Source organism: Cucumis sativus, chromosome 3 (genome assembly GCF_000004075.3).
Source record: "Cucumis sativus cultivar 9930 chromosome 3, Cucumber_9930_V3, whole genome shotgun sequence".
In the NCBI taxonomy this organism is placed as follows: Eukaryota; Viridiplantae; Streptophyta; class Magnoliopsida; order Cucurbitales; family Cucurbitaceae; genus Cucumis; species Cucumis sativus.
Genome location: NC_026657.2, coordinates 18790922 through 18862363, shown reverse-complemented (window position 1 = coordinate 18862363; position 71442 = coordinate 18790922). Strand labels below are relative to the sequence as shown.

The 71442-nt window shown below is 34.1% G+C and overlaps 7 protein-coding genes across 10 annotated transcripts in view; 3 read left to right on the top strand and 4 right to left on the bottom strand.

Annotated features, from left to right (window-relative positions):
- The window catches only part of LOC101206405 (probable membrane-associated kinase regulator 6), a 1540-nt gene extending 563 nt beyond the window's left edge, over positions 1 to 977 (top strand). Inside the window, exons 1-2 of the mRNA XM_004149401.3 lie at positions 1 to 421; positions 539 to 977. The exon at positions 1 to 421 is cut by the window's left edge and continues 563 nt beyond it. Of these exons, the coding sequence (XP_004149449.2) occupies positions 1 to 421; positions 539 to 546 (429 nt within the window). The 3' untranslated portion in view covers positions 547 to 977. The remainder of the gene's footprint in view (positions 422 to 538) is intronic.
- Positions 978 to 7084: 6107 nt separating this feature from the next.
- Positions 7085 to 9966, bottom strand: LOC101206170 (reticulon-like protein B1). Its single transcript, XM_004149400.3, has 5 exons — positions 9617 to 9966; positions 8144 to 8324; positions 7909 to 8050; positions 7652 to 7721; positions 7085 to 7545 (listed from the first exon to the last, which is right to left on the bottom strand). Exons 1-5 carry the CDS (start codon positions 9804 to 9806, stop codon positions 7376 to 7378), a joined length of 753 nt encoding a protein of 250 aa, XP_004149448.1. The 5' UTR covers positions 9807 to 9966; the 3' UTR covers positions 7085 to 7375.
- Positions 9967 to 11815: 1849 nt separating this feature from the next.
- LOC101205927 (ATP-dependent Clp protease proteolytic subunit 3, chloroplastic) lies at positions 11816 to 15113 on the top strand. Its single transcript, XM_011653125.2, has 5 exons — positions 11816 to 12208; positions 12418 to 12532; positions 13703 to 13878; positions 14239 to 14334; positions 14413 to 15113. Exons 1-5 carry the CDS (start codon positions 11873 to 11875, stop codon positions 14707 to 14709), a joined length of 1020 nt encoding a protein of 339 aa, XP_011651427.1. The 5' UTR covers positions 11816 to 11872; the 3' UTR covers positions 14710 to 15113.
- Positions 15114 to 38429: 23316 nt separating this feature from the next.
- On the top strand, positions 38430 to 48918 carry LOC101205698 (2-isopropylmalate synthase 2, chloroplastic). The gene is made up of 12 exons (XM_011653126.2): positions 38430 to 39450; positions 40162 to 40375; positions 40905 to 40985; positions 41716 to 41808; positions 42173 to 42259; positions 43384 to 43484; positions 45737 to 45770; positions 45869 to 45943; positions 46146 to 46229; positions 46326 to 46460; positions 46915 to 47060; positions 48517 to 48918. Exons 1-12 carry the CDS (start codon positions 38726 to 38728, stop codon positions 48641 to 48643), a joined length of 1902 nt encoding a protein of 633 aa, XP_011651428.1. The 5' UTR covers positions 38430 to 38725; the 3' UTR covers positions 48644 to 48918.
- A 1532-nt stretch (positions 48919 to 50450) lies between these two features.
- On the bottom strand, positions 50451 to 65367 carry LOC101205462 (pyridoxal kinase). Of its 4 annotated transcripts, none has more exons than XM_004149397.3 (12): positions 65005 to 65343; positions 64568 to 64661; positions 64317 to 64421; positions 63986 to 64069; positions 63367 to 63440; positions 63041 to 63105; positions 62491 to 62554; positions 61752 to 61817; positions 60111 to 60167; positions 52028 to 52072; positions 51903 to 51956; positions 50451 to 50852 (listed from the first exon to the last, which is right to left on the bottom strand). In XM_004149397.3, the coding sequence occupies exons 1-12, from the start codon at positions 65080 to 65082 to the stop codon at positions 50712 to 50714; spliced, it is 927 nt and encodes a 308-aa protein (XP_004149445.1). In that variant the 5' UTR covers positions 65083 to 65343; the 3' UTR covers positions 50451 to 50711. The 4 variants fall into 4 exon arrangements, 2 of the variants coding, with proteins under 2 accessions (XP_004149445.1, XP_011651430.1); XR_004215349.1 differs by having other exon boundaries at positions 50824 to 50852; positions 52028 to 52172; positions 65005 to 65359; XM_011653128.2 differs by lacking the exon at positions 61752 to 61817 and having other exon boundaries at positions 65005 to 65352.
- Positions 65368 to 68819: 3452 nt separating this feature from the next.
- LOC116402430 lies at positions 68820 to 69491 on the bottom strand. The gene has a single exon (XM_031881678.1). The coding sequence runs from the start codon at positions 69489 to 69491 to the stop codon at positions 68820 to 68822; it is 672 nt and encodes a 223-aa protein (XP_031737538.1).
- Positions 69492 to 71314: 1823 nt separating this feature from the next.
- LOC101213993 overlaps positions 71315 to 71442 on the bottom strand; it is a 432-nt gene continuing 304 nt past the window's right edge. The window contains exon 1 of the mRNA XM_004139705.2: positions 71315 to 71442. This exon is cut by the window's right edge and continues 304 nt beyond it. Within this exon, the coding sequence (XP_004139753.2) occupies positions 71315 to 71442 (128 nt within the window).

Sequence of the window (71442 nt, the reverse complement as noted above, 5' to 3'; positions counted from 1 at the left end):
GATCAGCTGATTTCCAATGGTTGTCTTGTGCCTTTTTTCATTGATCCAGTGAAAGTTCAGAAATATGAGGATGAAGATTTCAATCCAAATTTTCCAAAATCTTCCCATATAGAAAACGATGTCCATCCAGCCAATACTTCTGACTGCTCGTCGATGAGAAAGTGTCGGAAACTATCGAAGAAAGTGTTGCAAAAGTATTTGAGTTTTTTCAAGCCATTGTACCAAAGAATACGAGGTCATAGAACATCAAGTTCTAAACCAGAAAATGTTGGTAGAAGATCCAAATCTATGAAGAATTGGGAATATGCATACGAAGCATCGCCACGGATAAGCGTAGCTTACTCCGCAGATGATTGGCGTAGATCCTGTGATTCTGAGAGCTCAATCTATGAGGCAGTCCTCCATTGCAAGAAATCTATAGGTATGTGAAGCATGTTATAGTTTGATCATCATCATCATTATATCAATATGGTACTAGTTTTTTTATTAAACGCTTTGTTCAGATTCTGATGATTATTCAAACCTTTGCTCTCTACAGGAAGATAAGATCGAGTAATTTCCAGTGAAAAATCAGGAGAAAGAAGTGAAAACAGAGAAGATGATAATAAACGAAAGAGCAATTCAAGACAAACAAACAGAGGAGAAAATTGAGACATAAAATCATAACATCCACTAAGTTTTTTGTCCCTTTCTTCTACTTTTGCTTAGATTCAAATGTACCATACCACTTTGTCTGTGAGGAAAGTAGAAGCTGTATAAATTAATAGCCTTGAAAATTTCAGACCTAACAGAGGAACAGGAAGGGTCACCATAAATATTGTTTGTCATTGACTGTTATGTAATAAAAACCCCTATAGCAAGAGAACACTTGTTTCGGTATGCCCGTGACCGAGCAGGTTCCTTGAGGTAAATATTCAAATGCCATATGAAGTTGACGAAGATGAATATAAATTTTGTTCTTTACTTGGAGTTCTGAAGATAAGTTAAACAACCATCAAGTGACTCTTTGTTCATATTTCTAACGAATAAAATGGGATTCAAACCGATATGATGTTAACATAAGAATGTCTTCTAGTTTGTATTTTGCCCTTTCTTGACAGTGAACTGAGTTTTCTTTAGATGGGAATCCATATCTAAAAGACTTGGTAGCTATTCAGTGAGATTATAACAAAATTATGGTAGGGTCCCTTATTTTGCTTTTGTTAACCAAAGGGAATCCATATCATGTTGTCCTCTTTTCATTTGCACATGAAAGCACTTCCAACTTGCTTTTTCATTACATGTTCTTTATTGACAATAATTGTTGGTTTTGTTTCTTCAATTCACCATGATGTTTAAGATGTTAACTAAGCTTTTGGATGAATTTGCGTTTTAACATGATGGTATCGGAGAGCAAGCGGTCTAAGGGAGGTCCTTAGTTGCATTGTCGCTTTCTCCCCAATTAAAATCGATTTTCACTTATTGGGCCTTTCAAATATTTCAAGCCCACAAGTGAGATCAAATTAATTTCCACTTGTTGGGCCTCTTGAGTGAATCGACGGTTTAATATTAACAATAATTTCACTCTCACCAAGGGGCATTGGGTTTTAACAAGTTGCCTGATATTGACTCTTAACTATGAATCTTATGAAAGTTTTCTTCTCTTTTAAACTTATGAAAAGAAAAACTTAGGAGAAGGTTGGGCTGCACCCAAGTATCTTTAAGTAGCTCACCCACTATGTAACAAAAAATGGGTGTAACTTGCATCTAATCATTTCTTTACATATTTACATCTCATGTTTTATCTCTAGTTTCAATTTGATTTTCATGCTTAAAATTATTGTTTATTATTATTTATGTAAATCATTCCTATCTTATAACTAAAACCTTTCTCCTTAGAGTAATAGAATATATACTTTTAAAAAATTAATGTCAACTTTCATTTTGAAAAAATAAAAAGAAAGAACGCAAGGACATAAAAAAAAAATGAAGCTCATAAAAGGATAATCTATTAGAGAAAGAGACTCTAATAAAAAAAATAAAACCTGACAAAAAAAATTATGCAAAAGAATTGTCTTTGATAAGAAAAACATATAGCCTTAACGAGAGAGTAAACGTCCTCTCATTTATCTTCTCCCACAACAAATCACAAACTCGACATGCCACAAGAGTTCTCCTTTGGTATAACAATGCTCTAACTATAGCTGTGTAACAGAGATCCTACAAGTGAAAAAACAAATATGATATGTTAAATCCTACATTAAAGAACTTTTTTCTATTTATTGTTTAAATTAACTATCATTTCTACGAACATTTTTTAGGTCAACCACAAGAAAATTTGACCTTCTATCCTTTTGGTCGATGGTAAGTCAGTGCTTCTACAAATAACTAATCCCTTTAAAATTTTGGCATAGGATAGGAACAAGAATGAAATATTTAAAAGAGAGCAAAGATCCACGAGGGAGTAAGAGTTGCGAGCTCCAGCTAGCCCCAACAACCAGAATACGTCAAAGTTATGTCTTATTTACTCCGTACGTTGTGGGTCCTACGAGTTCACTACTCCCCAAACTTCAAGGACTCTTAAGAATTCACAACTTCACTCCTTCCACCAAACGATTAAAAATGTTATATCACCTAACCCCGTGCCAAACTCATCTCCACCAATCTCATTCTATATTTGATTGCTTTGAAAAAGATGATGACAAATTCGAAGGTTGTGAGGGCCAATCCTAGACCTGAGAGACACGACATTATTTCTGATACATTATGAAATTAATTTTCATATGGTATCCCTCCTACTCTGTAATACAATTTAATCAAATCATGATTGAAAAATTGAACTAAACACATTTTATTAGATACAACCCCAGTTTAGTTGAAACTAATAAAAGGGTTCCTTTGATTAAATCGCAAAACAGAAATCCGTCACCAAAACATAAAAAGTCTAAACTTTTGATAGATTCTTCATGATTGGTTCAAAACTGAGCCTAGCTGATGGATGACAACAGAAGCAATCATAAGAGTTGGACCAAATTTTGAATCCTTTGGCTCCAAACTCAGAATAAGGTCTTTCAACTCTCCTTAGTTGATACAAAAACAGATTTTCTATGAAAAAATTTTACTCTGAAAGAAGTGGTTTTTTTCCCTCTTCAACTAAAATAAAGAATTGAGTTTAGAGGTAGAAATTTTGAACAGTACCCACTAACTTAGACTAAGAAATCCAAAACCCCATTTTTTTAGTTAAACAATATCTGGCTCAGATCCTCTGTGTCTGAACCACAAAAACTTCAAAAATAGAAAGGCACTTGGATCGAGGAAATGAAGCGTATCTTCAACCAAACATATGCATACTTTAGCACTTGAATATAGCTTTTTGGTGGCAGGCAAAGGGTTCAAAAAAGTGGTTAAACTCTTTAACTTTTCTCTTGCACAAAGGCTAAGATTCAATGGAAATATTAGAGGTGCATGAATTATAGTCACATCACAGGCCACTGAAGCATCCTCAGACCAAACTTTCAGTTTCATCTCTGGGCATAATGATGAACATGGGCTCCATTTTTGCTCATGTGTCTGCTGCAAAATTTTAGCTTTCATTTTTGGTGTGCTTGATATTATAAACAGTTAGTCATGAACACTCTTGAATATTTAATGCTTTTAGTAGGTCATTTGAATACTTTAAACCCATCATTTCAATTGCTACCAAACCCAAAAAGACTCGAAACTAGTTCAGGATGGGCAACCATTTCAGCCACATCCTCAAACACTCTGTCATTAAAAAACCTTATCTTTTTTTCTGAATACCAACAAGATCTGCCTAGTCCTTTTCAGTTTCTTAATGCCCCATTATTATCTTTGCATTAATAGTGCCTACTTCATGCAGAAAAGCTCTTAAATACTTGAGGATAATTGTGCTTAGAAAGCAAAAGGTGAGTAGCCATGATAAAATCCTAGTCTCTGAGAAAAGATAAAAAGAAGGAAAAAAAATGAGTTGAAGGGTTCGTAAATGGTTCCCACCTCCTAGTGTGTCCCAAAAGACCTTTCAAAGAATACAAGAGAGCTGACCAACAAATTGGTATTAAAACAGATCCAATCTTGCTTTTTTTTCTTAAACAGTGTTTTTTAGCTAATGGACTAAAAAGTGTTGGCTAAGAATGGGAAGTTTGTCACATGTCTATAGCAAGAAAGAGGAGACATGGACAAAATATGCTAGGAAAAATGACAAAGTATGATAAAATTACCTCTCTGTCTCTTTCTACTAGTTTTTTTTGCCAGCTTTGTTGGATTTTCTGCTTTTTCACCATAGAAGCACAGTGATGGGTGGCTTTTACGAGCTTTGTCCTTCTATCGTTTCTGTATCGACATTTTCCGTGGGGACCGAGACTTCCCACATGCAACCTGTCGTTGCGAGTCATCCTTCAGTCACTTTAGTTGCTAACAAGACAGACTAGCAAAGTCATAAATATGCATATTTTTGCCAGTTAACTTGTGGGGTTCCCTTGATAATGTCCTTAAGCTATGGAGGATTTATGAGACAATGATAACTAAAGGTTAAAGTCTATCCTATTAGCATAGCATTGAACACCTTTATGTATCAATGCAAATTCTTTGCCCCAAGGATTCAATCCAATTTAAGATCTTTCTGTTCACAAAACTCAGCACAAAGCAAGCTCGGGTTTATCCCGGCATGTGATGTCAAATTATTGAGCTCTGATGAATTTTACTGTACGATTACCGTATGCCCCAAATAGATCGCTGTCAAAATGATCTTTCTAAGAGGCCTGTAGGGAATGAATTTTGGGAAAGTTGCAACAAACTGGTCCGTGCAAAAGCCAAAGGCTAGTAGGGAATGAATCCTCAAAGTTCTAGGACAATGATCATATATCACGTGCCCTTTTCTTTGTCTAAATATCTAGGAATGTTCATTGCATTACTGCAGCAATGATGTTGATGAACTCTATGGGTTTCGATAAATTAATCGAACCTTGAATACCGTGTGATAGCAACCTTCGTAAGTGTTTTTACATCACAAAGATTCACTGTGAGGATGTCAAGAAGCTTCACTTCTGTGAATAGAGCGGCAGAGCCATGTTCAAATCTTTGAATTCAAACAAAATTTTCTTTTGAGACATTGTGCTGAGTAGACTAATGAAGGATAAATTTTGGATTTTCCTTTCTTAAAACAAAAAACGTTCTAAACTTGGCTTGAATTTAACAAAAAAAAAAAAAATCCATAAAAGGTAGATAACAAAACGAATAATTCTATAAGTGGAACTAACATATTATTTAAAAACCAAACAGTTTTCAAATGGAGCCTTGATCCTTTGGAGATGCAAAAATTGCATAAAAAGTAACATAGTATAATCTTATCGTCAAACAAACAATGTCCAAAGTCCAAAGCAATGGAATTTCCCTTATAACTGTCATTTCCTTCTGAGATAGACAATAAAACATTTACGAGATGATGGACTAAATATCTTCCAAATAAGACATGTCTAAACACCAGAAGTTGAGATTTCAGCAGAAACCTTCTACTTGGAGCCATTAAAACAGCAATAGAAATATAGATGATATAGAATACTAACTATAGATTTAAGAAACATTTTCATTCTCAAAAGATCTGGTGTGGACAAATCCTTTCAGCACGCTTCCTAGAATTTTTTTTAAATAGTCACTTATCATAGGATTGCTTACTCTGAATTAAGCCTAATTTAAGGTTTCTATGATTGATTCATTGAAAAAGTAAAGTGTACATTATCAGTATAGACAATCGTTCTTAATTCTTTTAAATCATGTACCCATATGAACCCCTTGGGTACTCGGGTGTGACAATACTACTTCACCCTACCACTTTAAATTCGACTAACTATTTACTATTTTTTTTCTAGAAAAGTGTTAGCCTCCAATAAAGTTCTGATGATGGTTTTATTGCTAACAAGTCAATAGATAAGTATTACTTGAAAACAAAAAATAGTTATGATTTATTGGTTTAATGTTAATTGATACAGTGACGTGTTTCAAGTATTCAACAGTTATCAACCCATTTCTCCTTTCAGGCTTCAGGAATTTTCTATTCTACATCTTCATACATCACTGAGCCCACCAACCTCACTGAAACATATTTTCCACCAACACCTTCTCTTAGAATCTCCATCTCATCTCGTTAAGCGCCATTTAAAAATTTAAAATAAAATCACTCGTTGAACTCAAGATTTTGTGCATGTTATAGAAAAATTTTGGAATCACGTTTCTGAAATTGAGACTCACTTTAACATACACCTTTAATCACTCATAAATTAATTTAATATTTAATTTATTTTTACTTTTAAATGTCATTTTCACGTAAAAAAAAAGTTTTTCGAGTAATTTTGAAAATAAAAAAGTGATTTTAGTAATTCATAAATTACTTCCAAACATGTCTATTATTTTTCTCCAACATATGAGGAAACACACTTTTTGGCCAAAATAAATTAAACTTTGATAATTACTTATCCTTCTTCTTCTTAAAAAAGTACAATAAATGATAACCATTTCATTTTTCACTTTTCAAAATAAAGTATAGTTATGCTGGGTTTTCATTCATTCTTAGAAACGCTCGGCTCTTGTTAGTTTTTCATTTTATAACTTAGTTAGCACTAAGTTATAGTTATGTTGCCTAAAAAGTTAAATCAACAAGAGCCAAGCGTTTCTAAGAAGGAATGATATGCTACACATGTAATGTAATCATGAAGGAAAAAGAGAAGGGGTCCTCCTCCTCCCATCAAAACTTACATTTTAGAATCTCTTTTTCCTTGTAGGGGGCTCCTCCTATTAGAACCTAAATTTCAAGGGTAAGTTTCTTTAATATTTTATAATACAAATTGCTAATCAAGTATAAACTTAAAACTCCTTAAATGCACAAACCAAATAAATTCAAGACTACTCAAATACGAATTCCTAAATTCTAGTTCTTTATTTAGTCTAAAGGCACCTAAAAATTAAAGCATTTAGAAAGTCAATCCACATAGATCATAAATAAAAGTAGAAGTAGAAGCAGAAGCGTAGACTTCTCAACCACAGAAAAACTCAAAAACCCAACACACAGATTTCTTTTAAGGAAAAAATGCAGTAGCAGAAAGACGAAGAACAGTATAATTTTATAATTAATTACTCAAGAAGGCAAAGAATCTTGGGGGGCGTTGACAAGGAAAAGCAAGATACATTGGTGCAGAATTTATCCCTATTCAAAATTTACTGAGTGATGAGAGATTCATGCAGCAGCAGAAAGGCTTCTAAATTCTATATTGAAAATACTTTAGAAACAAGGGGAAAGTAACCGAGCTGCCTTGCCAGAAAAAGAAAACAAGACTGCTAAGAGAGATATGAAGGTAAGCCTAACCAGACAAAAATGTCATACAATCTAATCCTTTTTCTTCTCTTGAAGTGGCCCCAATGGGATTTTGCTCAGAACCTTGGCATCAAATTCAGCATACTGCTTCTTAAGTTCTATCAAAGCCTTCTCAGCAAATGGGTCAACCTGGTCTTCATACTTCTCATAAAGGACTGGCACAGTGTGTAGCAATATAAAGCCTGATTTTCAAGCACATCAAAATATCAATATGTAAGCAGATATTTTCAGTTATAAATGCAAAAGTCTCGGTGATTTCTCATAAAAAACTTAAAGAGCAGTTCTTACACATGTATAACAAGGTCAGAAAATTGCACCAGCTGCCAGCTATTGATAGAATCCATAAGCCAAGAAAAGCCTGTTGATGGTATCCGACAATCTCAGTAGCATTACCAAAGTAATCAGTAAACAAAATGATGAAAAGATAATGTTTAAGAAACTACTAAAATTGTCATTTCTAATAGTTGATCGAGTCTAGAAATATTTACTTTTTTTCTTCTCCCTCTAAAACACATTTACTCATAAGATAATAGCAGGGAACGTACACTTAGAAATTTCCTCAAATCTCTCCCAGAAGCAACATCGCGTAAAGTGGAGATTATACGGTTGATTTCGATTCTCAGTGAAGTGACAACCTGTAGCAGGCAATCTTCAGGAAGTCTAACATCTGGGATTTGAGGTGGGGTCCTATACAAACATGAAACAACACAGAAAACATACATATAAAACAAAACCAACAGACTGTTTATTGCATCAGATTATCTAAGTCGATGTCCTTACTTGTTGATAAATGTATTGGCATAAGACCACAAGAAAGGTATAGCCAATAAAATAATTAATATATGGCACACGAGAGTGATTAATTGGTATTCAAGCAGTTCAAAAAGAATCCATAAGGCAGTGGCACCCCCAAGAACGCCTGCAGAGTTCTTTTTGTTCTTCCAAAGAAAAACATCAGCAGCTGCAACCGGAAGTAATTATAATTTATAAGAAAAAGAAAAGTTCCTCAAAGATAAAGACAGGAAAGTGGTGAGGGGAGAACTACAGAAGGGCATAACTCCAGTATCACGTTCTACTGAAATTTGTATGTGGAAAAAAGAAAGGTATATCTAATCAGTTCTCAATTCATGTTTAATGCAGTTATAATATTCTACATTGAAAATGGTATACATTAAATATTTGATGTAGTACGATTAGGGTATTGTGATCAAATCCTTAATTTAATTAAGATTAGGATTGGGATTAGCATAACACCCTATCCTACTACATCATTGTGATGGACTGCTATATCTGTCTATTATGGTCTGCGTAGATAGACTATGATATTTTACTATATTTGTAACTATTTTCAGCAGTTTTGTCATTTAAAATAATCTTCCTAATAATGACGAAGTAGTATTATTAGAGCAGTCGTTTGGTAAACAGACTCGAAAAGAACTGAACCTATACATTTCAGCCGTTTATCTCATCAACTACAATATTCCTACTAAATACGAACTAAAATGTAGACAGAATAAAATATAGTTTTAAATGTCTAAAATCTGCGGCAGAAAGTAAAACAAAATAGCGGTTACCCTATTATTCATAAATAAGGCAGCAAAACTCAACTTTGCCAAATGCAGTAACTGAGTAATTTTCTAACTAAGTTACAATGGTTAATCTTATGATGTTCGAGTCTATGAAGCTTTTAGGGTTATGGCTAAATTCAACCCAAAAATGGTAAACATGTTGAGGATCCCACAATCAATATAATGAAGAGACCTCAAAATATATAGTAACTCTTTTCGTTGCCAGATGAAAATTGGTTTTGAGATAACATATTTAACATAACTGAAACCACAATGTATGAAGCCATAACGCTACCCTAAGGTTTTCATGCATAACTCAATGGAAATTAAAAGAGAATATACTCTATGTTGTAACATATGAACAGTCGTCCGATCTCTCATTTAAAACCGTTTCATCTTTCACCATTTACAACTCAAATTTTATTTTATCCAAACGGAGAAATTAATTTTTTTGTAATCCGGTTTGTCTCCCTTTTGTGACATTTCATTCAATCAATGAAATTCTTTCCTTCCCAAAAAGAAGGAAAACATCGGGAAGTAATCCAATGAAACGAAAATTGCAAGAACATTCGAAAACACGTATCCACAATAACAATGTACAAAGATAGAAAGGCATTTGATAAGTAAGAATGACAAAGCATAATCCAAATCTGAGAGAGAGAGAGAGAGAGGGATCAGAGAGTACGTTTTCCACCGCCCAAGACCGTGTGGACGGGCTTATCTCTGCCGAAGAGTCTATAAACGTGGCATTTTACAGCATCGGGTTTGGAAGGGTGGTCGTCATCAGAGTCGGAGGAAGAGGATGAAATGTGGTCGTCGATCTTGGCGGAGAAGTTGTCAATGACGGAATCCGGCTCGGCTGGTTGGTCAGCCATGGATCTTTGGAGCAAGATTGAAGAACAGAAAAATGAAAATGAAAGGACAAAAAAAGCGTCTCCGAAGCAGAGGCGAGAGGATCGAGCAGGAGTAGAGAATGGGAATTGCAATATGAATAAATGATAGAGCTATGTAAACGGGGGCGCGGAAACTAGAGAAGTAACGCAACTGAAAGAAAAAAAACATCAACCAACTATTTAATTATAATTTAAAGATTAAATTTTAAAAATTATCCCACAATTTTGCATGTCGGGTAAGAAAAAAATACCTTCAAGCTTGGACTAATCTTAAATCTTTAAACTAATGACAAAAATAAGATAACGGTCTAAAAACTCTTTAATGAAAGAGTTATATCTTTGTACGGTTAAATATGTAAGTTTTAACCCATTGTTTAACTAGAGTTCTATAGGGTAGTCTATATTACTCTATATCTCTTTGATATTATATACACAAGAAACTGAAAAGAAATAATACCTTGCTCTCCAAAGCTCAATGAACGTAGACATTTGCCATGTCGAACCACTTTAAAACCCTTGTATGTTCATCTTCTCTTCATCTCACCATCATCCAAGCAAAAGGAAATAAGAAAACCAGAATCTACATAAAAGAAATAAATATCAGAAAATACTTAAGAGCTTCTTCAATCCTCTGTAAATACAGATCTACATGCAAGTGAAAGGAAAGGGAAAAGTAAAACACAAGTAAGTATAGAGAGAACTCACCTTTATGTAATTAGGTGGCTTCCCCGTGTCCATACAAGTGGCAACCCCTTCTAATTGGTATCTGCAGAAAGATTCAAGAAAGCTCCAAGAATCACGTTCTTGATTTCAAGAAACTCAAAGATGACGGTAGCAAGGTATGATATTGAGAAGTTTGATGGTAAGAGAGATTGAAAGCTCTCACGAATCCAAAAAAGCTGCCTAAAACAATGACTCAATAAGACAAAGAAACTATGGAGAATTTAAACGTAAGTGACAATGTTCTTAGGAAGGTCATTGGTGAAGAAACAACTTATGGAATGTGAACAAAGTTGGATGAAATCTACAAGTCCAAAGATCTACCTAACCGTGCATATGTAAGGCCTTCAAGATGGATGACAACAAATATTTGACAGAAAATCTTGGAGAATTCAAGAAGCTGTCTTCAAATTTCAAAGAATTGGGAGACAATATTGATGATGAAAATGAATCGTTTAATCTACTAAACTCACTTCTAGAAACATACAAAGAACTAAAAATGGCTCTCAAATATGGAAGACAAAAAATCAACATAGATGATGTTATTTTAGTAATGAATGATATGACAATTTATGATTGGTTTCAAAATTTCCTATTCAACAAAAAATGAAAAATCCCATGAAACTCAACATTTTTTTCGTATCGTATTTATTATATTCCTCTTCTGCAATTTTTTTTTTTCTTTCTATCGTCTTTTTCTCTTCTTCTACAATTTCTTTTAAATATTTTGGTTGCTCTTGCTTTCCATCTTCAGTCTTGTGCAATTTTTCTTTTCCTTTTCGGGGTCTTTTTCTCTTTAGCAATTTTTTTATTTTTATTTTTTATCAACATGTTATTTGCATCAAGATCGTGTATCAAATATAAAATATCTATTTTTTCAAACTGTGTACCAAATATAGAAGATCATGACAAAAAAATCGTATACTAGACAATCCTAACAAAATAGTTTAGATTTTGGTAACCAAATTTCTACACATCCAAAAATCTTGAAATGTATTTAACTATACAAATTTAAACAAACATAAACTATTGATTGAGTTTATTGATTGCTTACCAATATATTAGAGCCAATCAATAGCGTTTTTATTATTTTTGAAATTGTTTTATACCTATCAATATTTTGACCATTTTTTAAAACACACCCAATAAAATTCAAACAAGATTGGAAAAGTAAGATTACAATTTAACGTAACATTAAAAGTGATTTTTCCCCTTCTTTTGTTACGATTGATGAAGTAAATTTGGGGGAAAATACTCTTTATATTGGTAGAGCAGCCCAATCTTTGGATTTCTTGTGGGTGCTTCCCCTTCTGCTCTCAATAGCGAAAATGGAGTTGAGTTTCACACACGCACCTTCTCCTTCCCCTTATGGGCTTAAGCGTTCTGACCATGGATTTCAGTCTTCTCATTTTCCAATTTCTACTCCTTCCAAGCACTCCCATGGCGGCAATTTCACTTCTAATGCTTTTAGAATCAGAAATTGTTCGGTTCCGGTTGTAAACCACCCCTCGCATAGTTCCTCTTCTCTTAGACGCACCTTATCCAGTAATTGGGATGTTTTTAGCAACTATTCTGTATCTTCCGCTCGATCCTTGCCTCGATTCGAAGAGCTTGACACTACCAATATGCTTCTCCGCCAGCGAATCATCTTCTTGGGCTCTCAGGCAATGTCTCCAACTATTTCCTCGTATTTCTTAATCAATTGGTTTGTTTCTACTTTCAGCGGTGTGTTGAATTCTGTTTAGCTTTTTTTAGGTTTGATTTTGTATTTGTTATATTGGGATTTTTGTTTGGATGGTTTGGGAGTTGTTTGAGTTGGAAGAAGAAGAGAGAATTTTTATTGGGACTTGAATATTGTATTGGGTACTGGCAGGTTGATGACATGACGGCAGATTTCATCATAAGCCAACTACTCTTTCTTGATGCTGAAGACCCAACAAAAGATATTAAATTGTTTATCAACTCACCTGGTGGCTCTGTCACTGCTGGTATTTTCCGTCATCAAGTCCTTACATTCTTTTTTGTTTTTGTTTTTGTTTTTTGTTTTCAGACGGATAATTTTTAGTTTTAATTTGAAGTTGTTGGGTTGAAAGGATGCTGTCGTATAATCTTTATGGTTCAAATCTGCTTCCCACAGTATTCACGCCCTTCATTCTTTTATGATGGTTTTAGTACTCCTTGTTGCTCCAAACTGCTTGTGCGTGAGAGTGTAAAGTAAGTTACATAATCCAATATTTGGTACGCAAATGAGTTCAAGTGCCTTCTGTGTTGATCACGTGCATCAAAATAAACACATTCCAAAGTTTGGAATCATTGAAATATTTGAGAAATGACTTCATTATTCTCACTTCGGAAGTAGCTTGGGATCTGTCATTCTAAGTCAGGATCATAATCCATCAAGTTGTGAGACAAGAGCTTCTGTTATTCTATCGAATTACATTTCATCTTATGGTATTTTAACCAAGTTATTCTATATATATAGACACAGAGAGAGATGGAGAGAAGGAAACAATACAAAAGCAGACTAAAAGCCAAGTACACAAAAACCTCACTAAAGAAAGGTGCTCCAACTCAGTAAAATGTTGCCTAATGAATAATTACAAAAAGTCTTTGAAATTGAAGCCCATGAAAAGAAAGAGCTCCAGCGAGTCATTACGTTTTAGCACTATGGTTGTAACTTTTTTGATCGATGAAAATTATATTATATGGTATGTAGTGTGGCAATCATGGGGCAAGATTCCGGATGATATGCATATAGCCTGATTCAAGTTCAATTCAAATGATAATCTGTAAAGTATTTTCTGATTAGGAGGTTGCACAAACAGATCTCTGGTGTGGGGTTTGTTTTTTTCATTCAACATAATAATGATATTATAAATTATTTTGCAACGGCCCTTAGTTTTCCTCCTGGTTTCCCTGTAATTCAGAAGATACTTCAGCAGATGAAGTCACCTACCCATCCATGCAATAACCTCTTTATTTCTCCTTACTGAAAACTGCCCTTCTTATGTTCGTTTATCTCTTGTGTGATGATCTCTCCCTTCAATTATTTCAAGGCAAATGGATCTTTGTATATCCACATCTTTTTGGTCTACCTCTATTGTTGTAGGTTGTTATTTCAATCCATGTTTGTTTCTCAAATTTTTTATTGAATGTAGGAATGGGAATATATGATGCAATGAAGTTATGCAAGGCCGATGTTTCAACCGTTTGTCTGGGACTTGCCGCATCCATGGGAGCATTTCTTCTAGCCTCTGGTTCAAAGGGAAAGCGATTTTGCATGCCCAATGGAAGAGTGATGATCCATCAACCTCTTGGAACTGCTGGAGGAAAAGTGAGTAGATTATTGTTCTGTGCTTTGCTGTTAAGTTAATGGCTTTTCCAGTCGCTCTTGAATGTGTGCAGCATTTCTAAAATTCTTTGTTCATAATGTTTAGTGCTTGCATTGGATGGTAGGGAGTTGAAAATCAATAAGCCTCATAATAGCTTTTATGAACTTGATTTATTTGCGTTGAATTTTTTGGTAAAGGGACACAGCTTTGGCTCCACAAATAAGAGCATGGAATGAAATTCAGGAGTTTTTCTGAAATTATCGATATTGGCTTTTGATCTATTTAATAATTAATTAGTTGATTTAAGCTTTCAATTATGGGAGAACGCCTAATCAATTCACTGGTTACCCCATCTATGCCAGGCAACAGAGATGAGCATTCGGATACGAGAAATGGCGTATCACAAGATTAAGCTAAACAAAATTTTTTCTAGAATCACTGGAAAGCCAATAGAGCAGGTTTGCCAATATATTACTTTAACTACTTGGTTCTCAATTTTGTAAAGAAACCCTTTAGTATTTGTTTGTCCTTTGCAGATTGAATTGGACACAGAACGTGATAATTTTATGAATCCTTGGGAAGCTAAGGAATATGGTTTGATCGATGAAGTTATCGATGATGGGAAGCCTGGACTTATTGCTCCAATTGCAGAGGCAACTCCTCCTCCGAAAACTCGAATCTGGGATCTATGGAAGGTTGAAGGGAGTCGAAAAGCCAAGAAGAATTTGCCTTCAGAAAGCAAGATTTTGAAGAATGGATATGAAGAAGGGGGTCAAGGAAGTGACAAAGAGCGCGGTGGCCAGCAGGAAACAGAAGAACCAAGTCCTGTATGACACAGGACTCACCCTGTTCCTCTTCTTCCATCCCTCTGCCTCTATTGTTGTATCCGAGCTTGTTCTTTCCATTCTCAAATAGTTGTTTCTCTGTAAGATCTTAAGACGATTATTACCAATTTGTTAAACAGGCCTAGGTTTCGGAAAATTCAAGGGTCGTAACATTCCCTTTCTCTTCCCTTATCTAGACGCTAAAATATTGCTGGAGTCTGATATTGAATTTGTCTAGAAACCTTGGCTCAACGTTCAATGGGGAGCACCAATGACCATGTTTCTGAGTAAGTTGCTGCAACTTGGATGGAAGTTTGTATGAGTTTTGGCTGAGATTTGGATTAAGATGGAAGGCAGGTGATAATTTTGAATTCAAGGTTGTCATGCAATGCATTGCTAAATATTCTACATGATAGTTGGGGTAATTGCCTTCTATCCAACGTTTATTATTGAAGCTATTTGATGCATTTGCACTAATAGATGTTATTACCATCAATGTGTTTTTATATTTTTAAGAGGAAAAAAAATTAATTTTTTTAGTTTCATCAATTTCAAAATTTTAATTTATGTATATACACAATGCAGGATAGATTTTTTTTTTAAATGTCAATTGAGATATGTTATTTCAATTTGATGTGGCTTAACATATCAAATTAGTTATTAGACCTAGTTAAAAATTCATATGAATTTGAAGTTATTTAACTGTAATGTATTGCAGGAATTTGAAATTTGTGTCTAATAAATTGATCTTCAAAATTTACATTTAATAATAACCCAATCAGGAAAGGAAAAATTAGAGTACGGACATTCAAATAAAACGGTAATTTAAGAGAAAAATATTGTGATAAGATGCTTATTTTTTTAAAAAAGAAAAAAGTGGGAAAATATGTAGCAAATATTTTTCGACCGTTGGGCTTTTATTTTATTTTTGAAAAGCTTTAAATAAAAACTGTGCTCTTATGTTAGGGGAAAATTGGTTTAAAGGAGGGAAAAATGTGTATTATTTTACCATCACATTCATTCCGACGATGGTGTCGTGTGAGATGAAAATTTAGAGAAAGTGAGGGGAGACGGAGTGTGAGGAAGAATAGAGTTGGTCGGCTATGGGTAGAAAAGTGTTAGGGGTTCTGTTATATATATTAGAAGCTAATAGCTGGGGTGGGCCGGGATCTCAATACAGGCGATAACTTGTAAAAATACAAGTTATAATAATCTTTTATATAGAATAACGGAGTAAAAATGCTATAAGTGAGATAATGAGTAATAACTTTCATGAAAATATGAACTATGCGATCTAAGAGCTATAAAATACAAAACGTCTCTTTGTCATGATTTTCCTTGTCTTTATGCATAATTTTTATTAGAAAGAAAATGAAGAAAAATAAAGAAGTTTTTTTGGGTGATTGAATCTGATTCGAGTAGCCAACTGTCTAAAGAAAAATGATACGTGTTAAAGTGTATCGGTAAGGTCATTAGAATCAAGTACTAATATGTTTAAAAAGTGAACTTTAGCTTGCTAAGGATAGGTTGCACTTACTAAGATTTACCTCAACAAAAAATATTTTAAAATTTACCCTTACTTTTTACCATAGCTTGGTGGAAATCAAGTTTCAAAGAAATGATGTTAGTAGCAAAAGGAAAGCACGAAAGAAAGTGTGGGAAAATCAAGTTTAACTAAGTTCTTTTGAAATAAGAATATTTAGAAAGGCACTCAAGTTTTGTTTCTCGGATGTTAGACATGGCTTTGAAAAGATTAAATATACCTTAGACTTGTTTTCCCCTACTTATGGATTAGGAAGGATTCCTCCTCTTTTAGAAGTTCTTGTCAAACTAGATGTTATGTTTAGAACACTAAGTGAAGGTTGTCAGGTTTTACTTAGGTCAAAAAGTGAAGGTTTCCCCCAAAAGTTTTGATAGTTAAGGAACTCAACACAACTTGACCTACCCGTCTTCTCACATTTTTTTTTACGAGTTTTTCATAATGCATATTGCATTTTTATGGTCTCACCTTTTTTTTTTTTTTTGCAAGCCTTTCTTTTCTTACTTTAGAATGCAATGTGGTAACTAGGCCTTGCTAAAACCAGTGAGCTACCTTTCTATGGTTCTAAACTTAGTTTCTAAGTTTGACTGATTCTTTCAATGTAATAAAAGTTTTTATCAACACCTAATCTTTTCTAAAGGGATCTAATTCGTTGTGGCTAGACAAGAGATTTCCAACTCATGTTGACAAGACAAAGTATTAAAACCTTCTCAACTTCTAAAGAGTAGCTCCTATCCTTTTTTAATTCTATCTAGGTTAGATTTGGACTAAGTGTATCATAGACATACCCTAATAACAAAACAAAGAAGACAAGGATAGAAATGCATCCATACACTTATTATATTATACATGCAATCATTCAATCACAACATACATACCATTGACATTCAAGCATTCATATCTCAATATGGCATGGCTAAAAAGGGGCTTAAAAAAAAAGAAGATAATAACTCATCTCAACATGTTCAGAATATTAAGAATATAACAATTCACAAACCCGAGCTTAGCTCAAGGGCTGGGCAGATATGCAATTTTTTTTAAAAAAATGACCCAATATTCATATTCATACACATGCAAGCTAAGTAACAAGAAATGCTATGCTACCCACCCCACTTCAAAAAATGTTTTGTCCTCAAAGCTTTAGAAAAAGCAAAGTAAAGTGAAAAGAAAGGAAATGAGAACAATGTCCCTTAGATGTTGATTTTTTGATATTTGCTTGGTGGAAAGCTTGCATGGAGAAAGCATTTGAATTCCTTATTTGTATGCATTGTTCACCTTGAGCAAAGATTACTCCTATAAAAAGAAAGGAAACTTTCTTAGTTTTATTAAAAAGCGAAAGCTAGAAATTAGAAAGAAAAACAAAAATTCAATAAATCATTAATATTTGACGCCTGGCTGCCTCTAGGAAGCGGGAAATTTATATGGTCGGTAGCTCAACTGTTTATTATTGTGGTCTCAAGTGTAGGTGGGATGGAGAAGTGAGATCTTGCACTCTTGGGATGATGTGGATTCTCCTTCAATGAAGATTTTGAGTCTATGCCCATTTACTTTGAGAACTTTTCATGTTTTCTCACTTATAATCTCAACTGTACCATAGTCAAAGACATTAGAAACAACAAATGACCTAATCCACTTGGATTTTAGTTGGCCTGGCATAAAAGACTGAGATGAGTTATAAAGAAGCAATATTCCCTTACTTTGAACTCTTTTTTAAGAATCTTTATATTATGACACAATTTTCTTTTCTCTTTATTGATCTTAGAGTTCTCATAAGAGTTAAGCCTATGTTCTTCTTGATGGACGGTAGACATGTGCAGCGAAATAAAGATAAGATTTTACTCTAATTGCAACTAAACACTTTAGTGATTAACATGCATTACAACCCTAAAATGAAACAAAATAGGGTTAATAGAAAAACTCACCTTTGATGCTTTTCTATTGTCGTAATCCCGTCATGTTCTCAAAGTCGGGACTACCATTAACGTTGACCTACTATTCTCCGGAATTAGAACCGAGTTGTGGGACTCGAACAGTGGAGAAAATAGAGAGATGGATTTAGGAGGATGAACTTGTGGAGAGAAGGAATTTTTGTTTGATTTTGCAATTCCAAATTACAAAATCAAGTTCGACCAAAATTACAACCTAAACATTCATTTGCAATCCATTCCTTTTATAAGCAAGCTTCCACTCTCCACACTTGGCATATCACCAAGTAGGTGTCTCACATTCATGAAGTCATTTGTTAATTACATGCAATGTGCTTCCAAAGGTAATATGGTAATTTGACATTTAAAAAGTCAAAATCAACATTTTAACTTTTAACTATTTTATTCGTCTCGACAAATTTTGACCTCCCGAGTATGAATCTGCATTCATTTTTTCAAAATTCAAATCACATTTGAATATAAAGTCGGTCAAAGTTTGAACTTTCAAAGGCAAAAGTCAACATTTTGACTTTTTACAACTTTGACATTTTCCATCAATTTCGAGCTTTCGAATATGAATCCATTTTCATATTTTTAATATTTAAATCAAATTTAAATATGAAGCTCTATCTTAAGGCTATATCAAATATATTCGTTGATTTCTCTCTCTTTACCTAATTCGAATAATTCAAATTCTTCCATCATAATGTTCTAAGTTGATTCCTTATGAGCTAGCGAGGGAACCTAATGGACCTATAGATCATGAGCTCCAATGATTCGAGATTAATTGGCTAAAATTTTTTAGACCAAGTTAATCAACCTTCGTTAACTAACGGGTCATTTCACTAAAGTCCCGTAGTGGCACTCCATCACTATAGATATATTTGTGTCTATGTGATATAACCATGATAAGTAAGTTAAACCTTCACATGTTGTTTGTAATCTCAGCTGGGTCAAAGTACCGTTTTACTCCCAAGACTACATCTTGTTCCTTAGGTCTTACTGATCTACTATTAAATAATTAGTTTAAGGTTCAACCTATAAACTAAATCCCTCTCGAGCCAATGAGAGGGTGGGGCCCCTTGCTCAAGGCCCAGATTCAGTCTTTAAGGGAATAACCTATCTGATAACCATTGAGTGGGTAGGAGTGAATTCTGTCTTGCACCCTATATCCCTAGCTATCCATCCGTCGTACCTCTGAAATGAGAGGCTTGTTGGGCCAACGCCATTGATATGCTCTCACCTATTGAGATCTAAGGATAATTTTGAGTGAACAAAAGTTCATAGTTAGCTTAGAATTAAGATTAAGTTACATTGGATATCTATAAACGAAATAGTTAATTTTACAAAGTTAACGCTGTTATAACTTAAAAGTGACTATTTCATGGCTCCAGTCTTATGTAAACTCTTTACATAGGATGTCTCCACTTCTATGTCTGTACATGAACGATTCAGGATCACATCGTTCGTACTAACTACAAAGCGGGCCACATCCATAGTGTCCCTAGAATAAGGTGTCCAATTGTATTCGTATACTATAGACTATTTAGGCTATATACTCGAACTTGATCCACATTTATATCTCTACATAAAGTTCAAGTTTACACAATAATAGCATCAAGTCCTTAGTTTATTGGCTTTAAGATTATATTATCAATAATGACTTTATTGAATAGAATATGATTACAAACTACAAGTTTTAGGACATAAGTTCCCACAAACTTACACTTTGACTAAAACTCCTTGTGAGATCAAACAACGTTGAGTTTAATCATGAGAGATCAAATTTCATATGAGTACAATAAACATATGATTATTATAAACTAAGGCACATGCCCAATAAGTCCCTCACTTGTCTTAGTTTACAAACTTCATAGACCTAAACTCTTTTAGGTGACCTTCATTCAATTTAGTCGTGAAAGACTTTGTAAACCAAAACAACCATAATTTGCTCAATAAGTATCGGGGTTACTACAACATCACTACGATGCACAATCATCCAAATAAGGTAGTACAATTTTACTTTACACTTCTTCACACTACTACTCTTTCACATAGAGTGAATATTCATTTTGATGTAGACTTTCTAGCATCGTTTAGAAATCATAATTAATGTATCTAGTAAGGAAAAGATCCTTAGCACTATACACAAGCACGTAGTCTTTTGTTTTCTAAACTGTTTTAGAATATTCCTAACGACACTGTCCAGTGATCACATCCAAAATTGGACTGATACCTACTGACCATTCTATTGAGTAGCAAATGTCAGGTCTACCACATAACATTGCATCCATCAAACTCCCAACAATGGAAGCATAGAGAATATTTATCATATCCTCAACCTTTTGAGGTGTCTTAGGATATTGTTCCTTTAACAAATGAATTCCTTATCTGTATAGCAACATATACCTTTTGGAATTCTACATCTTATAACTAGACACTATTTTGTCTTTATAAGATACTTGAGTCATGACTAGTGTTCTGTTTGTAAATTCGAACAATTTGGATTTTGATAATAAATTGTGCATTTCCAAATCTCTTATTTGAAATTGCATAGCTAGCCATTTCTTGACGTCAGATAAATAATCTACATCATTCATTGCTCCCTTTTTGCAAGTCAATGGATCATCTAAAAACCACCATCAAGTATGATGATTTGGTTTTCGATAAAAACCAAGTAATGTTCAGGCTGATGAACAACCCTCCCACTACTTTGAGGCTCTCTCAACTCTTGAGAAGGATGTGATTGACCAGATTTCCAAGTTTTATAACTACTTTAGTTGATGAACTAGGTATATCTGTAGCATCTGTAGAAATCTTACTTAATACTATTTTACTGCACAAGTTATGATTCTTGATGTGGTCTTCCTCTAAGAATGTAGCATTTGTCGAAACACATATTTTATTATCTTGAGGATCGTAAAAGAGACCACCTCTTGCTTCCTTAGGGTAACTTACAAATAGACATAATTTTGAACGATGTTCCAATTTCTTAGGATTTTGTTCCAACACATGTGTCGGCCATCCCCAAATTCTAAAGTGACGCAAACTTCCTTTACGCCCTTTTCAAAGCTCGTAAGGTGTTTCTGAAACACTTTTAGAGGGAACATTATTCAAAATATAGACAGTGGTCTCTAAAGAATATCCCCAAAAAGAATCTGAAAATTGAGCAAAGCTCATCATAAAACGAATCGTGTCCAATAAGGTTCAGTTTCTTCTTTTTGATACACCATTTTGCTGAGGTGTAGTAGATGCAGAGAGTTGTGACTGGATTTCATGTTCTATCAAATAGTCTTGGAATCGCAAGTCCATGTACTCTCCACCTTGATCTAATTGAAGTATGTTTATAATTATACCTAATTGATTTTTAACTTAGTCTTATATTCTCTGAACTTTTCAAGAGAATCAAACTTGTGATGCATTAGGTAAACATGACCATACCTTGGATAATCATCAACGAAACTAATGAAATATTTGTACCCTCCCCGAGCTTTGACATTCATTGGTCCACATAGGTCCGAATGTAAGAGCTCTAAGGGTACTTTTGCTCTGAAACCTTTTATAGTAGAAAATCTCTTGGTCATTTTTCCTTCAAGATAAGATTCATATTGAAAGAGTTATCTTCTAACTGATTTAGAAGTCCACTCTTAATTAATCTCCCAACTGCATTAAGACTTATGTGATCAAGTCTTAAGTGCCATAAATAGGCGTTAGAAGAAACCAATTGTCTTTTATACCAAACAATTACGTATTAAAGACAAATTTTTACTTTAGTTAGTCTTAACTTATATGAGTTGTTCATAAGTAGAACAAAACTGAATATATTATCTAGAAAGATGAACACTTCATAATTTCAAAATATATTCAATACATTTGTTCTAAAATACAAGAAATAGATATTAAATTTCTCAAGATTTTTGAGAAGTATACAAAACATCTTTAAGTATGATATATCTATTAAAACAACTTTAGATCTCCCATTGTTCCAGACGAGACAATATCTTTAGTTCCAAACTTTAAGGATGATATCGTCTTCTAGAAGCTTTACAAGAACTAGTTTCATAAAATGAGAAGTAAATATGATTAGTAACTTCTGAATCTTGTATTCATATTAAAGTATCATATTCCACTAAGCACGTTTCAACAGCTAGTAAATCGTATTTACCTTGTGCTGCTTTCTCTATTTTCTTCTCAGCAAGGTACTCTGGGCAATTTCTTAGCCAATGCTCATCCTGGTTGCAGTGGTAACATTTACGTTTAGCAACTTTCTTTCCCTTATTGTTCTTGGGAGTCTTCCCCTTTTCCTTCTTCTTCATTTGTGAAGGTCCAACTCTAGTCTTAGAGGGCGATCCTCCCACAAACTTTTTTTTATGTGGTAGAAACATTTGCTTCAACTTCCTTTCCTTTACCCATGGTAAGGTTTTGGAATCGTTGGAGCTCAGTTAAAAGAGTGGTCAAAGTGAACTCTATTCTATTCAGAGACGCATTTGTTTGAAATGGTACAAAACTTTTTGGAAGATATTGTAAAATAAAGCTCACCTGATTTGCCAATGGGACCGACATTTACTTTAGTGATATTGAAGTGCATCATCATGTCTAAGACATGTTCTTTAACAGAGGTCCCTTCCTTCATTCGCTTGGTGTAAATATGTTTAATTGCTTCGTGTCTTAGAGAGTATGACGGTTGTCCAAACATTTCCCTCAATCAATCCATAATTTCTTTAGCAGTGGCTAAGGATTAATGTTTCTTTGTCAAAACATTAGACATGCTAGCAAGAATGTAGACATGGACCTTTTCATTGGCCTTAACCCAACGATTATATGCTTCCTAAACATTTTGGTTAGCATTTGAGGCTAGGGCTTGAGGACGTTCCTCAATTAAGACAAATCTTAAATCATCAATTAAAAGTATTGTGTTCAATTGAGATTTCCATGGCATATAATTGTCACCATTAAATTTCTCGGAAGCTAAAAGATGAACTATAGAGCTATTCATGCTGAAAAGATAAAAATATTCATTTAGAAACTACAATCATTAAAGAAGCCAATCTAGTTTAGTAAATATTAATAATTTACCCATCAGTATAAAGTTTTGCAACAATATTTCAAAGGTTTAGAATAACCTCCACTGAAGGGTAGTCGATTATTCCTCCTTTGAACCAAAACAATCTTGACCAGATGCTAACTCCTGAATATCTCATATTCCTATAGCATTTAGTTATCACTATTTCGGACGAAAATATACTAACAACTCAGTAATTTTGTAAGTGTAACCCTCCATTTTCGAATCTCAGAGATTAGAACCATTATGCTCCTGAAAGTGGAAAGTCAACATGAAAACTAGTCAAGGAGACCTTATCCACATTTAAAGTTCACGGTGTTTCAATTCCTATAATACAACCCTCTGAAGGGAACGTCACTCTAGGGCAAACAAACAGGCGCATTATAGGAATCTCACGGTGTGACCCAATGTAAGAGACCGTGAGATGTGTTGTCACGTATCCCTCACCCACTAACTATGAACTACTTTCCCTATTCACCTTGATATTGATCCATGCAAACACTCTCCAAAGGGAGTCCGCTCCTATGCACGACACAAAGCCCTACATTGACCTAACGGTGTGAACTCTTAGGGGCGCTAGAGTTAAAAGTATACTACTCTCTAGCTGAAGTGTTCTGTAATGGTTATAATGGTATTTAACTACTTTAGGATTTTATTTAGGCTAACTTAAAAAAAATCCTAAGTTTTGATGAAACATCGAGCATAACCATTATACCGAAACCTATGATGTCTAGATCATAAACTAGTTTTATTACCTCACATCTCTTACACATGCTCATAAAACTAGGTTAACTAGGCTCAAGAACTGATTACGATCTCCAGGTAGGAGGTGTTCCGTAAATCGTCACCTTAAGAACTTCCAAACCTTAGTCATCTTATCTGACTTGTTAACAAGATCTAATCAGGTAAGCCTCTTGTTACCAGTTTTACAAGATATCGATCTAATTCTATAAAAGAGGTAGATATGTTTAACCTAGGTGAGCATGCAAGTTATCTTTGTTATAAATTTTACAGGTTTAATTCATTTGATAACACTTATAAAATAATGATAATAAACTATAACAAACAAACAATATATAAAAAAAATAATTAATATATTTAATTAAATCACATTTAATTAAGTTATATAAATTATTAGTCAATTAATTAATTAATTTCATTAAATCACATTTAATCAAAATTAATCACATTAATTAATTTCCATATTAATTAATCAACATGCATACTATATTTATAACAATTATAACATACTTTCAATACATGAACATGATAACCTATGGTGATATTTTAAATCTATATGGCATACTTTATGCACATAATATTTTAATTAAAACATACATCACATGCATAATTAATTAAACACCCTAAAATGGACTAGTTTTGGCTCCTAAATTAAGCTATGAACTAAACTATTACAATAAGAATTTGGTGAAGTACATTGAGCTCCCAAAAATCTCAAACCGGTTGGAAAACTAAAAAAGTCCACTGAACCGACCCAAAAACCCTTTGAACTGGCCAGCCCAACAACTTGGGCTTCAGGCGCACACTGGTCGAACCCAGTCAGCAGGGTAGACGTGTGTCGCAAGAAGGACGGACGAACACCAGGTCAGGTGTGGATGGATAACGGGCGCGCGAGCGCGTGAGGATCTAGATGAGGCGCATGCGGGTCATACGAATGCAACGCGAACAGGCGAGGAGCTTGGGCTAAGGCTGGGGCGTTAGGCAGGTCGTGAAACGGGTTGACGGTTGGGTTTTTGGGTCTGAAGCCTTCTTTTTGGGTCTGCCCTCCGTTTTTCTTCAATTTTCAACTTTTCTCTCAACCTGTTGACGAAATTACATCCTAATTTCAACTCAACTCCATAAAAATTATAGACCCTTTGCAATAATAAATTAAGCCATAAAACGGGCTAATTACAATAATTAATACAAACAACAAGCTTAATTTAATTTTCCAAAACCATAATATATCCATTTTAGTTTACACACACAATTTATCTAATAAATTGACAAAAACTACCATGTGCAATTGAGTAAGATTAAGCATGCTCTGATACCATATGATGGAAACGGTAGATGTGTGTAGCGAAATAAAGATTTGATTTTACTCTAGTTGCAACTAAACACTTTAGTGATTAACATGCATTACAATGCTAAAATGAAACAAAATAGGGTTAATAGAAAAACTCACATTTGATGCTTTTCTATTGTCATAATCTCGTCATGTTCTTGAAGTCGAAACTACCACTAGCGTTGACCCACTATCTTTCAGACTTAGAATCGAGTTGCGAGACTCAAACGGTGGAGAGAATAGAGAGAGAGATGGATTTGGGAGGATGAACTTGTGGAGAGAAGGAATTTTGGTTTGATTTTGCAATTCCAAATTACAAAATCAATTTCAACCAAAACAACAACTAAACTTTCATTTGCAATCCATTACTTTTTTAAGCAAACTTTCATTTGCTTCCACTCTCCATACTTGTCATATCACCAAGTAGGTGTCTCACATGGATGAAGTCATTTGTTAGTTATATGCAATGTGCTTCCAAGGGTAGTATGGTAATTTGACATTTAAAAAGTCAAAAGTCAACATTTTGACTTTTTACCATATTATCTGTCTTGACTAATTTCGACCTCCCAAGTATGAATTTGCATTCATTTTTCCAAAATTCAAATAACATTTAAATATAAAGTCGGTCAAAGTTTGAACTTTCAAAGTCAAAAGTCAACATTTTGACTTTTTTAAAACTTTGACCTTTTCCATCAATTTCGAGCTTTCAATATGAATCTATATTCATATTTTTAATATTTAAATCACATTTAAACATGAAGCTCTATCTTTAGTTATAATTGATGGCTATATCAAATATATTCGTCGGTTTTTCACCTTTACCTAATTCGAACAATTCAAATTCTTCCATCATAATGTTCTAAGTTGATTCTTTATGAGATATCGGGGGAACCTAATGGACCTATAGATCATGAGCTCCAATGATTCGAGATTAATTGGCTAAACTCTTTTAGACCGAGTTAATCAACCTTCGTTAACTAACGGGTCATTTCACTAAAGTCCTGTAGTTGCACCCCCTTCACTATAAGATATTTGTGTCCAAGTGATATAACCATGATAAGTAAATTAAACATTCCAGGGTTATTCGTAACCTCGGCTAGGTCAAAGTACCGTTTTACCCCCGAGACTAATATCTTGTTCCTTAGGTCCTACTCATCCACTATTGAACAATTAGTTTAAGGTCCAACCTATAAACCGAATTCCTCTCGGGCCAATGAGAGGGTAGGGCCCGTTGTTCAAGACCTGGATAGTCCTTAGGGGAACAACCTATTTGCTAACGCTAGAGTGGATAGGAGTGAATTCCATCTTGCACACTATGTTCCTGGCTATCCACCTGATCTTACTCCTAAAATGGGAGACTTATTGGGCAGCGCCATTGAGCTGCTCTTACCTATGAAGATCTAAGGATAATTTCGAGTGAACAGAAGTTCATCTTTAGCTCAGGATGAAGATTAAGTTACATTAGATATCTATAAAAGAAATAGTCAGTTTTACAAAGTTAACGGTGTTATAACTTAAAAGTGACTATTTCATGGTTCCAGCCTTATGTAAACTCTTTACACAGGATGCTCCCATTTCCATATCTCTACATGAATGTTTAGGATCATATCATTTGTACTAACTACAAGGCGATCCACATCCATAGGGTCACCAGAATAGGGTCACCAGAATAAGGTGCCAACTATATTCGTATACTATAAACTATTTAGACTATATACTTGAACTTGATCCACATTTTGGTCTCTACATAAAGTTCAAGTTTACACAATAATAGCATCGGGTCCTTAGATTATTGACTTTATGATTATAGTATCAATAATGACTTTATTGAATAAAATATGATTACAAACTACAAGTTTTAGGTCATAAATTCCAACACTTCTAACTCATTAAGTTCTAACAATCTATTATTGCCAACTTCTTCAAGAGATAAGTTGCACTTTTTAATAGCCTAAAAAGTTTTGTGTTCTAATTCGACGATAAGATGACATGCTTTACCAAACACTAATTTAAAAGGTGTTGTGCTTATGAGTGTTTTGTAAGTTGTCCTATAAGTCCAAATTAAAGTGCATCGTTCAATCTAATGCTCCAATCTTTTCTATTGGGATTAACAATTTTTTGAAGAATGTACTTTACTCCTTGATTGGTTATTTATGCTTGGCTATTTGTTTGAGGATGATATGGAGTTGAAACTAGGTGTTGCACTTCGTATAACATGAAAATATCAAAAAACATCCCTTAAGAATTACCAAAATAACCTCTATAACATGAGAGTTTTGCCCATCTCGCCTAATTTTTCGTCTAGAATACATGACCCGACTTTTAAATCTACAAAGTTGCTCTAAAATTGCTTCTTTCTTACATTAGAGTTTCAAATCCATGATCTAAAAGACTATCTCTCTTACCCTCTGGAATTATACCTTGCTCAGATTCACCCAAGAATTGACCTTCTCGCCTTCTCTTAACTAAAACGTCAATCTTCTTGCATCCAAAATGCACGACAACCCTCCTAAAGAAACAAGACATAAATTTTTGATATTTTTTAGACTACTTTGAGGGAATTTTCTCGAGTATGTTGTGAGAAATCCTTTGTTGTGGTTGCCTATTTATAGGAATCCTTGCATGAAAATGTGATGACACCACATCCTTGATTAAACTCACCTCTTAAGCTCCTAATTACACCTAAAACTTCTCCTTCATATCAAAATGTATGTTAACATGGTTAAGACACGTGGATTATTCCTTAAACCAGTTGCTCTAATGAAGCCATGTTATTGTCCAAAATAGTAAGTTAACCTTCATGACCATCTCACATGACATCCTTAAACGCCTAATAACCTCCACAACTACAATCCTTAACGACTTGCCTTAACTACTTGCCTTATCTAATTTCCTTAACTACTTGCCTTAATAACCTTTTTGGAGGTTATTCACTCCTCTTTTGGCTACACACCAAGTCCAAAATGACTAAGGTGTGGACTTAGCCAATTTTTTTTTTCATTTTTTCCTACCTTGACTTAAACATGGAACTCGTTTTGAGTAATATTAAAGTTTTGTGCCCACAACAGCCGAATGACGATGCCCGAGACTCAGTTTTTTGGTTCCGTCCCAAAACACCGAAAAAAGGGCCAATGATGTGGCCTAGAAAGGAACGACCCACCTTAGAACAATGTCAAATGTCTCGAAAGTTCACATCCAACTATTGGGTGGTCTCTTTTTTAGTAATATTAAAGTTTTTTGCCCACAAAAGCCAATCGGTGATGCCCTATACTCATTTTTTGGTTCAGTTCCAAAATATCGAAAAAAGGATCAATGTTGTGGCCTAGAAAGGAACAACCCACCTTAGAATAGTGTTAGAGGTCTCAAAAATTCACATCTAACTACTGGGTGACATCGTTTTGAGTAATATTAAAGTTTTTTGCCCCCAAAAACCGAACGATGATGCCCCATAATCAGTTTTGTGGTTCCATCCCAAAACGTCAAAAAAAGGGCCAACGTTGGGGCCTAGAAAGGAACGACCCACCATAGAACAATGTCATAGGTATCGAATGTTCACATCTAACTACAGGGTGGTCTCGTTTTGAGTAATATTAAAGTTTTTTGCCCACAAAAGCCGAACGATGATGCTCCATACTCAATTTTTTTGGTTCTGTCCCAAAACGTCGAAAAAAGGGTCAATGTTGGGGCCTAAAAAGGAACGACCCACCATAGAACAGTGTCAAAGGTCTTATTAAAGTTTTTTGCCCATAAAAGCCGAATGGTGATACCCCATACTCAGTTTTTGGTTCCATCCCAAAATGTCGAAAAGGGCTAATGTTGGGGCCTAGAAAGGAACGACCCACCATAAAACAATGTCAAAGGTCTCGAATGTTCATATCTAACTATAGGATGGTTTTATTTTGAGTAATATTAAAGTTTTTTTTCCACAAAAGCCGAACGGTGATGCCCCATACTCAGTTTTTTGGTTCCGTCCCAAAACGTCAAAAAAAGGGTCAATGTTGGGGCCTAGAAAGGAACGACCCACCATAGAATAGTGTCAAAGGTCTCGAATGTTTACATCTAACTATAGGGTGATCTTGTTTTGAGTAATATTAAAGTTTTTTGCCCACAAAAGCCGAACGGTGATGACCCATACTCAGTTTTTTTGGTTCCATTCTAAAATGTCGAAAAAATGGCCAATACTGGGGCCTAGAAAGAAACGACCCACCATAGAATAGTGTCAAAGGTCTCGAATGTTTACATCTAACTATAGGGTGGTCTTGTTTGAGTAATATTAAAGTTTTTTGCCCACAAAAGCTGAACGACGATGCCTTAGACTCAGTTTTTTGGTTTCATCCCAAAACGTTGAAAAAATGGCCAATGTTGTGGCCTAGAAAGGAACGACCCACCTTAAAAAGTCTCAAAGGTCTCGAAAGTTCACATCTAACTATTGGGTGATTTCATTTTCAGTAATATTAAAGTTTTTTGCCCACAAAAGTCGAACAGTGATACGCCAGACTCAGTTTTTTGGTTTCGTCCCAAAACGTCGAAAAAGGGCAAATGCTGTGGCCTAGAAAGGAACGACTCACCTTAGAACAATGTCAAAGGTCTTGAATGATCACATCTAACTAAAGGGTCGTCTTCTTTGAGCAATATTAATGATTTTTGCCCACAAAAGCCGAACGGTTATGCCTCAAACCTAAATTTTTTGGTTCTGTCCCAAAATGTAAAGGGTCAATGTTGTGGCCTAGAAAAGAACGACCCACCTTAATACAATGTCAACGGTCTCCAAAGTTCACCTATAGCTATTGCGTGGTTTCGTTTTGAGTAATATTAAAGTTTTGTACCGACAAAAGCAGAACAGTGATACCCCAGACTCTGTTTTTTGATTTCGTACCAAAACGTCGAGAAAAGGGCCAATGTTGGAATTTTTTGTCCTAAAATTCGTAGTTTGTAATCATATTATGTTCAATAAAGTTGTTATTGAGAAATTAAATATTATAATCCTAAATCCAATAAATCAAGTTCCAAGGCTATTTTTTGAATAAACTTGAACTTTATGTGTAAACATAAACGTGGATCAAGTTCGAGTATATATAGCTTAAATAGTCTATAGTATATGAATAAAGGTTGGACGCCTTATTTAGAGAAACTATGGATGCAGTCCACTTTGTAGTAGAAATGAGGTGATCCTGAATCGTTCATGTAGAGACATGAAAATGGGGGCATCCTATGTAAAATGTTTACATAAGACTGAACCATGAATTAGTCTTTTTTACGTTATAATACCGTTTATTGTTTAAAACTGACTATCTTGATTATTGATGACCTGTGTAACTTAATCTTAATCCTGAGTTAACTATGAACTCCTGTTCGCATGAGATTATCCTTAGATCTGCATAGGTGAGGGCAGCTCATCAGCGTTGGCCCAATAAGTCTCCTATTTCAGGGGTAAGATCGGATGGATAGCTGGGAACATAGGATACAATATAGAATACACTCCTACCCGCTTTAGAGTTAGTAGATAGGTTGTTCTCTTAAGCACTGAATCCAAGTCTTGAACAAGGGGCCCCACCCTCTCATTGGCCCGAGAGGGATTAAGTTTATAGGTTGAACCTTAAACCAATTTTAAATACTATAAGTATGAAAGCGGATTCATATTAAGAAGCTCGGAATTGATGGAATTGGTCAAAATTGTAAAAAGTCAAAATGTTGATTTTTTACTTTGAAAAGTCAAACTTTGACCGGCCTTATATTCAAATGTGATTTGAATTTTGGAAAAATGAATGCAGATTCATGCTCTCGTTGGAATTAGTCAAAATGGACAAAATAGTAAAAAGTCAATAATATTGACTTTTGACTTAGAAAATTCAAAGTTTGACTTTTGACTTGAAATGTCTAATGACCATTTTACCCTTGGACTAAGTTAGTGGGAAAATCCAACATTTTGTTGGATAATCCCACTAACACTTAAAAGTGGGATATGTGGCTACATGAGATGTAGACACCTAGCCCACTAAGTTCCACTAAATTGTTAGTGGAACATTAGGTGTTGAGATTTGACAAATTAATAACATGCATTTTTGCATGTAATCAGGATACAAATAGGGGTGTTTTCAAAGGGTTGAAAACTTTTTCCTTTTTTCTAGTAATTATAATTTACTATTATATCATTCTCCAATATCTCAACCAAGAAAAAAAAACTTCTACCTTCCAATTTCCTTTTATCTCCATTACTTTCTACACCAAATTGGGTCCCACAACCCAGTTCTTTGTCCAGATGATAGTAGGTGACTACTAGTGGTGGTCTCGGTTTGAATTGGTTAGGAGATATCAAAGTTTTTTGAAAGCTTCAAAGGTAATATGTCCTAAAACCCTAATTTGATTTGTTTAGGGTTACATGTTAATTGTGGCAAATAGAGTAGAAGTTCGATTCTTATTCTGTTGTGCATGTCTTAGTTCTACCACAACGCTCTCGAAAGCTCGCATCTAACTACTTGGTGGTCTCGTTTTGAGTAATATTAAAATTTTATGCCCACAAAAGCCGAACGGCGATGCCCCAAACTCAGTTTTTTGGTTCCGTCCCAAAACATAGAAAAAAGGGTCAATGCTACGGCCTAGAAAGAGACGACCGGACTTAGAACGGTGTCAAAGATCTCGAAAGCTTGCATCTAACTACTGGGTGGTCTCGTTTTGAGTAATATTAAAGTATGCTGCTCACAAAAGTCGAACGGCAATGCCCAGACTCAGTTTTTTGGTTCCGACCCAAAACGTTGAAGAAATGGCCAATGCTACGTCCAAGAAACAGACGACCGGACTTAGAACGGTGTCAAAGGTCTCGAAAGCTCGCATCTAACTACTGGGTGGTCTCGTTTTGAGCAATATTAAAGTTTTCTGCCCACAAAAGTCGAACGACGATGCTCCAGACTTAGTTTTTTGGTTCCGTCCCAAAACGTCGAAGAAATGGTCAATGCTACGGCCTAGAAAGAGACGATCGGACTTAGAACAGGGTCAAAGGTCTCGAAAGCTCGCATCTAACTACTGGGTGGTCTCGTTTTGAGCAATATTAAAGTTTTCTGCCCACAGAAGCCGAACGACGATGCCTTAGACAAAGTTTATTGGTTCCGTCCAAAAACGTCGAAGAAAGGGCCAATGCTACGGCCAAGAAAGAGACGACCGGACTTAGAACGGGGTCAAAGGTCTCGAAAGCCCGCATCTAACTACTAGGTGGTCACGTGTGAAAGTTTTCTGCCCACAAAAGCCGAACGACGATGCCCCAGACTCAGTTTTTTGGTTCCGTCCCAAAACGTCGAAGAAAGGGCTTGTGGTACGGCCTAGAAAGAGATGACCGGACTTAGAACGGTGTCAAAGGTCTCGAAAGCTCGCATCTAACTACTAGGTGGTCTCATTTTGAGCAATATTAAAGTTTTCTGCCCACAGAAGCCGAACGGCAATGCCCCAGACTCAGTTTTTTGGTTCCGACCCAAAACGTCGAAGAAAGGGCCAATGCTACGTCCTAGGAAGAGATGACCGAACTTAGAACGATGTCAAAGGTCTCGAAAGCTCGCATCTAACTACTGGTTGGTCGCGTTTTGAACAATATTAAAGTTTTTTTCCCACAAAAGCCGAACGACGATGCCCTTGACTCTATTTTTTTGTTCCGTCCCAAAACGTCGAAGACATGGTCAATGCTACAGCCTAGAAAGGGACGATCAGACTTAGAACGGTGTCAAAGGTCTCGAAAGCTCGCATCTAACTATTGGGTGGTCTCGTTTTGAGTAATATAGTTTTCTGCCCGCATAAGTCGAACGGTGATGCCCCAGACTCAGTTTTTTTATTCCGTCCCAAAACGTCGAAGAAAGAGCCAATGCTACGGCCTAGAAAGAGACGACCGAACTTAGAATGGTGTCAAAGTTCTCGAAAGCTCGCATCTAACTATTGGGTGGTCTCGTTTTGTGTAATATTTAAGTTTTCTGGCCTTAAAGCCGAACAGCGATGTCCCAGACTAAGTTTTTTGGTTTCGTCCCAAAACGTCGAAAAAAATGCCAATGCTACGGCCTAGAAAAAGACAACCCAACTTAGAACGGTGTCAAAGGTCTTGAAAGCTCGCATCTAATTACTGCGTGGTCTCGTTTTGAGTAATATTAAAATTTTCTGCCCACAAAAGTCGAATGGCGTAGACTTTGACACCATGCATGAACATGTTAACTGGGGGATTTTAAATCTATATGGTATATTTTATGCACAAACAAATTAAAAAAATAATTAAAACATACATCAAATGCATAATTAATTAAATATCCTAAAATAAAGTGGTTTTGACTCCTAAATTAAGTTAAGGACTAAATTATTACAATAATGATTGGGTGAAGTACATTAGAGTTCTCGAAAAACTCCAACAGGCTTGAAAACCTTCAAAAAAAAATACACTGAACCGGCCCAAAAACTCCTTGAACCGGTCCAAGAACCCAACATTTGGGCTTGAACCGGCCCAAAACCACCAAGCCAGACCATCAGGCGCGGGTGGGAATCAACCGGTTCGAACCCGAGTCGGGCGGACGTGGACCAGATCGGTTCCGGATGGAAACCGGGCGCACAGGCCTGGGCCGTGGGTCGCGCGAAATTGGCCGCACGCGGGAGGAAATCGGACGTGCGAGGAGGCGGGCCGGGGTCGGACGCGGGCCTGGTGGAACGCGGGATGGAGCGGGCGACAATCGTGGTTGCGCGACGTCGTGCCACGTGGCGACTTCTGGGCACGCGCGAGGGAACCGGTTTGCATGTGGGTCAGCCATCCAGGTCACAGGTCGGTTTTTGGGTCTGTAGCTTCTTCTCGGGTCTGTCCTCTTTTCTCCAATTTTCAACTTTTTCTCTGACCCGGTTCATGAAATTACATCATAATTTCAACTCTAATCACTCCATAAAAATTATAAACTCTTTGAAACAATAAATTAAACCACAAAAGATCTAATTACAATAATTATTATAAACAACAAGCTTAATTTAATTTGCCAAAATCATTATATATCCATTTTAGTTCAACACACAATTTATCTAATAAATTGACAAAATTCCACCATATGCAATTGAGTAAAATTAAGCATGCTCTAATACCACATAATGAAAATGGTAGACATGCGCAACGGAAAAAAGATCAAATTTTTACTCTAATTGTAACTAAACAAGTTTAATGATTAACAAGCATAAAAAACCCTAAAATAATAAAGATAGGGTTAAAAGAAAAACCTCACCTTTGTTATTTTTTTTTTCTTGTAATCTTCTCACGTGTTTTTCACGATCTCCTCACGAAATTGAAGCCAGGACTACCACTAGCGTTGACTCGCTATTCTCCGGACTTAGAATCGAGTTGTGGGACCTCAAAAATGGTGGAGGAAATAGAGAGAGATGAGATTCTTTTTTAGGAACCTAACCTTTAGGTTTTTCTTTGTTTTTGATGTTGAGACTCACTCATCAAAAGAGTTTTTGGTGTTATTTTGTAATTCTCAATTACAAAATTAATTTTCAATTTCAAATCTAAGAGTCATTTCACCTTTCATAAAACTTGTTTACAAGCAAAGTACATGCAAAAACTTACCTATCTCACCGATTGGCATTCTTAGTGGGGTAGGTGTGCATGCAATAAGCCACTTGCATATCACATGCAAGTGATAAGCTTGCCAAATCTCAACAAGTGTTATTATTTAAATTAGTCTAAGGGCAATATAGTAATTCAACATTTAAATCAAATTCAAAGTTTTGACTTTTTACTTCTTTGACCTTTCTCATCAATTCTGAGCTTCCAAATATGAATCCATATTCATATTTAAATCACATTCAAACATGAAACTCTATCTTAAGTTATAACCGATGACTATATCAGATATATTTGTCGGTTTCTCTCTCTTTACCTAATTCGAACAATTCAAATTATTTCATCATAATGTTCTAAGTTGATTCTGTATGAGTTAGCGGGGGAACCTAATGGATTTGTAGATCATGGGCTCCAACGATCCAAAATTAACCATAGGATGTCCAAATTCGAACAATTCAAATTATTTCATCATAATGTTCAAATGCAGATTCCAGTCTTATGTAAACTCTTTACATAGGATGTCCCACTTTCATGTCTCTACATAAACGATTCAAGATTACATTGTTTGTATTAACTACAAAGCAGACCGCATCCATAGTGTCCCCAGAATAAGGTGTCCAATCTCACCATCTCCCCCATCTCTATCTTCTCCTTACTCCAATCTCTCCTTACTCCAATCTCATAATTGAGGACTTACAGTTCCCTTTAACATTTTCTTCTTCCTCTCATTTTTTCTACTTTAAAATCATATAAGTAGATTGTCGTTGTTTACTCAAATGTAGTCGACACAATTTTATTTATATATTCTTACGCCTTATTTGCTTTTTCAGTTTTCTTTAAATATTTAGCCTTCAATTCTATAACCAATAAAAAGATGGCGAAAACTAAATTTCAAAATCCAATCATGATCATATGAAAAAAAAAGCACTAAAAGATGAAATATACCTCTAAAACTATCATGTTCAATGTAAACCTTCATTAATTTTTATTATAGCTAGAATAAGATCTAAATTTATATACTACAATTCAACAAAATACAAAATAGGAATTAATTATGATAGACCGAGGCAATAAGAATGAAGTGAATCAAAATTTAAAATACAAAATTGTGATCATTAAAGAAAAGATGGACTAGAAGATGAAATATATCTTAGTAGCTGTCATGTTCAATTGCAAATCTTCCCTCATTTTCAGTTCTTCTCAAACAAGGTAAATTTTTATTTTAATTCAACAAAATAGAAATAGAAAACGATTTAGATATTAATTACTTATTATTATTTGTTAAGAATCTTTAAAGTCTCTCGTAACTTAAAAATATTTTTTTAATGGTTATTGTTAAACTGTTTAGGTATTAATTACTAATATATAATTTATCAATTTTGTAATTAATTTTAAGTTTAATTGCCATAAGTTTAGATTTATGGTGGGAATAAATTCCATTTGGTGGGAACGGTTTAGATTTTGTAATAAGTTTGGATGAACTATACTTAGACGGTAAAAATGTAATTTTTTTCAAAAATTAAAGGGTAAACGTCTTATAATGTTTTTTCAACTTCTGACTTTTATATATTAGAAAATATTAACATATCTTGCACGTGTAAAGATTATAACGTTGACTTTTTATATTTAAATATTACTAAACAAAATAATATGTTACTAAAAGTAACTTCTTTTTAGTATAACTGAGTAGGGAGACTCGAAGTATAAATTTTATGGGTACTAATATATTTTGATGACAAATGAGCTATGTTCTTTTTCACCCTTAGAAGTAATTTTAAATGGGATTAAAAAAAGTATTGCAGTTTTCATTTAGAAGCAAACATTAATAGAGATACATTACCTTTTCAACCATAACAATGAGTCTAAAAGCATCTACTTATTCTTCGTTTTTGATACATTGTAACAATTTTTTAGGAATGTTCTGGAAAAAATCTTGACAAAATATAGTTCTAAATGTGATATAGAAATAAATTTTATAAAAATGACTTCACAAATTTAATGCCATACAACAATTCAAATCTTAAATTAAAATAAAATGTAATAAAAAAGAAAATAAAAACAAGAAAATCCACCTTCAACTTTAACCACAAAAAAAATGAAAAAGAAGACAGAAAAAAAATCGTTATCCAGTTTCTTTCCAACTTCGTAGAAATGTTTATTAGAAAGGCAAGACTATATTATAATAAATAATTTAAAAATTTATCCTTTTTACTTCCAAAGATTAACATATATATTTACACACGTACATATATATTAAGAATTTTTTCATTATTAAAAAATTGAATGAATAAGTTTTTCTCACACCTCTTTAACAACAATAATATTAACACTATATTATTTTTCTATTCTTTTACATGTATATCTTCGAGTTTTTCTCTCAAAGCATAAGCATTTAACATATTGTAACACACCAAATATATTGCAACACAAAAGTAACACGAAAGATAAAGGGTGAGAGTTTAATCGATCAATATTATATAATAGAAATTATTATAAAAAAACATATACCAAATTATTATAAGAAAAAAAGAACATATATCTTTCCCATAAAAAGGAAAACATATGCGGCCAGTTGAAAAATAAGAAAATTAAACATATACGGCCAGTTAAAAAAAAAAGAAAATCAACCCAAGTAAAAAGAAATTCAAATGTTTATAAAATAATGGTTGAATATAAAATGTTACAAAGTTTTTTGAGATATCATCCTTAATTAATATAAATTCAAAATTATTAAAATAAATGGACAAAATTTGTTCGTGTTTGTAAGAATTTAAAAAGAAAATATTGATTTTATTCTTTATATTAAATAAATAATAAATCAATTATGAAATAATATAATTAATAAATGAATTTTTTCTTTTATTTTTTAATTTAAACAATAAGTAATATTTATTTTAAAATATATTATAATATTGTAAATTTAAACTTTAAAAATGATTTAAAAAAGAAGAATTCACTTTTAATATAGTAATAATAATAATAATGATTAAAGATTAAAAATAAAGATTTAAAGTAGCTTATTAAAATTGTAATAATAACAAAAATGGTTTAACTGTTTCAAAATCATTAGGAACACATGCATTTAGAGTTAAGGTTCAAATCAAAATTTCTAACCATATATATAAGAAAGTAAAATGGAATGAGATTCTATTTCTCCTTTTTCGGTTCCTCTCACCTCATCTTTCTTTAAAACAATTGTAAAAACGTTTTTACTTAAAAGTTCCATTAAAATAAAAACGGTTTGAATAAAAAGGAAAAAAATAACCTCATCTTCATCCATAGACAGAAAGAAAAGAAAAAAAGGAAAATCAGAGTGAGTAGTTGACACGTAACCTTTGAGAATTGAGATGATGATTGATCATATTAGACACCGTGATTTAAAATAATAAATAATAGTAATAATAAAAATTAAATAGACAGATACGAGCATATCTCTTACGATAGAAAAAAAAGAAAAAGAATAAATGTTTTATTCACCGGTTCCGTTCCGGGTTGAAAGCCCAAAAATCAACTGAAAAACCCATTTTTTGGAAAAATATCAAATGACTTTCTGTCACGGACACGTGCAGTTACGAATTTACCCCTTTTGTTTTTTCCTTTTCACTTCCCTGCTTCTTCTCCGACGAGTGTTCAATATGCGACAGTTGAAGTCTCAGGGTCCCCTCACCGGCATTATATATTATTAGTATGACCTAAACCTCAAGCCACTCACAAACGTCCACTGTAGCTCGCCTCTAAGTAAGTCTTCCCTGTTCTTTATTCATTCCAGATTAATTCCTTCCTCACTTCCTCTCTCACCGTTACCCCTCTGTACAATACAAGTCCATTTCTGTTTTCTTTGATTTCCTTTGTTCTCTTTACCATGGCCCTTCCGGCAGCATTGTCCAGACCCAATCATTCTCTTGCTCGCCAATCCGATTCTCTGTTTCCTGCTCCTCATCGGATTTATAGCAGGAATTTGCAGGTTCTTAAGAATCCTTCACGGTCGTTGTCTTTTAAAACGGCTGCTGCTTCGGCGCCTCATAATGTATCTCCTGTTTACTCTTGTCTTACGGAAAGTATTGTTTCGAATTCTGTACCGAAAGCATCAATTAGACGGCCGCCGTATATTCCTAATCGCATCCCTGACCCTTCCTATGTTCGCGTATTCGATACCACTCTCCGTGATGGCGAGCAGTCTCCAGGTGCTTCCCTCACTGTTAAAGAGAAGCTTGACATTGCTCGTCAGCTTGCAAAGCTTGGTGTAGATATCATTGAGGCTGGATTCCCTGCTGCTTCGAAGGAAGACTTTGAGGCAGTCAAGATGATTGCAAAAGAGATTGGAAATGCTGTCGATGAGGATGGATATGTGCCTGTTATTTGTGGTCTCTCCAGGTGTAATGAGAAGGATATTCGAACTGCATGGGAGGCTGTCAAATACGCTAAAAGACCGCGGATACATACCTTTATTGCAACGAGCGAAATTCATATGGAGCATAAGCTGAGAAAAACGAAGGAGGAAGTGATTGAAATTGCTCGAAACATGGTGCGGTTTGCACGAAGTTTGGGTTGTGATGATGTTGAGTTCAGCCCCGAGGATGCTGGCAGGTTTGATCTTGATCTTGAGTTTTATGCAATTTTTAAATTTTGTCAACGAATTGATCCAGAGAGTAAGTTGACTCTGCATGCTCCTTGGATTTCAAAACCTCTCAGTCATAATGGATGCTTGGATTAAATTTTTAATAAGCTTAGATTATGTTGGAAGTTGTATGGTGTGAATTTGTATAACTTGTTTCTGAGTATAAACGAGTAGGATACACAAGTTTAAATTTGGGTTATAAAAGGTGCTTGTCAGTTTCCCGGGCCATGTTTGATTTATGTAACTGTATCTGTGTAGCTAATAATGAGCAAATCATTAGTTTTGGTTAGCAGACTCGTATTCTCAATAGGTTGGACTCCCCGCATTACGCAAACTTAACCAATTTTTCTTGACATTTAGACTATAGCATCCTGTTATAACATAGCCTCAATTTGAAGTGGATTGATTTAATCCATTTTTTTGGTTTCCATCATTTAGAATTGTTATAGTAGGTTTTGATGGAAATTTTATTATTATTTATGTGTATGTCTTATGTTCATTGGGCAATCTCCGACTAATGTCTATCCCCATCCTTTTCTTGTTTGGAGCATATCTTTCGTAAGACCCCTTCTTCATGGTGGTTTTCAACATCCTTATCCATTAACAATTGCTTAACATAAATTACAGTTCTTTTAAAGTGATAAAACATTTTTCCTTTTTATGTTGTGGTTTATGATCAGATCTGACAGAGAGTTCCTTTATCAAATTCTGGGGGAAGTGATAAAGGCTGGGGCAACTACTCTCAACATACCTGATACTGTTGGTTATACAATGCCTTTTGAATTTGGGAAGTTGATTGCTGATATAAAATCTAATACTCCTGGCATTGAAAATGTCATCATTTCATCACACTGCCAGAATGATCTTGGACTAGCAACTGCTAACACAGTAGCAGTAAGTAATGATGTTTTCTTCTGCTTCTTCTTTTTTTTTCTATATATTGAACTGGACCTTTAATTTGGAAGTATCCGAAGGTAATAGGATGGTAACAAGGAATGATTGACATACTATTAAAAAACTGCAAGACATGATAAGTAGGATATGGACACACAATGGACATAGTGACACAACTTACTAAATGTAGGGGAGAAAAAAGAAACAAGACATGAATGTGACTTTTATCATATTTTAAGGATGTATAGGCTTGATACTTTACATTGTAAATTATGTAGCAGGGATTAGATGGCACTTTTTTTTGGCTTGATCTTGGTTTAAATTGTTGAAGCTTTTCTGTAATCATTTCCCAAATTACACAAAGCATGAAGTCAAAACTTCTTCAGCCAGTCCTTAGAATTGGAAATTTAAATTTGCACAACGGGAGTTTTGTGTGAACTATGAAAAAATCACTGTTCTGGTTAAATGACGCTGAACCTCAGCTTGTGCCTGTTTTAAATTACGTTTGACCCTTTTCATCTCTTTACAGGGGGCATGTGCGGGTGCAAGGCAAGTTGAGGTCACAATTAATGGCATTGGTGAGAGAGCTGGAAATGCTTCCCTAGAGGAAGTAAGCTATTCGTTTATTTAATTTATTTTTCCTATGTTTATTTCTTTTGTTGTATAATTATTACATTTATTTTTATTCAATTCTCTGAAGGTTGGGGATAGATTTGCAATACAACCTAACATGATTGATCTAATCAATATGTTATACTTATGAATACACTCCCCCTCACTTGTGGGTTTGAAAATATCAAGAAATACCCAACAAATGGAAATCAATAATAAATGGAGAGAAAATAATGTTGCAAGGGCTTGAACACGTGACCTTCCTGGACCACCTTCTTTTATACCCATCTTAAATCACCAATTCAACCCAAAAGCTTAAGCTTATGGGTGAAGACAAATTTAATACAATATCTAACAGTGTGAACTCTTGCCAAGTAAAACACCTCTCTTTGGCCATTTGTGACTAAAGATTCTTTTGTAACATTGTTTAACCCTTATTATTTTGGGTTAGAGACCCTTTTTATTATGTTAGATCCTTAGATGCTGGTTTGATTCCATTCTTATTGGCGATATAATATTAAAAAGAGGATAAATCTTAAATCTAGAGAAACTAGGGTGTTTATATTTCATTTTGCATGTGACTGAATGCACGTTATGTATTGTTTTGAGAACACCTTTTTGCATTGAATGTAGACACTCATATAGAGTCATCTTGTGTGGGTAGACTTCTTGGCATGCATGAATATGTGGTCATTTTCAATTATGAAAACTTCTTTTATTATCTTCAGGTGGTAATGGCCTTACAATGTCGTGGAGAGCATGTGCTTGGAGGTCTTCATACTGGAATTAACTCAAGACATATCTTTTTGACTAGCAAGATGGTAATTATTTTTCTTACAAAAAATGCTTCCTGAAAAAATTTCGTTGAGTTGTTATTTTTTAAAATTATTCTTACCATTTTCTTAAATTTCAAAATACAACGTTAAACTTTCCTTGGGGTGGGAGATTTGTTGCAAGTTGTTGTTCTTGCTTCTGGTTCCTCTTTAATTTGGAAGAATATGGAGCCAATTTTTTTCAGGAAATGAAGAGGAACATCTCTCTTTGGTGGGTGGGGGTCAGCCACCAGAGTTCAAAATTTTATTTGTTCTATTTGTTTTAGTTGTTTTTCCCCTTTTCTAATTTTGTTTTCGTTTTTTTTTTGCTTTATTATCGTAAAGGCTACTTACTGGCAAAATTCTTCCTTAGGTAGAAGAGTTCACTGGTTTGAATGTACAACCACACAAGGCTATTGTCGGAGCTAATGCTTTTGCTCATGCAAGTGGCATCCATCAGGTTAGTCTTGTTGGATGTTGATATCAAGGTTTTGGCATTCATGGCTTACTATTTATGACAGACATATTTATCATCGTATCATCGTGATGAGATAGCTAGCTAGCCAATTTACTTTATAGTTGACTGTGATCTGATTCTAGTACTAGTGGCCCCTAAAGAAAACCAAATACAACTCTAGAAGCTTAGAAAAAAACCCAACCAAAAATGCCAAGAACTCAGACTCCAACAAGGGAACAACCAGAAGGTAAACAAAAATCCTGAAAGCACAACCAAAATAAAACTCTTAATAAGATGCGATAAGCACTGTTCCAGAACCTAGAAACAAAATGCGGAAGGAAAAAACTTCAGAAGAAATTAAAAGCGTTGAGGAAGTATCACCTATTACTATATTGCATTTAAAGCAAACAAAAGATCTTTGTTTTTTTTTTCCTTTACTTCCCATTTCCCTGTGAGTTGATTGGGAAAAGGAATATATTATAGATAATGAAATTCAGGAAACGAAGGTACAAGAAGGGATGGTAATGAGGGATTAGCCTTTCCTACAAGGCGATGGAAGTTGCATTCTACTAAACTCTTTCCAATTTGATAGAATTAGGAGCGTGAGTAACCTTCTGTTAAGCACTCAAAGAGGAAGGAAGAAATACTGTCGCATATAGTGTCAAAATTTCTATCCATGAGTAACCATCTTGAAGATAGCCCTGGCTACACTTGCAGCTTTTTGCCTCATAGGGTGACCTAGCACTTGAGCCAAAATTACTGTCCATCCGAAAGCTCTCAACTGGGTGTACCTTGTAGTTTTATCTTTTCCTTCATCATTCCACCTGAGTCGTCTGAGTATTTTTGGGGCTGCGAAATGTATATTATTGGTTTTAAAGGACTGGTTGTGCATCATTAATTTTGGGGAGTTGATGCGGTTGTTATACAGCTGCTAAGTTCACTTAATATGGACAACTCTTTTTAAACTATTTTGATGCATGGTCTTGCCATAAAGTTCAATATGAAAACGTTGGTTGGCTCTTATTTCTATGTTTTTAATTCTTCTTTTTATTCCTAGTGTGAGGCATGTGGGTGGTTGTTTGTCCTATTTTGTTTGTTGTATCTTAAATATTGCTTTTTAAACGCAGGATGGGATGCTTAAGCATAAAGGTACATATGAAATCATGGCCCCTGAAGATATTGGCTATGAACGATCCAATGATGCTGGAATTGTTTTAGGAAAACTTAGGTATGCCATGTTTTTTTTTTCTTTTTGAAACGGAGACAAGCTTTTTTATTAATGTCATGTTGTCTTATGGAAAATGCCTTATAGAAAATGACAATGTTGCCTTAAGGAAACTTTGATATGCCATGCACACCATTTGAAAATTAGAATACGTATGAAATATATAATATTGAAACCTAGGTAGGATTTCCATAAGTGGTCGATTAAACGTACTTTGAAGCAACTTTCTTCCTTTTATGAACAAAAAGAGAAAAATGGATTGACCTAGTAGTAAAAAAGGGCCAGGAGTGTAATGGATTCAATTTATAGTAACCACCTACTTTGGTTTTAATATCCTACTGATTAGACCTTTCCTCATGGGAGACAAACTTCTTAATTGGCTCCTTGTAGCTAATTATGTCTTTTGAAGATTGGTATTTTCACTCTTTACTTGTAGCATGCACGTGCATTTCTTTTTTGTTCTCTCTCTAGTTTTCTGAGTGTATGTACTTGGTTTTGTACCTGATATGTTTCAACATCTGTAAAACTCTTAGGTTTGACTTTTGAGAGAATCTGAATTATTTACTCCCTTCACTAAAGAGATGTTTATATACAAGGTACAAGAATGACCTAAGTAGGAAAGCATAAAAGGACCATAAAAGGACAATGTAATAAAGATATTTACAGTAATAAAATAACTCAATATTAGTACCCCAACACCTGTGATGGATTTAATAATTAAAGTTTTACCAAATTCTTATCAGCACTATCTCTCAACGTGCCTAGTGTATTTCAGTGACATTTCAAGTGTCTGATGTGTAAATTTGTGACACTTCTCCAGAATAGAGTTTATGTGATTTGTGGAGGCCAGGTACAGTAAGTACCTCCACTAAAAGGACTAGAATCTACTAGGCAGGACTCAGGAGAACCTGATAAAAAGAAAAATCTGGCAAGAAGCCAGCAGGGGGAAAACTTCCTATTCTATTCATTCAATTTCAAAATCGTACCATATAAAATAATAATAATAAAACAAAAAACAAAACAAAACAAAGAAGTCCAAAATCATACCACTCCTGCCAGAGCTCTCTCTGAAAGTCTAAGGGCTACAGACTACCCTTTCCTTCTTTCTTAGTGGATTAGTTTTTTTGCATCAAGTGGAACTTCTGTTGAGTTACCTTGTTCTCTCCTCTTCTTTGCTGCTCCCGAATATAATCCTTTTCTTGTCTCTTTGAAACCCTTGATATCTTCCCATTTTCTTTCTACAATAAATTAATCATCTAATCATCTAATATTTATCAAAAGAAAAAAAAATAGTTTAATCATCTAATAAAGTAACTTGTGGTATTTTGTTTCTTGCCGATTTCATGCATGTTCGTAGAATGTTAATTTGTGATATTTAACAATTTTCCTTGTATTGCCGTGGTCCGAAGGGACATGTTACTTTTATTCTTTTCATTATATTGGGCCTATAGACATACTGTTTTTTTAAGAGAAACAATTGCATTTGGTTTAAAAAGGAAGCATATGAGTAATAAACAAAAAGATTTGAACTGTTACACCAGGAAATACCATAATAAACTGCAAAAAGATGCTCTTTATCCATGAAGACTAGTTTCTCTTTTTCCAAAGAACCCAAAAGAAGGCGCAAGATATATCTACGAAAGAGCTGTAGCATACTTGAAAGAATGACCCATGAAATAGATTTAAGGTGGGCAGTGACATCTCTAGTGAAAACCAAATGCATTCAGAAGCTCTGCATGTTTTATTCCAAAGTTACTGTTTAAGATCTTTGTGCACCAATAGAGGTTGTACACCTTTTGAAGCACCGGAAACCCCTCTTTGTTGAGATTCTTTTACTGTTCCTAGAGGATCTTAGTACCGTTGGACACTGTAATAAATGTAACTGCTGAAGGAGACTGGAGAGGATATTGAAGAAGCTATCTGGTCAGAAAATGCATAATTTGTGAGGCATTTTCTGTTCCAAGGTCAGACTAAGTTTTAAAATATTTAAATAGAAGTTAACATTGCGTCTTCTTTTATCCATAAGTCATCCTATCGGGTTCGATGATCACCTGTACCAAGGGTGGTAAAGTAGTTTTTTCTGGGACAGGAGAAATGTGAAACATACGCTGCGGTTCTATTGTAGTGTTAGCCAATTAATTTTTTTTTTCTTTTACAACATTACCAGGATTCACTTTCTGTGTTTAAGTATTTCGCTTCTTGTATTTTGTTCAAAATATACTCCCCAGTAACATGGTTCATGACTACTTTTACAGTGGACGGCATGCCCTTAAAAGTCTCCTTCTAGAGGTAAATTTGGATCTTGAAGCTCAATATTTTTTAGGCAATCCTTCCATATTTTGTCATCCTTTCTGGAAATAGTCTGATGTTATTTTCCGTCTTTTCAGCTTGGTTATGAACTTGATGGTGAGAATCTCGACAATGTATTCTGGCGTTTCAAAGCAGTGGCTGAACAAAAAAAGGTAACTCAAAATTTTGTCCCTCTATTTTGCTGAGCTATTCCCTTCCCTTCTTCCTGCATATAGTGGGATTCTACTTCAACCCGTTTCGAGAACATAAATAACTACTCAAATATAAATTTCTTCATATAATTTCATGCCTTCATTCCTAATTGTCAAATTCTGTTTTGATTTTCCTTGCCCTACTTTATCTTTTACTTTTCAGAGAGTTACAGATGCGGATCTTCGAGCTTTGGTATCCGATGAAGTTTTTCAACCGACTGTTCTTTGGAAGCTGCTAGATATGCAGGTTATTTAAATAACTATAAACCGTCAGATTCAGAAAGTGGTTTGGAGCTATTTTTTTATACATGTATGCATCATTTGACGACACCTTAAATGCTAGGTTACTTGTGGAACTCTTGGTCTTTCCACTGCTACAGTTAAACTCCTTGATGCTGATGGGAAAGAGCACATTGCTTGTTCTGTTGGAACGGGTCCTGTAGATTCAGCTTACAAGGCTGTGGATCTCATTGTTAAGGTTTGTGAAACTTTACATACATCTTCAGATTGGTTTCCTAGTGAATTAAAACTAGGATATTTCAGATATTTAGTTTCAAGCTTACAACAAAGTATATGACCGGGAAATTTAGGAAATTAGTTATTTGGATAATATGCATTAAATTTTGATCCAAAACATAATGGCCCATTCGTTTTCTCCTGAATAGTTTCAGATGTCAGCTTGTTGTGTAGCCATGAGATTTGGTGGATATAATAACATAAAAAGTCGTCATGTCAATAGCCAGGCATTCATGCCTTTAATACTAGTTCTGTGCTATTCAGGTGTTGTTTGCCATATACAGACACACACACATACGTATATTTTGACTTGAAACAGAAGTTTTTCTTTTCTTTTGTCATATATTCTTTGCTGATTGAGTGTGTCATTCCTGAGTGAATGTGACAGTGTAGAGTTGTCATTTTCCTGGATGCAGGAACCAGCAACTCTTCTCGAGTATTCAATGAATGCCGTCACTGAAGGTATAGATGCAATTGCCACGACTCGTGTCCTAATAAGAGGGGACAAAAGCTACACATCTACTAATGCATTGACTGGAGAAGCAGTTCAACGAACATTTAGGTAACAAAAGTTATCCACAAAATATCGTGATACATGCATATTTTGAAGGAAATATATATGTGAAGTTGTCAGCTTTTTTTTCTTTAGGTGAAGTCCTCATATTCACTTTTAAGCACTCATTTAGTATACATGATTGGCTCGTTAAGGCAAAGTTTCGAAGGTCAGGATTGACCTAAAAAAAGCATGCTTTAAAATTTACATTAGCCCACCTTAACAATTATTAAGGTAAAAAGTGTAATTAACATTGGGAACTAAACTTATATGGCCTATTTTAAAAAGACCATATAGCAAGAGGAGAGGCCGCCTCTGCCCCCTGAAAGTATCCAAGGCGCTCACCTTAGTGCGCCACTTTTTTGCATCATCGCCATAAAGTCAGGTGATCACATATTACATTGGCAAAAGAATCCCATTAATATTAAAAATCAAAGAGTTTGAAGAAAGATAATAATACAAAGACGAAAAGCAAGAAGCTTAGAATAAGAAGAATAAAAAGAAGATAAGAACGAAGAAATAAGAAGGGAAAAAAGAGAGAACGAATTACGAAGAACTAAAGATGGTGGGCGGAAGATCAAAATAAGAAACCGAACCTTTAAAAAAAGAGAAAGTCAGAAACATTAAAGCTGCATGTTGCATGCTGTTATGATAGATGTCCATCTCTTTTTCCATTAAATTTAATGGACACCATTGTTTTCTTCCATGACTAACAAATGGCATTTTAACCGTTTTTCTACTATTTTTAAGAAGGAAAAAGAAAAAACATTCTTTACTTTATTTGCCTGAATATCTTTACTGCCAAACTTTATTCAAATATTGAATAGTTTTCTTCCTATTTTTCTTGTTTTAAAAATACAATTTATTATTTTTATCTATAAATAGTTATATATAATATTTATTTAGCATTTTATTACAAGTGCAGCACATGCACTGAAGTGACACCTTTTATCTCCTCTTGTCTGAAGGCGATTGGGAGACTCATGTTCTTAATGTGCGTCTTGCCCTTTAAAAACACTAAATAGAGTAATCTTCAAAGTAATCTTGTTCGAAGTATTATTGCTTCTATGTTCTTGGACTAAATCATATTCAACTTGAAAAGATCCTGTTGACCTAGTTATTAAAGAGATTTACAAGGAATGAGAATTTAAACAAGGTAGCAAGCTTGTTGAGAACCGAATGTTGTAGATGGAATATTAATCAAGTTGTATCTAGGGAAGGGTTCAAACTATACAATGGTTATCGACTTTGGATTTCAGATCTCAAATTTCTTCTGCATCATATGAGGTATAGGTGGTTGGCTTGTAAGATTAGACAAAATAGAGACTATAAGTTGATTCAAACACTCACCAATTATCAAGTTCTGTAGTGAAATCTATAGGTGTTCGATGGTCTTCTCTGGGTGCAGTAGTTGCACAACTACGGTATGTCGATTAACTGTGTATCTACGTTTTTATCATCGCAGTGGTATTGGAGCAGGAATGGACATAGTTGTATCAAGTGTTAAGGCCTACATTGGTGCTCTAAATAAGATGCTTGGTTTTCAAGGAATTGACATTAAGGTGACTGAAGAAAAAACATTATCGGCTTAAAAATCTGATTGATTCTTGAAGGAAGGATGATGGTGGCAGTCTTTCATAAAAGGATTCCATTATTCTGCTTTAAGTGTTATTATCTAATTGTTGTTTCTAATGTGTTTTGTGTTATTTGAACTCCTTTTTTTTTTTGGTCAGTTGGCAAAACTTGTTTCCTTAGCCAGTTATGTGTGTTAATTAGTGTTGTAGTTTTTACGCAGTGAACTGGCTTTTTTAGTAAAATAATGTTAATTATTATTATAATAAAAGGTTTTATCAGTCATTTCATGATAGAATTTGTTATTATTATTAGTATATTATCTAATGAATTATAAAATTTTGATTGAACTATTAAGTTGGTCGTTGGAAGAAATAAGTAGTCACGTTTTAAAAGTTAGAATTAGAATTTAGTTTATATATTATATGTAGTTTGATACAATTAGAAGTTGGAGGGTGAGATTCTTATATATATAATAATAATAATAATAATAATAGACAAAATTGTTAAGAGTTCAAATTTGCCTAAAATTCTCTACATTTTCTCACCTCAAAACTTGGTGTTAGCTTTAAGTTAATTCTTAGTAGTGATTTTGAAATGGTTGCAATTGACCTGCTGATTGAATCTCATTCAACCTTTTGAATTGATATTGACCCCATGAAGTCTTAACGAACTAAATTTACAACATTAATTACAAGAATATTTAAATTTGTTTACAACACATATTTACACCAAGATTCTATCAGTTTTTTCAAATAGTTATCTTTATATATCTTATATTCAATTTATCTAATTTTTCAAAAATTTTCCATATTTAATTATCTTATATCAAATTTCTTACGCAATTTCTGAAATTGCTCTATAACACGAGAGTTGTTGGTAAAAGCTTTAAAAAGATTACAAAATTTGTTTGTAGATCTTGGCTCACATCGAGTAAAAATTAAACCGATTTGAAAAGTATCAATTTTTTGACTTTCTCAACCCCAATTTGCACCGGATTAACTAAGATCCATCTAATTTTCTTTTCAAACGTCGGTTATTATATAGATTATCAATTATTTTAAAAAATATTTGATAGTATAATTTTACATTTTTGAAAAGATAAAAAAAAAATAGCTGAGATTTGAAAAAATTATGTGAATTTTTGTACTTATGGTTGGAAGGTTCACCGAGATAGCGAAAAGTAATTGATAGTTTTAAATAGAGTAAAAAAAATGTTAAATTTTATGCAAATTCTAGGGCTCTATTTTCGAATGGAAAACACAAAGAAAAATTAGTTCAACGAATTTTCAAGAAGAGTACTATTTTGATAAGGGGAAACTTTTAATCGGTTAATTTGAAAATATTCCTACATCCATTTCAAAGATAATTATGTTGCGTCATGATCAAAGATATATAAGTTCGCCCTTAAAAAAGATTACAGTTCATTTGAACTCTGCATCAGTTCTTTTTTCTCTTTTTTTTAAGAAACCATACGAAATAAAATAAAACAAAGTTAAATTATGGCTAATTTAACTCTGCATGCAGTCTTTGAAATTTAAATTTCGTTAATAATTCATATCTTAATAGCGTTTTGATTCTAGAAGTTCAATTGATGATAAAAAAATTCAAAATTCCAACTCAATCCAAAAATAAATAAATATATATAAATCAACGTCTAGCAAAGGTCAAACTAATAATCAACTCAACTTAAAAACATAAGAAATACAACCCCAAATGTGTCTTTTAAAACCTGGAAGGACTACGTAGAAAAGAAATTAAATGGCTTCTGGAAAAGGTAGATGTTGAATTCAAATAATTAGTTTTGAAAGTTCAAGAAACAGATTATTAAAACTAAAAAGAGGACTAAAATTATATATATAAACAATCAAAAGATATTATTGTGAATGTGTCATACATGGTAATATCTATAAACCTAAAAATGTATAATTTTCAACCTTAATCCCCAAGGGGTCTTTTAAGTCAGGTTTTGAGCAGAATTAATGCTGAAATTATTACTTTTGTGGGCCAACAAACTGAAATAAGGAAATTTAAAGTCATTTGAATCAAATATACCTATAGAAAGGTATTGCAAAAGAAACATCAAATTCAATCGTATCTTTGGGCTTTGAATTCAACTTTTGGGTTACGAATCTCATCTTGGCTTTGAATCAATCGAATCTCCAAACTACTGGATTGAGGATCATGTCCTGCACTTTTGTAATCATTCATTGTTCGGTGTAGAACTGCCTGCAAATCATATGCACAACCCCACATTTTAAATTGGTATCTAACACCGATTAGACAGACATCTATTACATAATACTTCATATGCATATTTGGGAGTGAATTTTAAAATCTTCACAAACACTTTCTTCTTTTTAAAATCAATCTAAAAACATACTTTTAATCACTTCCATATAATCTAAAATTTGCAAAGAATGAAAACATACATGTATCATATTATCATAGTGATTTTGGAAAATGCAAGAAATTTTTTAACAATTTTAAAATCACAACCATGGCTTTAAACACTTTTTAACACTCCAACTATTTACAAAGGCATTTGTAAGCCAGATGAATAGAGGAGAATAGTAAACTATATGAGAAATCATATATTTTGATCATATCTTAAGTATGCAAAATACATAGACTAATTAACTTTAAATTTTCTTCCTAAATGTATATTGATAATAAATTTATGTTTCAATTAATATGTGCTTGCTTGCGTTTGTGTTCCTAAACTTTTAGCAAATCACTTATTATTGTGTGTGCCTGCTTTAGCATTAATCAGTACAATTTTCAAAAGCCAAAAAAAAAAAAAAAAAAAAAAGAAAAAAACATTACATCCGATGACAAATTTTTTTAGAAAAAAGTAACCCATAGCATCTCTTTTACAAATATGACAAATAATTAGATATATTAGACAACTGCTAGAGAGCTATCAAAGGGCTATCGACTTTTAAATTTGCTACTTTTGTAATTTAGAAAATATAATGACACGAGTCTTATTATCATAAACTTTTTTGCTATTTTTACAAATCGGTAAAAATTTTATCCATAAAAAAAATCGTTCTCAAATGTGAGCCCTTGAAATTGGCTCACTTAGGAATTTGAGCGCGAGAGTGTTCGTAAAATTAATTTTAAAAATCCAACTATCACACACAATGATGATGATGGTGGAATGTTTCATCCCCAATGATGACACTAAAAATAAACAAAAACACGTGATAAACAAAAAGGTGTCTATCTCAAAAGCAAATAATTGAAGAAACGAAAAGGGAGGAGGAGAAGAAAGACCTGCAAGCTTGATACTGCAAGCTCTGCTGCCAAATCAAGGCGTTCAGGATATTTCTGTTAACAAAATGAACTGTTATTTAATGAAAATCGATTCTGGAAACAAAAATTGAGTTTATGGATTTTACATTGCTCCAACCAAGAATAAGTGCGGTCGTAAGATCTCCAGTTCCCTACAAATGCATTCAGAAGATGCGTCAATCTAACAACCACCAACGCAGATATATGAACCAATGGATTGAGTGCTACGATCCTACGAATCAGGAGAAAAACCTATGATATTCAAGAAGTATCGTATTTCGGTCAAAGATGGAAAAAAGGTACCAACAAAAGCTTAGCTCAACTGTTATTTGTATGTGCTAAGTACCAAAAGGTCCGTGGGTTAAATCCCTCCTTCCCACTTGTATTATAGAGAAAACGGAAGAAAAGAAATTTCTGAAAACAACTTCCTACTACTTACCTTTACTTTTTATAAAAACAAACTAAAAGAGAGGGGACATCAAAATATTCTATCAACATGCTAAAAAGTACGGTACGGTATAACACAGCAGCTCTAACAATTGTCCGATGTGTGTTAGACATGGGTAGGTCACAAAATAAACTTAAAACTTTTGACTCACGAGAAAACCATTTGGACTTTACAAATTCTCCGACTAATGACGAACATGTCTCACTAAGGGTATTGGTTGAATCCTTCCTATTAAAATTAGTGGGTTAGAATTAGTAGGTTACGCCGAAGGAAAAATTTACCCTATTTGTCTTTTCCTTTTTATCATTAGCTTGTTGTCTATTTATATATCTTTAGAGAAAATAATAAGAAAGTCAAATCATGGTTTTTCTTTCGGTGCTCGGGTTTTCACATAACTCGGTGTCTATTTTCTTTTACCGCCTTTAATATTAGTATCAGAACGGGGTAAAGATGAAACCCTAGACATTGAACTTGATGAAACCAACACTAGCCACGAGAAGCCACACCCTGCTGGATTGAACGCAGACGTCGTCGTCTTTGCAATGGAAAAACTACTCCAACAACTTCAAAAGCCGCGGTGTGTAGTTCCATCCTACCGTTAGAGCCAGCTGCACATGCCCATCCTTTCCACCACGTGCAATCGCTGCCTAGCGTGTACGCCCACGTGCCACCATCCAATTCCTCCACCATTCAGCCGGCTTACTCCCACTTGATTTCTCAAATCCAGCCGCACACCCACACACCACGGCCCTTATTTCACGCGTTGTTGTCTAATTCTTTACTGCAGCTGCATATCTATGGCACTAGGATCAATCAACTCCATAATAAATCAAGGTTTGAAGTTGGTGAAACTTCGACACAATCCAAACCAACCGACTTACTGATGTATTTTAAGAACCCGATAACTTCGCACCCTATTTTGTCCTCAAATTATAAAATTAGTTCTTTGGCACCATCTACATACATCTTTCCAAGAGAGAAGCTGAATGGTCATCATAATTACTTTTCCTGGTCTCAATTGATCAAAGCATTTCTTCAAGGATGTCACCAATTCAGTTTTCTTGTAGAGGAGACTCTCCATCCCCCACCCGGCGATGCCCATGAACGTTTCTGAAGAAGGGGAGACTCATTTTTCCGATCCATATTGATTAATAGTATGAAATCACAAAGAGGCAAGCCTCTACTTTATGCAACAACTGCGAAGGATCCAGGGACACCACTTAAAAATTCAATTCAAAGTCTCAGAATGTCTCCCATTTGTATATAGTGAGGAAATAAGTCCACGATTACAAGCAAGGAACTTTGGATGGAACCTCCTACTTCAATAAACTTTCCCTACTCTGGCTAAAGATGGACCTGTGTAGAGAGACAATATAGGATACTCCGAATGATAGCATAAAGTATGCTAGACTTGAAAAGGTGGATCAAATTTATGACTTTCTCGCAATTCTCAATCCCAAGTTTGACATTGTTTGTGGTTGTATACTAGGCCAAAGACCCCTTTCCTCCTCGATGGAAGTGTGTTATGAAATCTGTCTTGAAGAAGACCGCACGAATGCCATGAATGTTATAACTCCTGCTACTGACTTCGTTGCTAGATCCTCTACCCATGATAGTGAGAAGAACAACGGGAAACCGATCCCTATATGTGATCACTGCAAGAAACCGTGGCACACTAAGGATCAATGTTGGAAACTACATATTCCATCTCATCCCATGTCTACCAATCATACCCATGTTACCTTACCTGACCTTGATCCTCGTCCCATGGTCCTACCTACAAAGTATTTACGGGAAGACGGTGGAAACATTTATAGCCTTGTTGGTGAAGGGAATACCCAACAAACACACATGCCTCAGTCCCTTAATCTTATCAGTGTCGATGGGAAAAATCCCTGGATCCTAGACTCAGGTACTACAGATCACTTGACAGGTTCCTCTGAGAATTTTGTTTCTTATATTCCATGTGCTAGTAATGAAAAGATCAAAATAGCATATAGTTCCTTAGCTCCAATTGCTGGAAGGGACAAACTTTTCCGTTTGAGGGGTTCTCTCTCCAAAATGTGTTGCATGCACCTAGGATTTCCTATAATTTACTATCTATAAGCAAGATTACTCGTAAGTTGAACTGCAAAGCCACTTCTTACCTGATTTTGTTTCTTTTCAAGACTTGAGCTTAGGGAGGATGATTAGCACTGTCCAACATAGCAGGGGACTCTATCTTCTTAACGATGACACCTCTACTAGTAGTAATTCTAGGACTAGTTTACTATCTTAATATTTACTATTTCTAAACAAGATTGTACGTGTAGCATTTCCGGTTGGGTCACCCAAACTTTTAGGGGTCATTTGGGAAAAGGGTTGGGTTATGGAAGGGTTAGAGTTATGATAAAACTAGTGTTATGATAAGTTGTGTTTGGGGGAAGGGTTTATGAAGGTAGTATTATGATAAGATGTGTTTGGGGGAAGAGTTATGTGGGTAGAGTTATGATAGTGTTATGATAAGATGTGTTTGGGGAAAGAATTATGTAGATAGTGTTATGATAGTTTTATGATAATATGTATTTGGGAAAAAGATTATGTAGGTAGTGTTGTGATATATTCATATTAAATCCAATATTTTATTTTATTTTCAAAATTTAGCTTAGAAGTTTAAAGAACATCAAATTATGAATAAATAAAAAATTCTAAGAATGAATGTTTAATTAAGAAGTGATTTTAATAAATACATTCACAACCAATTTTATTAAACAATCAAACTCTCGTATCAATTAAATTTTTTAGTTTATTTCAAACACAACTTTAATGGCGAATTCTCAAAACTTATTTATGTATATAATTTTTGTAGACAAGGTTTATTCAGTTGACTAAATTGACAATAATTTTATATCTTTAATTAAGAGTGTTCATAGAACTGCAAATTGCTATGTCAAGAGTTTGCTTTGGTTCTACTCAACTTCTCTTCGTATATTTTTGGAATTTTCTCTTCATCCCATTTGCTTAAACTCCAACGAAAAAGGGATTTTTCCCACACACAAATAATCTTTATGTTTCTCCCGTTCTTACAAATTAAACATCAATAAGAAACCTTAATTATAAGTTATAACAAAAAACCCTCCTATATATCCATAGAGAAATTTAGTTATACATTTATCCATTATACTAAACAGACCAAAAATGATTTAAAATAGATAAACACCTAACCCAAATGTGAAGTTCAAAAAATAGAAATATAATTCTACTCAAAGATTCCTATCTGGAAAGCAAATTCCTTTGATACCCATTTCTCACCAACCACAAAACTTAACACATTATGAATATTCAAAACCCAATAATTTCAACAAAATCCCATCCCCAAAAACAGAGCTCCAAACACAGCATCTCTCTCTATTTTTCAAAAAATAGCTTATAATTCACAAACAAAATTGCTAAGAAAATCTCATTTAACCCCAAGTCCAAATCCCACTAGGGCAATCCCAATACGAACCACTTTCCGAGCTGCCATCGCTATTCTAACCTCTCCTTTTCGTCACCGTCATTCATTTGGCACAAAACAGAGCACAAGTTTCGAATAATAGCTATGAAACTTGAACATAAACTAAAAAAAGAGGAGAGAAACGAATCATGACAGAGATAGGAAACAGAGAGGGGAAGGGAAAATGAGGAAAATGGAGAGGCGAAAGGGAAAGAGGAAAACGCAGAGAGGAAGGGGAAAGAAGAAAAAGACAACAAGGATTGAGGGAAGGATGTTGCAGAAAATCGGGGTATTACACGGGTTACGGCAAAGTGAGGGGAAGGGTTATGGCAGAGTGAGGAGAAGTGTGGAAGGGATTTAGGGGGATTATAGAAACCCTAAAACTAGGGCTTCCATAAATTGGGCCCCAAACAAGGATTAGGGTTATGGTAACCCAACCTAACCCAACAGTGAGAAACTGGGGCCCAAACAGTCCCTTAGTACATGAAGTAATTATTTCCACATCTATTCCCTAAAATTGATGTCTCTTTTTTATCTTGCAATGTGTATATTCAAACAAAACATCGAATTCCTTTCCCTCACAACCATATAAGACAACCCAACCGTTCATCCTTATCCATAGTGACATTTGGGGTCCCTCAAAGGTTACTACCTCCTCTGGCCAACGGTGGTTTGTGACCTTTATTGATGATCATACCCATCTTGCCTAGTTCTTCCTTATCACTGATAAATTTGAGGTTTCCTCTATATTCCAAAGCTTCGAGCACACTGTAGAAACGCAGTTCAATGCAAAAATTGCTCGTGAGTTTCAAAACCATACCCTTAGTCAGTTTCTATCCTCCAAAGGGATTGTTCACCAAAGCTTGTGTGCTTACACCCCTCAACAAAATGAGGTTGTTGAGCGGAAAAACCATCACTTTTTGGAAGTAGCATGTTCCCTTGTGTTGTTTACTTCCCTTTCTTCTTTTCTGTGGGAAAATGTTCTTACTTCTTACTACAACTTATTTCATCAATAGGATGCCCCCCATGTCATCCACCTCCAAACTCCTTTAGATTCTCTCAATGAGTCGTATCCCTCTACCCGCATCACTTTTGAAGTTCCCATTCGTGTGTTTGGGTGTACAGCCTATGTTTATAGCTCTAGACCTAACCAACTAAATTCACCCCTCGAGCTTGGGCATGTGTGTTTGTTCGGTATCCCCTTCATCAACGGAGCTATTTAATGTTTCCACCCTCATAAATACTTAGTCACTATGGATGTCACCTTTCAAGAGGATTGACCTATCTTTCCCATTAGTCATCTTTAAGGGGAGAATGTGAGTGAAGAGTCTAACTATTCCTTAGAGTCTACCAATCCTACCTCTATTATCTTACCTAACCTTGATCCTCATCGCATGGTGCTACCTACAAACCAAGTTCCCTGGAAAACCGACTATAAGAGGAATCTCAAAAAGAAAATTGAGTCTCCTACTGATCAGTCGGCTGTAGTCCAAGACTCTGAACCTCCATGAGATCAAAGTATGACTAATCCTATTGACTCATGTGTTGATCGTAAAATGAGCGTGAATGACATGTTCGATATCGTTGTTCCTAAAGATATGGGAAAAAAGGGCAGATTGATGAATCTGAGGTCAGAGCAAAAACGGATGATATCTGACTGAACAAGATCATTTAGGTAGTCTTGATGAGTATGATCCTTCTCTTGACATTCCTATTGCACTAAGGAAAGCAATCAGGACCTGTAAGTAACATCCCACTTGTAACTATGTTTCCTATGAGTCTATCTCCACAATTTAGAGCCTTCGCAACCAACCTTGACTCTTCCATGATACCTAAAAATATCCACACTGCTTTAGAGTGCTCTAAGTGGAAAACTAGAGTTATAAAAGAGATGATAGCTATTGAAAAGAATAAAACTTGGGAGATCTATACTCTTCTTAAAGGGCATTAAACAGTGGGAAGTAAATGGGTGTTCACACTTAAATACAAGACAAATGGAACTCTTGACAGACACAAGGCCAGGTTAGTTGCAAAAGGGTTTACTGGTGTCAATTACTCTGAAACTTTTTCCCCAGTTGTGAATAAAGATTGACAACTGCAGTTATAGACTCTAAATATCGTTAGTCTTGTTATTTGTTGCTGTGAATAAAGATTTACCCCTACCAGCTAGATGTTAAGAATGCATTCTTGAACGGAGACTTAGAAGAGGAAGTCTATATGAGCCCCCTCTAGGGTCTGAAGCCCAGTTTGATCATCGAGTTTGCAAACTCTAGAAATCTTGTATGGGCTAAAACAGTCACCGAGAGCATGGTTTGATAGGTTTGCTACTTTTGTCAAGTCCCAAGGATATAGTCATGGGCAATTTGATCACACTTTGTTTACGAAAGTCTCCAAGACTGGAAAGATTCTCATGTTGATTGTTTATGTTGATGATATTGTTTTATCTAAGGAAGACACCGTCGAGATCATCCAACTGAACAAAAAGATGGGTGATAAATTTGAATTAAAGATTTAGGAATCTGAAGTATTTCCTTGGGATGGCGGTAGCTAGATCAGAAAAATGTATCTCCGTATCTTGGAGAAAATATACCCTTGATTTGTTGACTGAAACATGTATGCTGGGATGTCGTCCTGTTGATACTCCTATTGACTTCAACTGTAGACTGGGAAATTTCGGTGATAAAGTTCCGATTGAGAAAGAAAAATATCAACGCCTTATGGGAAAGTTGTACTTGTCACATACTAGGCTAGATATCTCCTATGTTGTACCCTTAGCCAGTTTATGCAAGATCTCTATGAGGAACACATAGAGGCAATTAACAGAATTTTAAAGTACTTAAAGGCAATTCCTGGTAAAGGATTGTTGCTAAAGAAGACTTACAGGAGAGCTATCAAGGTCTATACTGATTTTGACTGGGCAGAGTTAGTTGTTGATAGGAAATCCACCTTTATCTAGTGAAATCTCATAACTTGGAGGAGTACAGGCAAGGGGGTGTAGCCAGAAGTAGAGCTGAAGTTGAGTACAAGACTATGAGTTTGGGGATGTGTGAGAAAATTTGTTAAAAGGTTTTATCTGACCTTCATCAGGACTATGAAGTATTGATGAAGTTATTTTGTGATAATAAGGCAGCTATTAGCATCGCCAATAATTCAGTTCAACATGATAGAACTAAACATGTGGAGATTGATCAACACTTTATTAAAGAAAGACAAGACAATGGTAGCATATGCATTCCTTACATCCTCTCGAGCCAAAAGGTTGATGTTCTCACCAAGGAGCTTCTCAGACAGAGTTTTGATTCATGTGTTAGCAAGTTGGGTTTCGTCGATATCCACATCCCAACTTGAGATGGAGTGTTAGAATTAGTAGGCTTGGTCCAAGGAAAGTTCACCCTTTTTTATCATTAGCTTGTTGTCATATTTTTCCCCTTAGTATCTTTTATTCATAAGAGATAATAATAAGAAAGTTAGATCATGGTTTTTCTCCAGGTACATGGGTTTCCACGTAACTCGGTGTCTATTTTCTTTTACCACCTTTAATACTTCCTCATATAAAGTTTATCTCCATTTAAAAACAACAATAATATGCTTTGCTTGTTGGTGATATATAATTAAATTTGCTTTCAACAACCACCTTAAGCTTTTAGGTGATTTGTTAGTTTAATATGGTATTAGAGCAAGTGATCCAGGGAGATCCTGTGTTCAAGCCCTCCTGCATTGTCGTTTCCTCCCCAATTGAAATTGATTTCCACTTGTTGGACCTTTTAAATATTTCAAGCCCACAAGCAAGGTAAAATTGATTCCACTTGTTAGGTCTTTCCAATATTTCAAGCCCTCAAGTGAGGGGAATGTTGGTGATATATAATTAAATTTGCACGACCGCTCCACCCAATAACCACGTTAGTATCATAGCAGTTGAATTATAACTTTCAAATACATTGCCAGCTTGGGAAATGTTTTAAAAAATAACGGAACCGATACAGCAAGGGTGATATTCTTGAATATTCATTTCAAGATCTTGAATCGATGCACTGACCAAGAAACACTAAATCTTAAAGGTTCCACTTTTCAAACAATTCTGATAAATCACTTGCCTCAGGCCCACTACTTATGATAAACTTTTATTATTCTATAAGATGATAATTCAGAGATGCACTAGCCTTCCTTGTATCATTTAGATAGAAGGACAGTTTCTTTTCTATCTCAGTCCAGCTGAAAAAAGTTAGAGATGAACATTGCAAGTGAAATTAGATCAGAGGTTTTTTACCGTGAAATATGCTGGAATCTTGGGAATCATGATCTTAAATTGTTCAGGAGCCTGGCCCTACGACATCAGGGTTTAATTACTGCAATTAGATCATGCGCATTTTTTTGAAACGGAGACAAACTTCTTTATTAATAATAATAAATTCAAAGTATAAGAGAATTATACTAAAAGCAAAAGAACTAAGGAAAATACAGCATACAACTGAAACAATAGATATACCCAGGCAACACAAACATGAAAACGACCTAATAACGATCAAAAAACAAAAAGTAGCGAGCTATCAAACCAAAGGCAGAGAATAAAACTAAAAAAATACAACAGCTCCCCATATAAGAGTGGCATACCATAAGGCTACAAAATGTGTCGTATACAACTGTAAAGCATCAAATAATAAATATAAAATCAGTTTTCTCCCTTCATGCAACAAAAAAAAAAGGCTATGTATAACGGAAATGAAGTACTGCTTCCTAAATCCCAAAAGAAGGAACCATGCAGCCCGACAACTTTATAATCAACCAATTTTCATTACAGAAATGGGCTTGTAGTGAAAGAGACAATAAGGTGGATGAAATGAAGGGGAGGGGAATCTCAGGTAGGGAAAAGGCTCGTTTCTTCATTTCAGTAGGAGCTTTCACGATACCAAGCTTTCTTATGGTCAATCATTGCATAATCCACAAAACCTTCCCAACCATCCGCTATGAGTTAAAGATTCAAAAATTTCGTGGGACTTTTTTGGTTTTATTTAATCGTCATAAAAGACTGAAATAGACATCTCGGAATACGAATAATCAATCCTCAAAAAATCTTTTGAGCAAAGGTGAATAAAGGTCTACATGAGTAAAATAGGGTTCGTGCAGCTTGAAGAATGAAGACTGACCCTACTATGATGAATCATTTTAGGGCCAGAAACCATTAAGTGTTACAACTTTTCTAAGATCAAAATACACAGTTTCAGTAAGGGTTCCTTCCCTCTTGTAGGTTTTTTCTTAGCCATACAACAGCACATTCTCTTTTGAGTTGATCCATGAATTTTCAGTCTAGGGACATGAATTCCTGAACCATTCACATGCCAATAACGTACGTCGGATGGATGGAATAAAGTATGGTCCTTTCAAAATTTCAGTTATCTGAGCTCAACTTAAATCTAAAGTCTTGTCAACTGTATCTTAGTTGAAAAGAATTTGTACCTCTATTATAAAAAAAAATTAAAAGAAAAAGAAAGAAAGAAAGTAGTAAATTTTGCTTATTACAGAGGGAAGTTGTAAATGCATTTTAGATTGTTGTTTCAAGAAGCAATGAAACTCAAAGCACAGGAAGTAAAATAATATTTTAACCTAAATAAACTTATTTAGTGAAATGGTTCTTTTCAGTCTCAACTTTTGCCATGTCTAGTAATGGAGGATTGGAATACTGTGTAGCATAGCATCATAAGCACAGGTTACCTAGGATTAGGAAAGTAGCGTACACTTGGTACATCAGCTTATTCGGTAATATTCAGACAGTGATAATGATGAAGTCTATTTGCGAATCTAACCTCATATGCATAAACAATTTGCTTGGAGTTTAAGAAGACAAAAGAATCAACCAAATGACTCGGGTCTTTTTGTAGACAAACTACAAGAGCTTAATGCAAAAGTTCACCTCATTCTTCTGATGACTGCCAATGAGAAGGAGTTCACCGTTCATATTTATACTCGTAATCACAACCTGGGGTGTTTGTCATGACTTAATCATCAGAAAACAGAGTTATTCAATGCATGAAATAATACTCAGAATGATGTCTGACATTTTTACAAAAAAGGTTGACAGTAACATAATGGATCGTATTTATGTTTACCAAAGGAGCTAGGATTATATTAAAATGTAAAACACAGTTCGACAGCTAGGTACCCTAAGCTGGGAGAAGTTCTAACCGCCTTAAGTAATTAGGACTAGAGCTGTAGAAATTGGAATTCTTAAAAGGATAAGCACCTACAATTGAAATTTTGTCTCAACACAGTGTCTGGAAAACCTGGAAAACAGAAGATGTTTAAACTACTTCCAAACTAAATCCGTAACTCATCAGTAATTAAATCTTATTGACTATTATTGTACGCAGGCCTCCAACTATTTTGTTGCACGATCCAATTCATACAGCCAAACTATGGTTGTGATGCATCAATTATCTAACAGAGACAGGCATCTAATGTGTCGATTGCCATCTACCTTTCACAAGTTGTGAACGTGAAATTCACTTGTAAGATATCACTCCTACAATAGTTCATTGACCTCCAATGTCTCCAATTCACAATGGCTGACTACTAACAAGCACCCTTAAGAAAAGAAATACCTATGCCCATCAATTTCTCAGCAGGCCAATTGCCACATTCGAAATTCTTACCTTTGAAGGTCCTGCAGCATGAAGAATGTTACAAGCTTCCCTACCATCTCCTTCAGATTGGATCCTGCAAAAAGCAAGGATTCTCAAAAATCACTCTATCTGACAAGGAAGAAAAGGATGCTGAAGTACCAACTACTTGCAAATCAGACAAATTGAGGTTCACTTAAACTAAAAATTCTAGAGTTTTAAAGAAAAACAGCTAATTGTTATATAGAATTACATAGAGAAATCTAAAATAATAAGATCAGAAGGTGGGAGAAAAACTCAGAAGAATTCAAGAAAGGGTGTATCAAATTTGGCTCGATCAAAAAGACAAGGAACCCCAGTCTCCACTTCCAACCATACCAGTTTGCACTTAATTTCATGATTTAAGTATAGACATCATACAGTAAAACACTAATAAGGTTTAAAAGGTATCTTTTCTTGCACTTCACCAACACATGCACACATTCAAAAAGACAAAAGTAAACGTGTGTTATACGCTTTCCATATATCTACATAGACCAGTAAAAATAACATTAGCACATCATGTCTATCCTATTCAAATTACCTTAACCCAGTCAGTTGTTCAGCTTCAAATTGATTAGGAGTCAACACTGAAGCCACCGGTATTACCTAATCATGAATTGGACTTATCAAAAAAATTTATGGACAAGAACATGAAAATGAAAATATAAAGGGCAGATGCATAAATAATTGTTAGCTTCCAACACACAGAGATACAGAATTACATTTTTAATGGTCCACATACTAAAGTACTCAAACATTGAAAAGTTCAACAGACAATGCTAATTAAGGAAAAATCTAAGTCAAGTCAAGATTAAGTGAATGAGCTATCAAGCACTACCAGGGGCCATTGTGAGCTGGATTTCTCACCTTCTCTCGGTATACAGATACTAGTTCTTCAGGAACATAAAGCTTCCCTTCATCGCCCATCACTGGATCACATACTGGAAAAAACATTAGTTTTAATGAGTTGGTTTTGTTTAGCTTGATCTCTTCTATTTGGAATTTGTTTTTTAGCTTGTGTTGTAGATGTAGACTGAATTTTCTCCTTTCTCTTGCTCTTAGTGTAATACTCTTGTACTTTGAGCTTAAGGCTCTTTTATTAATAATAATTTAAGAGGCTTGTCTCCGTTTCAAAAAAGAAAAAATGAGATGGTTAAATAGGTGGTTGACTAATCCTCAAAATTTTCCACATTATAAATTACAATGTTTCTGTTTCCCTAGCATATACGTTATATGCATGGAACAAAGGCAATATAAGAAGTTCTGGACTTGAAGATAATGAATCATCAATCATGGACAAGATTGTCCATTGCGTGCAAAAACACATTAGAAAATTATTATTCTCCCAGCTTTTTTTCCTGGGAAAACATTATCCTCCCAGCTCACCAGTTCTAGGTTACCAAGAGCTCGAAGAAAACATTTACAAAACCTATATATGATTATGGACAAATGATAATGAAGCACCATGAACTTGAATTTATCTGACCATATGTTAGCTTAGGGTTCACCAAGCGAAGCTTATCGACAACTTCCAACACTGTGTTGAGGAAAGAAACAGAACCAATATATCCTGCAAAATCCATAGGTACCATATTACAACAAATCTCACATTAACTGAAAAATAAAAATAGGCATGTTCACAGTATGCAAATTACTGCAGGAGCTTTATACGTGATGCTGGCAATAGTTTAGCATAGTTCTCCTTTTCTAGCAGACATTTATTATTTTCTGCCAACATACAATTCATAGGTCCTCATATTGCAAAGTCACCAAATTATACTCCACACCAAAAGTCACTTAGTGAAAAACTAAAGTACCTGTTAACAAATGAGTATAGTACAACAATTCATTTTCTTCAAGGCCTTCAATTAAGTCCCATAATTGTCTTCCATTCAAAACTTGGCCCTTAAAAGTCGGATACCCTGTTTTATTTTCAAAAGGAACCATAATACACTTTCACTAACACAACAAAATCAAACCAGAACCTATGCATACGGACATAAGGCACCTATATAATTAAGCCTCAGAGTTCTAAGACCATTTGAATGAACAAATAGAAGCATCTTGCCTGTGTGGTTTGAGAACTGCACGGAATTTATTGGATCTACATCATAGCCCAATAGTTGGAGAGGGAAAACAGCTGATTTATTCCCAACGTATCCCTACGGCAGCGGACAATAGAACAATCCATTGAAGTAAAACTAATAGCACGGAAATAAAGCCAATCAAGAACAATATAAGAACAAACAATCCACAGAAATACACAAAGCAGAAAAGTAACATCAGACATCATTATCAAGATAGTAAATATAAAGTCAAACCTCCCACAAACACAGCACTTATAACAAAAACACCAAGTCTAAGTATATAACAATACAAATTGGCAACAGAACTGAAGGAAACTCCTACAGAAGCCTAATGAAAGAAACAAAAACAAAGTGAATATGGAGTTTGAAATGAAATTGTACCAAAATAACCGGAACCGTAGTGAAGTATTGAACAAACCTGAACAGTGTGGGACTGAATACTGAGAACTCGACCAGTGGGGGACGGGAGAGCTAAGGAGAGGATTGGGGGCGACATTCGTTACGGAAGGCCTGAAGAAGTGGAGATTAAAGAAATCAACAAACCGGAATGCGTGAAAGAAGAGATTGGTGGAGGAAAATGAGAGTTGAGAGAGAATTTTGTTGAGGAAAAATGAAAGAAACTGAAAAGTGAGGAAGTTTTAATAATGCAAAAGAAGCAACGATGAGGGAGGTGGTGGGGGAGGGAAGTGAAAAGTGATCGTAAGTAGAGACAGAAATTATGTAGGAGATTTGGAAGAGATGGGATGAAACTACCAAAATGCCTCTGCCCAGTGCCCTTTTGTCCTGCCCGTTGAACAACACCGTGAAATTGCGAGTTCAGAACGTTGTCTTATTTTATTTATTTATTTGCTTTTCGCTAAGTTTAGTTCTATCTTTTTTTTATATTTGCGTCTAAATATGGGAATCACTTTTTTATTTCTCTTTTTTCTTTTTCAAAAACTTTAAATTACTTGATTCATGTTTGAAATTAGTCCAAATTATATTTTTAATCATTTAGGATTAATTTAATTAGAGCAGTCTAGTTTCATTGTTTGCTTGGTGCTTCAATCATTCCAACTCTAATTCTAATCCACCTTTAATTTCAAATTTCTTGAAATGGAAAAATTCATCTTAACCAGTTTACAGTTGTAAACATGTCATTAGAATTAACTAATCTACACCCATAAATTTGATTATGAATTCTATCAAATTTTACATGTTAGAATTAAAATTTTGGATCGTGTGAGTGAGTGTGAGTGAGATTGTATTTGATACTTTTGTTTTTGATATTTTTCTACCTCTCCTTCCGCTCAATCTATTGGTCGTGCATATTCTAACCTTGTCAACTCTCAATTATTCTAACTCTACTTAAAGGGATTAAAGGAATCTAAAAGGAAGAAAAGAAAGCGCTAACAGGAATAATAGTAAAATAGAAAGTTCACTTTTGATAAATGACAAATTTATTTTTAAATTGATAAAATAGCAAAACTAAAAAATCTGAAAAAGAAATTGTTGCTTCAATGTTTTAAATGTCCATACCTAAGTGAAAAGCTTAAATCCTAAATACAATTATTCAATAAACCACAAATTTCCTATTAAATAAAACTCCATACACACAATTAAAACTGATGAATATTCTAATTTTTCTTCAAATCCGAAAAAGAAAACATATCACATCCCCTAAGCTCTCCAACGGTTTCACAACCCCTTCAAATCGTACCGACATTGAAAATATTCCACTAGTGTCACACTTTGAAACCCTAGAAATTTCTAAAGGTCTTTCAATAGCATTTTTGTTCGTCTGCTTCAAATTCTTTCGTTTATCTTTTCTTCTGCGTTCTTCATACATACCACTCAAATTGGTGAATTTTTCAAGTTCCTCATACATTCCATATTAAAGTGGGTTCTTAATCAGTGAAAATGTGAGCTTCTTCAATAGATTTTTGCTTTGCATTTTTTCTTTCGTTCAATGCGAAGAAAAAAAGCTGAGCTTTTTCGGTTGGCAAAAATGTGAGCTTTTTCAATCGGCAAAAAGGTTGATGCTCTTATTGTTAGGGAAATTTTTTGTCAACACCATTATACTTATTCATTGAGGCATGCACAACACCATTTACTGGAAATTGTTTAATTTTTGAAAAGTTTTACTTATTGTGATCTTTGATATTTTGCCAATGTCCAAAGAGAAAGTTAAAATCCATAATAATTTTTCTTTTTAATTATAGGTTATATATAGAGATATACATTTGGGAATATTTTTAATTTTTTATATTTATTTAATTATCTTTTTAAATTATGTAGATCGATATGTCCATTTTATGAGCTATGGCATAACAAGAACCAGTCACAAGTTATGAGCTATGGCATCACTAGATCGAAAAAACCATTAGCGAAGGGGATTCAAAATCTATCAAGTTCTTCTCATGAGGTATTAATGTATATATTTTATTTTCAATCTATCGAATGAAAATACCGTTAGAGAATGGAGAAAAGTATAAAAGGTATTCTTTAATTTTTTAAATCTGTGGAGTTGAAGATATATAGAAATGTTGAAGAATTAGAAAATAATTAAAAATATAACAATATTTTATTAAAAAATTTATAAATATAACAAAATCTGTTAAAATTTATCAACGTTAAAAGTCTATCACTAATAGACCATGTTTCAATATTGGTCAATCATCCACATATTTTATTATATTTGTATTTTTTAAAAAGATTGTTATATACTTAATTATCATTCATCAAATTGCCACAAATTATAATTTACTCTATTAAAAAAAGATGTCTAACTTGTGACAATTTTAAAATAGAATTTGGTAAGAGTGTCTACAATATTATTAGCTTCGTAAATATGAAAAAAAAAATTAAATCTAAAATTTTAGTTTAGAAGATTTTAAAAATAGTAAAATATTAAAACTATTTTTAAAAAATATATAATTCATTATTATTATTATTATTAATTTGCTATATTTCAACGACTGTGAATATTTTACAACAAGATCTACGTAATTCAATCGATATTATTTAATTACTTATTTATATCTATATTATATTAAAAAGTGAGTATATGTGAATAACTTTTTTGAACTTCTATATTATTCAAAATTCAAACTAATTACCAAATGATTCATTCTGTTGTACGGTTTTGTTTACTCCAAGTTTAAGTTTTTTTAAAAATCTTTTTGAGCAATTAAATTTTCAAAGTTTCATTACTCATTTATTGCACAGTTATTAAATTGCATTAATATCCACAAATGTAACTTTCCATTGTGTTAATTATTATTGACTATCTAAATTTCTCATAAATTACAAATTAATGACTATATTAATTATATTTAGTTCAATAATAAATTTTTTTAACCTCATCTTCTCCTACTTATAACTATACTTATATAACTATTAGTGTATTTCCATGTGCCATGCACGTTTTTCTATTTTTAAATTTTATTTAAATAATTTAGTTTAAAAGCTACTTTAATAGTACAGTTGTATTTTTTATATGTTTATACGAATTTAATATATTTCTATAAAATTAAATTCTCATTTTGTTTATTTTGGTTATGTATGGTTTAAATTATTTAATTTATTAGTTTGTTTTGTTTGATTTAGTTTATAACGATTCATGGTTGTTAAATAATTAATCTTTAACTAAAAAAAATATGTATTTCAACAATTGTTTTACATAATATAAATAATAGTGCGATTTTTTTAAAAGAAAAAACTATTTTCACCTCATGCAAATTACCAAAAACAATGTTAAAAAGAAAAAAACTCACTCTATTTGCTACTGAGACTGTAAATATTTTGCTCACTTTGTTGATTTTTATAATTTTTCCAATAATAATTATTATAATGATGAATACAACAAATTATGCAATTCAAACTACAAATTCAAAACTTCTTTGTATACAATGTTTTTTGTCCATAAATCCTTTGATTTCACCAGTACTTTTGTTGTTGTCATAGAGACTCCTCTCGATAGGGCTACGTATAGTCGACCATGAGAAAAAACATCTTGAGGAAGATAAACTCCTACATTTGGTATTGTCTGTCCTTGAGCCTTATTGATAGTCATTGCAAAACATAATCTTATTGGGAACTGCTTTCTCTTGAACTTGAATGGATACCTTTCGTCGTTTGCAAGACTCATTGGTATTCGTGGTAAAAAAACTTTTTTTTCCTGCATTTTGTCCAGTTGCAATTTCTGCATAAATTATATTTTTGCGAAACTCACGACAAACCATTCTAGTTCCATTACATAGACCATTGCCTGGGGTCTAAGTTTCTCAATAGTATAACTGGACAATCTTTTTTAAGAAACAATTTGTGTGGAGGAACACCATTAGGTAACAATGAGTTGAGAAATTCCTCATGATAATAATTATGTGTATCATCAATTGCTTCATCAAAACTCATGAATTCTTCCATTTTTCCAGGAAACATCTCAATCATTCTTTCATTGATTTGGTCAACATACTCATTTGTTGTCGATAGAATTGCTCTATTAGTCATGTATTCTGCTGAAGTAGTATGCGTTTTGAGATCAGGATAAACAATATTCAATAACTTTAATATTGAATCTTCTTCATTTGCACCTGTAACAATGATATTGGCAGGGAGACAAATATAATCATCTTCTGTTGACAGTTCAGTTCTGTTTCCAATCTTCAACAAATATTCTGCAAAACGGGTATCACTTTGAGCTCTCATATTTTTAGTTAGTTGGATTTTCTCCATTTTATTCCAAAGGTATGACTTTACCAAACTTTCATTAATAGTTTGTTGTCTTGTAGCTCGTGGGACAACAGGTAACACTTGTCGAAAATCTCCTCTTAACACAACCATTTTTCCACCGAATGGTAATGGATTATCCATTATATCTCTAAAAGTTCTGTCAACTGCTTTGATTCTGGCCTTTTTTGCCATTGGCACCTCGTCCCAAATTATTACTTTTGCTTGCTTGATCAATTCTGTCTTGTTACTTTGCTTAGAAATATTGCATATAGATGACTCATGTGTTTCTAATGGTATATTAAATCTAGAATGTGTTGTTCGGCCCCCTGGCATAATTGAAGCAGCAACGCTGATGTTGTTGTTGCAATTGCAATCATATTTCTTGATCTTATAGTAGCTAACAAAGCACGATACAAAAATGTTTTCCCGGTTCCTCCTGGCCCATCAATAAAAAATACACCACTTTTATTCCTCACAATTATGTCAAGAATAATATCATATGCAATCTTTTGGTCTTCATTCAACTTTAAAGGAGCTTGAATATCTTCATCTGATACTACAATTGATTTTTCATCAATTATTTATTTTATATAACAATTGTTTCCACTTTCTGGCATATGTTTGATTTCAGGCAAATCATACATAGTGATGTGTTTGCCTATTGACTCTAAGAACACTTTTATATCTCTTAAAGTGTGTTGAAATTGATATTCTACATTCTCTGGCTCGTATTTTCTATAATCATGTAACAATTCATGAGAATATCTTTTCCACAGTTTTCTAACATCTACAGATTCACAATACACTAAGATTGTTGCAAAAAGTCTTCAAAAAGCATAAGGCATCTCAAACGAAGTTGCTTCATCCAAACATTTTGTTACACTTTCATCATATTCTAGTAGTCCTCTTTCTTTTGCTGAATCTTTAAATGTTTGAACTCTTTTTCCATTGACTATCAATAAGGACTCAAATGACGTCGATCCTCTGACATGATTTAATAGCAAACGCAAGTAATATCTTTCTTCCTCCCTTGGATTTGCTTCTACAATGCGTGATATAGCTATTCCTTTTTTCCTCTCCTTCCAAATTCGTAGTTGTTTGTCCCATACATAATGTTCAGGAAACTCTTTATATAAAAATTTTCGGGCTATTTCAGATGTTTGACACATATGAAAGTACTATGTTAACATTGTTTTTGAGACATGATCCCAACGAATAAGTTTCTTCAAATTTTGATTTTTCCAATAAGAAACACAATGCATGTTTGGAAGGTGAAGTTGTAAGTTTATAACCGAACGATATATCTCATTCAGTTTAAAATCATAAATTCTCCATAATGCCTCTTGAGCTGATACGCATCTTGCATCTTGATAATCTCTTATTTCATCAATACCTTTATTGTCACCATCATGTGATATATAAACAGCTGCTCTATCGTGCCCCTTGTAAATATGCTTGTATAAATATTTAACTGCTTTCAATCCCGAGCATATTTCAACATTAATGTGACAATTGTATCTCAAAAGTAGGTATGGATTATAAGGCACAACCCATCGATTATCAAATGTCTTTTTTCTTATTGATACCTGATATAATTGTAAAGATATATTTTTTAACAAATAAATTGAAGAAATTAACGCTATTATGAAAGACATTATAGAGAAATAAATATAAAATAATAAAATGTAATATTATTTTAAATACCCGTGTTCTGTCATCTCTCCTTCTATATATTGGATACGCATCATTTCCTTGCATTATTTTCGAGGAAAACTGTCGAGGATAATGAAATCTACATTTTCCATTGATCATGCACGGACACTTTTTGTTATATTATCCACATGGGCCATGCAACATATGCTTCACAACAACATTGTGAAGTGCAAGATTTATTTGAATATTTGGAATTTTTGCACGAACATATTTATCATATTGGTCAGCATTAGTGATCTTGAAATCCCTTTTCAATATTACCAACATGTGTAGGTGTGGAAGACCTCGTTTTTGAAATTCAATCACATATACGAATGCTGCAACTTTTCCAAATTGTCCACATTTCCAAATATTTCCTTGTGGACAATTTGGTCTTTTAAGTCCATTAACTTTCCTCTAGATACTCTTGAAGTTAGATCTGGTCTATCGT

What these genes read in the sequence shown, in the direction of transcription:
- LOC101205462 (XM_004149397.3), bottom strand. Translation starts at nt 65,082, where the DNA reads ATGTCGCCCCCAATCCTCTCCTTAGCTCTCCCGTCCCCCACTGGTCGA. An exon ending in GAACAACTGACTGGGTTAAG is followed by an intron (nt 62,555 to 63,040) that starts GTAATTTGAATA and finishes TGCTTTTTGCAG; the next exon opens with GATCCAATCTGAAGGAGATG. An exon ending in AGATTCCAGCATATTTCACG is followed by an intron (nt 52,073 to 60,110) that starts GTAAAAAACCTC and finishes ATGCATTTGTAG; the next exon opens with GGAACTGGAGATCTTACGAC.
- LOC116402430 (XM_031881678.1), bottom strand. Translation starts at nt 69,491, where the DNA reads ATGGCAAAAAAGGCCAGAATCAAAGCAGTTGACAGAACTTTTAGAGAT.
- LOC101206170 (XM_004149400.3), bottom strand. Translation starts at nt 9,806, where the DNA reads ATGGCTGACCAACCAGCCGAGCCGGATTCCGTCATTGACAACTTCTCC. An exon ending in GCCAATACATTTATCAACAA is followed by an intron (nt 8,051 to 8,143) that starts GTAAGGACATCG and finishes ATGTTTGTATAG; the next exon opens with GACCCCACCTCAAATCCCAG. An exon ending in ATTTGAGGAAATTTCTAAGT is followed by an intron (nt 7,722 to 7,908) that starts GTACGTTCCCTG and finishes TACCATCAACAG; the next exon opens with GCTTTTCTTGGCTTATGGAT.
- LOC101205927 (XM_011653125.2), top strand. Translation starts at nt 11,873, where the DNA reads ATGGAGTTGAGTTTCACACACGCACCTTCTCCTTCCCCTTATGGGCTT. An exon ending in TTGGAACTGCTGGAGGAAAA is followed by an intron (nt 13,879 to 14,238) that starts GTGAGTAGATTA and finishes CATCTATGCCAG; the next exon opens with GCAACAGAGATGAGCATTCG. An exon ending in CTGGAAAGCCAATAGAGCAG is followed by an intron (nt 14,335 to 14,412) that starts GTTTGCCAATAT and finishes TGTCCTTTGCAG; the next exon opens with ATTGAATTGGACACAGAACG.
- LOC101205698 (XM_011653126.2), top strand. Translation starts at nt 38,726, where the DNA reads ATGGCCCTTCCGGCAGCATTGTCCAGACCCAATCATTCTCTTGCTCGC. An exon ending in AGCCCCGAGGATGCTGGCAG is followed by an intron (nt 39,451 to 40,161) that starts GTTTGATCTTGA and finishes GTTTATGATCAG; the next exon opens with ATCTGACAGAGAGTTCCTTT. An exon ending in GCAGTTCAACGAACATTTAG is followed by an intron (nt 47,061 to 48,516) that starts GTAACAAAAGTT and finishes TTATCATCGCAG; the next exon opens with TGGTATTGGAGCAGGAATGG.